Source organism: Sphaerodactylus townsendi, linkage group LG04 (genome assembly GCF_021028975.2).
Source record: "Sphaerodactylus townsendi isolate TG3544 linkage group LG04, MPM_Stown_v2.3, whole genome shotgun sequence".
NCBI lineage: Eukaryota > Metazoa > Chordata > Lepidosauria > Squamata > Sphaerodactylidae > Sphaerodactylus > Sphaerodactylus townsendi.
In genome coordinates this window covers 156543279-156606549 of record NC_059428.1, presented here as the reverse complement: position 1 = coordinate 156606549, position 63271 = coordinate 156543279, and the positions used below count along the sequence as shown (strand labels likewise).

The 63271-nt window shown below is 66.1% G+C and overlaps 1 protein-coding gene across 1 annotated transcript; it reads left to right on the top strand.

Moving 5' to 3' along the window:
* The first annotated feature begins 2641 nt into the window (after window positions 1-2641).
* PDILT (protein disulfide isomerase like, testis expressed) lies at window positions 2642-49949 on the top strand. The gene is made up of 11 exons (XM_048494191.1): window positions 2642-2944; window positions 9055-9261; window positions 11788-11921; window positions 12486-12623; window positions 14279-14389; window positions 14805-14930; window positions 16698-16895; window positions 17608-17728; window positions 18494-18675; window positions 19675-19752; window positions 49869-49949. The coding sequence occupies exons 1-11, from the start codon at window positions 2755-2757 to the stop codon at window positions 49947-49949; spliced, it is 1566 nt and encodes a 521-aa protein (XP_048350148.1). The 5' UTR covers window positions 2642-2754.
* Window positions 49950-63271: the final 13322 nt, after the last annotated feature.

Genomic DNA, 63271 nt, shown 5'->3' with positions numbered 1-63271 from the left:
GCGTAGTGGTTAAGAGCAGGTGCACTCTAATCTGGGTTTGATTCCCCGCTCTGCCGCCTGAGCTGTGGAGGCTTGTCTGGGGAATTCAGATTAGCCTGGGCACTCCCACACACATGCCAGCTGGGTGACCTTGGGCTAGTCACAGCTTCTCGAAGCTTCCTCTCAGCCCCACCTACCCTCACAGGGTGTTTGTGCCAGTGAGGGGGGAAGGGCAAGAGAGGTGTAAGGCCCCTTTGAGTCTCTTGCAGGAGAGAAAGGGGGGATATAAATCCAAACTCCTCCTCCTCCTCCTCCGCCTCTTCTTCTTCTTCTTCTTCTTCTTCTTCTTCTTCTTCTTCTTCTTCTTCTTCTTCTTCTTCTTCTTCTTCTTCTTCTTCTTCTTCTTCTTCTTCTTCTTCTTCTTCTTCTTCTCCAAGTTTGCCCTGAGAAAACCCAAACTACTGAAGTAAGGCTATCTGATCCCGTCATAACTCTGCTTCCAGTGGAGCATTTCCCGTGGAAAACTTCCTTGTGTCTGTTTCCCCGCTATTCCAAAATACTTTCAACTCCTTCCAGCAGCAGAACAGCATTTTATGGATGAAAATAGGAAGACCAGTATACTTTTAGGGTCCTTGTCCTGGTCCTTGTGAGGGATAAACCAACATGGTGGAGCGGGAGACCCCCTCAGCCACTGAAGTTCCTGGGGTGACCGTGGGCTGGTTGATTTCTCTCAGCCTAGCCTACCTCGTAGGGTTGTTGTGGGGACAAAATAGTATTGGAGTTCCATCTCTGTCACCCTTGACCCCTTGGAGGAAGGGTGAGATAAAAAACAAATCGTTCGTGTTCTCCTGGGGCTGGAGTGAAAAGAGAGGACAAATTGGCGCCTATGAAATCAGGGAGCCTGTATTAAAATAAACGTGGGTCCCAGTGGACATTTGATGCCCGCTTCTGGGAGCAGTAAGAACCACGAGTGGGCTTTGTTCATCCGGGGACAGAGGCTGTGGAAACGCTTTCGTTGGAAAAAGAGCGCACCCTTTGATTGATCACCTTTTTTAAAAAAGGCATCACTCAGGACAGTATTCCCAGTTGATAAACATCTAGCATGCCAGGTAATTAGGTGAGTTATTATGTAAGTTAACCTGAGTTAACTTTTCATTACGCGTGGCTCCCGTGTTCCTTGTGCCATTTGTACTAGAAGGCCCCTGCCTTGAATGATGGCAGCGTTGCACACCCCCGTCCTCCAAAGAAGATAATCTTGGCCAAGATGTTCTGATTATCTCAGGGTTTTCCTGCACCAGAGCTCCCACAATTATCCTGAAGTTGGTGGCCAGTTCTGAGAGTGAAGAAGAGAAGAGGAGTTTGGGTTTATACCCCGTTTTTCTCTTCCGTAAGGAGGCTCAAGCCAGCTTACAAACTTATTTCCCTTCCTCTCCCTTGTGAGGCAGGTGGGCCTGAAAGAGTTCGGAGAGAACTGTCTCCATATTGTTTCAATGGAGTCTTCCCATACAGAGGCAGTAAATACTTCCCATACAGAGGCAATAAATACACACAATTTATTGGGGGAGGTATCTCTAGCTCCTGGCAGATGGATTCTAATTGGATAACCGGGTTTGATTCCCCACTCCTCCACCTGAGTGGCAGAGGCTTATCTGGTGAACCAGATGTGTTTTCCACCATCCTACATTCCTGTTGGGTGACCTTGGGCTAGTCACAGTTCTCTCAGAACTCTCTCAGCCCCACCTACCTCACAAGGTGTCTGTTGTGGGGAGAGGAAGGGAAAGGAGCTTGTAGGCCACCTTGAGTCTCCTTACAGGAGAGAAAGGTGGGGTATAAATCCAAACTCTTCTTCTTCTTCTCTGCTTGTAGGTATTTCAAGGGCCAGCTGGTTGACCAGTGTGAGAAAGCAGAAGGTGGAGTAGATTAAGGTGACCAGATGGTCACCTTTGTGAACTCAGGACTATGGCCGGGTAGGTGGGAGGCTGACTGTGGCAAGAGGTTGTCGCATGCGCCACCTGCCTTCATGAGGCGCTGCCCGTTCCTGCCCCTGTCACAGGGCAGTGAAGCGACAGCATCCAGAAGGCCGATCAACTCTATTAACTTGCGCGCGCGGGAGGCTGCCGCACTGCCTTGCGCCCCAGAAGGCAGTGCGGCAGCCTTCCAAAAATCGGGACAATTGAAATAACCCGCGGGACGTGGGACAAATTGTTTGAAGGCGGAACTGTCCCGCCAAAAGCGGGACGTCTGGTCAGCCTAGAATAGATGGGCCACTGGTCTAATCTAGTAGAGCCAGTCTGACGTTGGAACACAATCCAGTCTGTAGTTAATTGTACACACACACACACACCCCCCACACACACACCCACACCCCCCACACCCAAAAGCTACTTCTGGTTGGAATTAGTTGTAGATTGAAAGGTAACACGAACCTGCTCAGGAACAGAAGGAAGAGAGCGATCTTCTTATCCCCAAAAAAGTTAGCGGCTCCACTCACACGTCCTTGTTTTGATGCCTGTTCGCGCTGTTTATCAAGCTAAGCTGGAGCTGAACACTTGTCAATCTTCCCTTATCTGTTCCTTTTCTCCAAAGGGCCCGCCAGCTTTCCAGAGGAGGCGGGAGGTCACCTCTGTTTTGCAGCAAGCCGTGTTCTGTGCCTTGTGGTGTGGGAACGTCGCCACGTATCTTAACGATAAGGCCCTGGCCACATTAGCCAAAACCGGTCAGCTCAGCTCCCTCTCTCCTTCCCTTCTGGTTCGTAAGAAGCACTAAAAGATCAGGATGGGGACCCCCTGTCTTCTCTTTCTGCTCGGTTTCGGGGTCCTCTCTTCCTGTGCAGCAGCTGATGGCATTGAGCCGGCTGGGGAGAAGTTGCTCCCGGGAATTGAAGAGGAGGACAATGTTTTAATCCTAGAGGAAAGCAATTTTGATAGGGCCCTAGAGGAAAACAGGTACCTGTTGGTGGCCTTCTGTAAGTATTGATCATTGTCCAGTATTTATGGCTGTGTGTGAGTGTGTGTGTAGATCTGACATCTGGTTTTATTCAGCTAAATAAGTGCCGCTTCAGAGGGGATGGGTATCTTATCTGGACAGAACTCCTGTGCTGGAGGCAGTGCAGTTGTCACGCACCGGTTTTGGGGAGGCCACATAATGTCACGTGCGTGCACCATCATTCAGAGAAAACCTATCACGTTTGATGCGGTGTTTAGGGTATTTCAAAAGGAAGCACAGTTCCTTATTAGGGGACCCGCGGCTCAACAAACAAAAGGTTCTTCTCGTCGTAGAAGCCAGACATTTTCTTACTGGGTTATTCTATCAGTGTCGTCATGCCATCTGACTTTATATTTTTTTATATCCTAGTCCTATCTTCCCCCAAGAAACTCTGAGCAGCATACATTGTTCTTCCCTCCTCAATGTTATTCTCACAACAACCCTGAGAGGTAGATTAGGCTGAGAGAGAATGGCCCGTGGTCATTCGGCATTCTTTAAAGGAGAGTGGCAATTTGGAGTCTGGCCTCCTCGTTCATCAACAAACTCTTTGACCACTCTGAATCCTTGATGTCTGTACTATGGAGATGATACTGGCCTACCTTACCCGTCTGTTGTGAGGATTGCAATATAATTTATCTGAAACCCATGGAAGCTCAAGATGCACACGAAACATTGTTTGTAATGCCAAGTGAAGCTTGGTGCTGAAACTGACAATCTTGCTACCTCCGTATAAATGTTACCTCCGTATAAAAATGGTAACATTTGGGAACTAGCAGAGACTCACTGAACAAACAGAGATATGGTAGCTACATGTAGTAATGTGAGTGTTTTAGGCAGCAGGTTAAAAAAAAAGAGACATTTTTCCGTGCTGTGCTCGGCCCTGGCTTATTCGTGCCATTAGCCCCTTCCCTACTTATGTCAAGTAGCCTTCTTAAACATTATGGGATTTTTAAAAATGCACTCTAACCAAGATTACTGCAAAGAATTATGTTCAGGTGGCCTACTGGGGAAGCCGGAGACGTTGTGTGTTACCAATGGTGGGATTCAAATAATTTAACAACCGGTTCCAGTGGTGGGATTTAAATAATTTAGCAACTGGTTGTTTACAAGCACCATTTTGACAACCGGTTGTGCCGAAGTGGTGCGAAACCGCTGAATCCCACCACTGGGGGTTGCTGTCGGAAGTAATTTGCAGTTGCTGTTTTCCCCAGATCTCAAGCACGCCTGGCAGCAGCTCCTCAGATGTGAGCTATATCACGATTAGTCTGCTAAGAAGCAGCCTCCCCGTGGTCTAGTCTTGCACCAAAGTAGGATCTTCCTAAGTATCCGAGTAGGCCGATCTCTGGCAGCGAGTGCTCATCGTGTTCTATTGGCCCGCCCCTCGTATTTTATTGTACTCACCGGTCTTCCAGGACTCTGGAAGCGGGGTAGCGGTTGAATGTTTCTCCCCCTGTGATTTCCCAAGAATCTGGTTCTGTTTCTCCGATCCTTGTGAATTTTCCACACCTGCTTTTCGACCCAAAGGCCTCTCACTGGTATTCTCTTGAGTCTGCAGGCCTGCAGTGTCAACGAGGACAGGGGAAAGGTTGACTTTGGACTGGGATCAGTGACCTGAAACCAGAGATCTTTTCCACCCTCCTTCCACCCCTCCGTTGCCAGCAATAATGTGCTAGGGAAAGGGGAAATGAGGCAATGGGGAGCCATAGACTCTGGACACTGGTGGGGGGGGTCTGCGCTTGACATCCCAACATTTCAGCTTTAGCAGAGGGTTGTTAACAGTACCCCTTTGTATTGTTGGCAATGCCATCGAAACAGTGACTCCCCAGAGCACAAGAAGAGCTCTTCTGGATCAGACCAGTAGTCCATCTAATCCACCATCTTGCTTCATGCAGTGGCCAACCAGTTTGCTGATACTTTTTCAGTGCCAGGATAGATCTGCTATTTTATAACTCCGCACATGAAGAATGTTTGTTGACATAAAAGAAGCAAACGCAACGAGGCCAGTCAAATGCAGGCGATGGCTTTTTCACTCTTCTTTATTTCCTGGATTGGTAGTCTGACTTTCCGGCTGAGACGCCAGGTGGATTACAAAACATAACTAAAAAATTGAGTCAAGGAAAACAATGCGAGACGTGCCATGAACAACGGGACAGTTTGCAATAACTGGATCACAGAAGTGGAAAGTAATGCACTATGAACAAGGTAGCGCTTTTCCAAGAAATATTGCAAAGAATGACTGCCCTGTTATTGAAGAAAGAACAACTTTGCTCAAGTGGAGAAAGGATGTGAAAACCAGGGCTAAAATTCAGGAATAGCGGCGGCCCCAAACCCTCTCCAGAAACGGGTTGTGTAAGCATGAATGGTTTGGTTCCCCACATAGTGCAAATTCCCTGCAGGGATCCAGATTCTTGTATTTCAAGTTCTTTTCTCTTCATTTTGGTGAAATAATTAATATGAAAAGGAGGACCCTTATGAAGCGGGGCCGATATGAAGATTAATGGCCGGTTTGAGATAATTGTGAAAACGAATGTCCCTAATCCGCCAGGGAAGACGAGAAGATCAAAACGATTCATCAAAAGTGTACTGGAAGTGACCCTCCAGGGCCATGCTCTGAACAATTATTCCACGGGCCGACTTCTCCAGGAAGAGCGATCGAAAGTCACATTAGCTTTAAAAAGGGTTTGGACAGATTTATGGAGGAGAAGTCGATCTATGGCTACCAATCTTGATCCTCCTTGATCTCAGATTACAAATGCCTTAGCAGACCAGGTGCTCGGGAACAGCAGCAGCAGAAGGCCATTGCTTTCCCATCCTGCCTGTGAGCTCCCAAAGGCACCTGGTGGGCCACTGTGAGTAGCAGAGTGCTGGACTAGATGGACTCTGCTCTGATCCAGCAGGCTCTTCCTTATGTTCTTAAGACCATTGCTTTCACCTCCTGCCTGTGAGCTCCCAAAGGCACCTGGTGGGCCACTGCGAGTAGCAGAGTGCTGGACTAGATGGACTCTGCTCTGATCCAGCAGGCTCTTCCTTATGTTCTTATGTCACACATGCTATGAAGCTGCCCCAATTGATCTCTGTAGCTCAGTATCGTTTGCTCTGACTGGTAGCAGCTATCTGAGATCCTGGGTGAGGGGAAGGTCTTCCTCAGCCCGGCTTTGGCCAGGGAGGGAGGGGCGTTCAATCTAATAAAATTAAAATAAATAAAGCCAGCCGGAAATCGGTGACCTGGCAACGTTAGGAGTTGTGAACACGTTGCGATCCACTGCCGGTTTAAGATCTGAGCCCAAAACCGCCCTGTGGCAGAATGTGAGTCTTCGAGCTCGGCTTTCCTGACTGGCAGCCGTTCTTCAGGGTGCCAGGTAAAGAAAGTTTCCCCCAGCACTCCAAACTCAGATTGTTTAAACATGGGCTTTTGTGCACTTAGCGCTTGCAAAGTGCTTCACAGCAGGGGGTTTCTCGCAGTTTTCTGTTCAAAAGAGAAGTCTCACGCTGTGAAGTGCCTCCAACTGCGCCAGTTCAATCTTTCCTTCTGCCCGCCCGCTGCTTCCTTTCCTTTCCTTCTCTGGGGAGTGTGCCCGCCGCCTTTTCCTGTGGGTGCCATCTTTGGTCTGTTGACAATTCAGCTGACAGCCCCTCCCCGAGTACTTACTTCGCATCCCTATTTGTACACCACTGGGCCAAGACACTTCGTAATTTTTAACCGGTCTGTCTTCCTGAACAGTTGCTGGTGGGGCAGGACAAGAGTGTGAAGCTACAGGGTGGACTCTGTCCCGCCAATCAGATTTGCAAGTGTGGAGCATTTTTTTCTAGCCTAAGGTACCTGTGGCCTTGCCACTGGACGGGAAGCCACGTCAGTTGGAAGAGGTTCAATAGGCAGAAGGAAAGCAGCCTGCTTTGGCTGTGCGGAAGTGGTAAGGTACGAACCAGTGCGTGGCCTGCCAGGCCCAATTTTTCCCCTGGGAAGGCTGCCAATATTATCAGGATGGTGCTGGCAGGGAGCCTGTGGACATTCAGGGCAAAGCAAGCCAAGATCCAGTTCATTTCCAAAGTCCTCGTGTAGGCGCAGAACAAGTATTGAAAAATCTTTTAAGTTTCCATACTGATATTTTCTCTAGTTGCATTGCCTTTATGATTTTATGCTTTAATTATGATTAATTAAAGATGAACCAAAGTAGGCCTTTTGCTTTCTGGCTTTTGTTACTAGCCAGATCAGCAAAAAGCCGGGATGAAATACCCTTTGTTCTCAATTCTACATGGGAATGTATGAGATTATGAACTAAGTTGTTTTCGAGGTCTTCTTGCCCCGGCCCGGCACCTTGAGTCTGCTCTTTTCTGATACAAAGCAAGAACATGGCTAAATGTTTAGGCTCTTTGTCTAGAAAAGTAGGACAGTACAAAACAATAACTGATAAGGGGAAGTTGGGCCTAAGTTCATAAGACGTCAAAGGCAGAGTACTGACATCTTCCAATAAGGGCACTAGTTTGCCCCATCCCCACCCTTTCAAATGATTGATTGATGATGATGAACTTTGGGGTGTATTCTTTTTACTGCTATTCTGATGTAACCTATAAAAGTAAGAGACAGCAGCCATTTCAACGTGGTTCCCCTGATGCTGTTTTGCCCATCTGTTGGCGTGAATAAAATATTTATCTGATTTTATTCCTTTGTCGGCTTAAGCTTTTTGGCTTAAATATTTTGATCCCGTTACCCTGCTGTAACACTCGTCCCTCTGCCTGAGCCAGCTCCAGGAAAGAACCTGACTGAAGTCTACGGCGTGGTTAAGAATCTGGGATATTGTCGTCTTTTTGGACGTATTGTTGAAACTGATCTGTTGTGGCCACGAGAGAGCAGCCGGTCCTAGTTTCTCTTATTCTTATCTTTAGATTAAACAGTAATGAAAGCTAATCAACCCGAGCACTTTCCAGTGATAACGTTGACAAAAGCCAACTAGCGTGACCCTGTTGAACATTCTTTACAGATTCTTGCAGTGTTAAAAAAAAAAAAACTGTTAATCTATTAAAACTCTGGATTGAGGGCAGTTCACCACCGGAGCTGCCAGTCGCGGTGCCTCATCTGGTCCAAATCTGGTCCAAATAGTGACATGGGGTTGCCTACTTCTGAATGGCCCCAATGATTTCCATTGCCTACTTCTGAATGGCCCCAATGATTTAAGACATAGCCAAATGGTAATTCAATAGTACTCCTATTGCATTGGCGTAGGAGGTTAAGAGCTCGTGTATCTAATCTGGAGGAACCAGGTTTGATTCCCAGCTCTGCTGCCTGAGCTGTGGAGGCTTATCTGGGGAATTCAGATTGGCCTGGACACTCCCACACACGCCAGCTGGGTGACCTTGGGCTAGTCACAGCTTCTCGGAGTTCTCTCAGCCCCACCTACCTCACAGGGTGTTTGTTGTGAGGGGGGAAGGGATAGGAGATTGTAAACCCCTTTGAGTCTCCTGCAGGAGAGAAAGGGGAGATATAAATCCAAACTCTTCTTCTTCTTCTTCCTCTTCCCCAGTAGTTGCCAGTTTGTTACCAGGCCCAGTTTTAAAGTTCTGGACTTTTAAGGTCCTGGACTTAAAATAAGGTAGAGGATGACTGACTGACTGTATGAACCTGCCTGTGGTTTGAGAGCAGCTACAGGTGCTTGTGTGTGAACAGATGGGAAGAACTCCTGACATTTTTTGGTTTGTCACCCTCAGATTTTGGAATCTCTTGCCCACCGTGGGCCTTTTGGAGATTTTCCAAAATTATTCTGTTCCAGAGGGCATGAGGTACATTGGATCTCTGACAGCTGTGGTGTGGTACAGTGGTTAGCATGCTAGATGGTCTCAATCCCAAAGCCCACCAGATGACCTTTGGCTGGCTATCCTAACCCACCTCATAGGGTTGTTGTGAGGATACAGTGGAGGAAGGGAAAGCTCTTGTATGGGGAAATATAAGCCAGATGCTGGCATTATTTTTCCGCTCTCAGTTTTATTGCAGACTTTATTTCTGGTTTCTCTGATTTTGTAAAATGTTAGAGCGACAACAGAATGTCAAGAGGGAAATCCACTTACTTCCTTTTGTTTTTTCTTGTGTCTCTGCAGACACTGCTTTGTCTGGGCCCTCTCAGACCTTGGCTGCCGAGTTTGCCAGAGCCGCCGAAGAACTGAAAAGCGCTGCTACGGACGTGCGGCTTGGCAAAGCAGACGTGACCGACCAGAAGGCTTTCCAAAAGGAATTCAATATCCAGGACTTTCCGACTCTGAAGTTCTTTGTCCACGGTGATCGAAGCAACCCCGTTGAATGCAAAGGTCAGCCGCCGGTTTCTCGATCTTGCAGGTTTGCCATTTGCTCACAAGAGGGCACCCGTGGCTAGTTCAGAATGACATCTCAGGATCCTTTCAAACCTTCGAAGCAGCTGTGAGAATAAGCGCCAGAATGCTGGGGAGGTGTGAAGGTTCCAAAAGGTTGAGAAATGAACTGCTGAATAAGGATTTCCCACTCTTGGGCAGGCAGAGTTGTTTGTTGTGCTTTTGAAATCCCCCTTGTCCTGATTTTTTCTGTTGTTTTGTGGAACCACCAATCACCTTGCTCTGTTTCCCCAGCAGGACTGATGCATTAGAGGGGGAGAAAGAGAGAAAGAGGGTGAGAAGTAGAGAAAGAGAAAGAGAGGAAGAGAAAGAGTGAGAGTGAGAGGGTGACTCCACATGCCTTGTTGTATAGCTTTCATTTCCTTTATGTCTTCCCCTCCACACACGTCTACTCTGTATCGATGCCGACGTGTGCCTTCGTTAAACGGTTTGCAGCCACACTGGCATTGTTGGTTGAAAGAGGGATTGTTTTGTGATGTGCCCATGCGCAGTGGTAGAAGATGATGAAAGCGATCTTGTTCCGTTCCCATGTAGGGTCCCATCCAGATTAATTGGCGTGTGCCCGCGCACGAATGCAGGACAGCAGCATGTGCACGTATGAAAGGAGAGGAAGACAGGAATGACTCGGAACTTGTGGCTAAGTGCGCATGTTCCAATTCCAGTTGTATTGTAGACATCTTTACAGAGCTCAGGGGAACTCAGGACAGGGGAAAGGTTTGCTCATTTTACCGGTAAGGGAATAAACACATCCAAAAGATGGGGAGAAATTGGAAAATACAGTCAAAGATGGAATGGCTTCCTGCAGTAAGTTGTTATGTCCAAACAGGCGAAACGTTAGGAGCAAGATCAACCAGACCACGGCCACAGAGCCCAGAAAACCCCCAACAACCAGATGATATGAAGCTTACAGATCAACTCATCTTGCAGAAGTAAACTTCACACAAAAATACGCAGCAGGAGGTGTCTCAGTCTCCTCATATTTTAAAAAAAGAATTGCCTGCATCAACTACTTATTTTTAGTAGTTTAGGAGTTGATTCTTTTTCCATGTCCAAACTGGGAAAAATCAGTGGTGGTGCTGAGCGGGACGCCCGTTTAACTTATCTCCGCACCTGTTTATTACACTTCTGTTCAACAGTCCCCGTCCCCCCCCATTTACATCTGATAGTCGAATGTAGACAGTGCAATAAGCTGTGGAGTGGCCCTGTAATACATTTGGATTAAAACTGCTCGTCGATATTTCCCTTGGAAGGACAGAGGGTGTTCCCAGATTTGCCATGTCAATCTCGGCAGTACGTGCTCTTCTGCAGGTTTGAGGGAAGAAGCACTCAGGCCTGGAACGAGCACACGGGGGAAAAAAGCTGTCGATTAGGAGCTAATTGGGCACACAGCAAATTCCCTGGAGGATTTCCCCGAAGCAGAGATTAGAATGAGTTGCTCAGTTGCCAGGTTTGCCTCTGATGGTCTGAGCAGCGTAGGATGAATCTTTTGGGTTCTTTCATGTAGGTGTTGCACATCTGAAATCTGAAGTCGTTACGGCGACGCAATGAATGAGACGAGACGCAGCGATATCAGGAAGCTGGTGGAGAGAGGCCAGCGGCAAGTCTGGTTGATCTGGCCAATCTGGCTAGTCTGACCAATCTGACCAATCTGCCGAGCTGGGGTCCCTGGCACCTTTATTAGAGTTTGGGGAAGCTGGGAGAGCGGGAGAAAGTTGCGCAATTCATGACTCAGTGAAGGGCTGCGTACGTGCAGGGGGGAGCGTTCCTGTCTGGGTCGAATCCACATTCAGGTATCTTGTGACCTGGGTGTCTGGGAGATCTCGTGATGTGCGTACGTGTGAGCCCAGGAGGGGACAGATGGCGCAGGCATTCCTGTGCACGTTCTGAAGCTCTACTGGGTCTGCTAACGCACCCCTACAGAAATCGTGTAGTGTGACTGAATTACTGTTGTGGTCTCAGCCATGGGGTTGGTGACACATCGGCGCAAGAGACAACTGGTCAGAGAAGACTGTAAAATGGCCCTCAGGATAGGGACGGTGTGGAATTTCTTGTCCCTGGTGGTTTGACCTCCAAATATCTCTTGACGTGCTTTCTCCCTTGTGCCCCGTTGAATCTGTAATTCTTCATTTTTGAGCCATTTTCTGGTGCCAGTTTTCCCAGGTTGGAGCATTGGCTATATGTACAAATGGTGACGGCCGGGTGCAGACATGTGGTATGAAAACCATTCAGTTTGCAGACACAGTGCCAGTAAACTGGCATAAACCAACCTTGGAAAGCAGAGATCCAAAGCCATTCACAAAGAAAAGAAATTAACTCTGCTGTATTGCTATAATAGGGCTTTCTAGAGACCTGGATAGTGCAGCCTTCCCTGATCTTGTCAGACCTCAAGTGGGGATAACCCTGGATGGGAGATACGTTCTATGTATCTTAGTGGTGACAGAACAATAAATCCTTCTCTTTTTGCAGGAGTTAGAACGGCGTCTGCCTTTGTCACCTGGATCAGAAGAAGAATCGGATCCTGTACAGCGTACCTGAATAGCACAGAGCAGGCCGAAGCCTTCGTTGAGCCTGACGGTGTGGCCGTGATCGGCTTTTTTAAGGTGAACTTCTGTGAAATTGAACGACTTGCTTGCTGCATTAAGATGGGGACCGCGTGCGTGTCATGGACTTGATGCTGGGTGTTGACGATTGTGAGGAATGTAGGGTGGGTTGGGGGTTTATGACAAGAAATGTGTCATTAGAGACTGTTCCGGAATTGTCCTCATCCAAATGAAGCCCCGGATTTTGCAATTTCCGAATTACCCAGGCCTTTTTCTGAAATAATAGGTGCCTTCCATCGTTTTAAGCCTTCGAGTATTAGGTTTTGTCCCAGGCCGTACCTAAGGTTGCATAGCTGTGAATTTCTGCTTAGTCACATCTGTCTATTTATACTGATGCAGTAACAAAGGTCTGTTTTTAGGCCGCTCCCAATTAAAAGCTGTTCTAGTTTCCAATTCCTGCCAACTGCTGAGAGAGACCCGGCATGGCGGGGTCTTGTTGGTTTGAATTAACCGAGTTTGTCAGCCATGGTTGCTGTGGGGAGCTTCTGGCGGTGTCTTTTCCTCTCAGGACTAAAGTAGCCATTTTTGTGTAGCGCTGACCCCAAACCTCCCTTTTATCAACAGAGCCCTCAAGGGTGGGCAGAGGAGGTCTTTTGCCATTCTGCCAGGAGCACGCCAGAGCTGCCTTTTGGGACGACAACCAGCGAAGAGGTTTTTGCGCGCTTTGGCATCAGAGAGGACGCGGTTGTCATCTTCCAAAGGGTACTGATCAGTGGTGGGATCCAAAAATTTTAGTAACTGGTTCCCATGGGGGTGGGATTCAAACTGTGGCGTAGTGCCAATGGGGCTGGGCGGGGCATGACAGGGGCGTGGCCGGGCATTCTGGGGGCAGGGCATTCCTGGGCGGGGCTGTGGCAAGGATGCAGCCGCTGCGCCGGTCCTTGGGTGGGAAACGAATGCACGCAGGTGCAGGCTGCCTCGCACACCAGTGCACCTCCTGCTAGACTGCTTCAAGTTCTGCGCGCTACTGCTGAGAGGAGGGGCGTAACCAAGGCAAAAATCACGTGGCAAAATTACCAATTAGTAACCCCCTCTCGGCACACACAAATAGTTAGTAACCGACTCTCGGGAACCTGTGAGACCCTGCTGGATCCCACCTCTGGTACTGATCCCCTTTTCGGCCTATCAGTCCGCCAGAGTGCTGGCGGTTCCCCTTGACGTGGTTTTCCCCTTCCCATTTGATCCCCACAATGTAGGCTAAGAGTTTCTGACCAGCCCAGGGGGTCTTCACGGGCCAGTGGGGATTGGACGTTGGTGTCTCAGCCAGAACCCTAGCCGTGACACCACACTGGTGGTGTTGTCCTTTGGCCCTAGCCCTGTGAAGAAGGAAGAGGAAGAGTATGGATTTACACCCCGCCTTTCTCTCCTGTAAGGAGACTCATAAGAACATGAGAACATAAGTGAGAACCTGCTGGATCAGATCAGAGTCCATCTAGTCCAGCACTCTGCTACTCACAGGGGCCCACCAGATGCCGTTGGGAGCTCACATGCAGGGTGTGAAAGCAACGGCCTTCTGCTGCTGCTGCTCCTGAGCACCTGGTCTGCTAAGGCATTTGCAATCCCAGATCAAGGAGGTGACTCAAGGTGGCTTATACTTTCCCTTCCTTTCCCCATAACAGACACCTTGTGAGGCAGGTGGAATTGAGAGAGTTCTGAAAGAACTGGGACTAGCCCAAGGTCACCCAGCAGGCTTCATGTGGAGGAGCAGAGACACCAGCCCTCTTCACCAGATAGGAGTCTGCTGCTCATGCAAAGGAGCGGGGAATCAAACCTGGTTCTCCAGATTAGAGTCCACTGCTCTTAACCCCAGCTGACGGTCCCAATTTGGCTAGTGGGATGTTCAGCAAACATATTCTCCTGTATGAAGGCTCAGAAAGGCTAGATTTGGCTTTAGAGGGTTTATGGAACAGTGAACTGGACCTGTGATCCGGCATCTTATGTCACTTTCTTTTAAAAAGCCACTGAATCCACTGATTTCCCCACCCCATATTTATTTATTATTTTATATTTCGATTTATAACCTGCCCTTCCCTGCAGGGCTCAGGGCGGTGAACAACAATAGGGATAAAACATACAAAACAAATAATCACAAAAACATAAAACAGTTTAAAACAGTAACAGTGGATGGCGCCATCCCATGCCCTTAGCGCATAGGTGTCACTCGTGGCTCTCCAGATGTTATGGACTACAGTTCCCATCATCCCATGCCAGCATGATGCTCGCAGGGGATGATGGGAACTGTAGTCCATAACATCTGGAGGGCCGTGAGTTTGACACCTATGCCTTAGCATATCTCTGGGAGGCCACAGACAACAATGGCAAATACACAGGTGAACCTCGCTTTTCTTGTGTTCCAGGGAAAACCTGTTTATAACCAGGCGGCAGAAGAAGGCAGGTTGACTCACGAGGAGCTGACCCGATTGGTTAAAACTTTTACCGTGGATGTCGTCTCAGAATATAATCTGGAGGTACGTGCCATCGTGAATTTTTGTCTCAGATGCTCAAACACTACGGAAAGTTGCATTTGTAACGCAAATCCATTCAGAACCTTCCAATCTGTGCGTTAATTTCGAATTTTTGTGACTTTACCTAATGTAACGGGGCTATAAAGTTCATTTTTTCATTGATTTGGGTTGAAGCCATTCCAAATTCAGTGACATGTAGAACAGCCCAATTAAATGTACCTTGGTTAATCAAAGTCATTGCAGAGGTTGTCAGAAAAAGACCCAGATGAAAAGGGGACAGAATGGGAGAGGTCTTCTAACCTCGGTAAGAAATCTTCTCCAGGAAAGTGTAGTTCTTTCAGGAAAAGAAGTCATCTTTCTGGTGGGATCTGTCCTTTCCCCAAGATCCACGAGTGGCCTTTGACTTTTTCCCCTCCAGACATCTCTGAAGATTTTTGATGTTCCTGTGGAAAACCACATCCTTCTATTCATTCCCAAGAGTTCCAGTGTGTTCAGCAAGGCTTATGAAAATTTTAAGTCCGTTGCCGAAGAATTCCGAGGGAAGGTCAGTATTTTGCCTGTTGACAGTGCGTTTGTATTTCCTGGTTTGTAAAACTGAGATGTCAGAGCTTGGCTGCTGCTGGCCTAGAACGTCATCGTTGGTGAAAAGAAATGGGGCAAAATTCTCCAGCTTTCTTTCGAGCCAACCGTATGTCTTGGTTGTATTTTGTGTGTGCTGTGAAGTCACAGCTGATTGATGGTGATCTCTCCTGAGAGCCAGCCTGGTGTAGTGGTTAAGAGCAGGCGCGCTCTAATCTGGAGAACCGGGTTTGACTCCATTCTCTGCCACTTGAGCTGTGGAGGCTTATCTGGTGAACCAGATTAGCTTGTGCACTCCAACACATGTGCCAGCTGGGTGACCGTGGGCTAGTCACAGTTCTTCGGAGCTCTCTCAGACCCACCCACCTCACAGGGTGTTTGTTGTGGTGGGGAAAGGAGATTGTAAGCCCCTTTGAGTCTCCTTACCGGAGAGAAAGGGGGGATATAAATCTAAACTCTTCTTCTTCATAGAGTTTTAGAGGCTAGAGATGGTCCAGGGTGGTTTACCAGGGCCTTGTCTGTGGGCTGAGAGAATTCGGAGAGAACTATGACTGGGCTAGGTTACCTAGGAGGGTTTTTATGGAGAAGCGGGGAATCAAACCCAGTTCTCCAGAGCAGAGTCTTCTTAAATACTTCTTAGATTCTACTCTTAGACGCTACACCTTACTGGCTGTGATTATTGTCTTAGGTCCTGCTTAAAACTGTTTCCCTTTCTCAGGGACTTGGTTAATTCTCTCCAGTTGTTGATATTGGACTTTGCTTTCTGATGAATGTTTGCGCTGAGGTTTCATCTGGGCCGGCTGTGCTCATAATTGCTGTCTTGGGCTAAACTAATTTTGAAAGGCTCTGCGGAGGATTTGTGAGTCATTCTGATATTTTGCTGATGTTTTAGGATTGCTCAGTTTTGTAAATGGCTCCAGAAATGTGACAATCAGTGAGGCAGAGTATGAATATACAGGTGCAGGGAGCAGCAGTGGCGTAGTGGCTAAGAGCAGGTGCACTCTGATCTGGAGGAACCGGGTTTGATTCCCCGCTCTGCCACTTGAGCTGTGGAGGCTTATCTGGTGAATTCAGATTAGCCTGTGCACTCCCACACACGCCAGCTGGGTGACCTTGGGCTAGTCACAGTTCTTCGGAGCTCTCTCAGCCCCACCTACCTCACAGGGTGTTTGTTGTGAGGGGGGAAGGGCAAAGAGATTGTAAGCCCCTTTGAGTCTCCTACAGGAGAGAAAGGGGGGATATAAATCCAAACTACTGCTCCTCCTCCCCCTCCTCCAGTTGGGTAGAAATGAGTAACCCTCAGGTGGTTATTTCTCAGTGTACTCTCCGGTCTGTGTTCTCCTAAATTGTACTTCAGCCAGGGGGATTTATGGAATGTTATTCTGGATTTGGGGCATGCTCAGTATGCCACAAGTGATTCCCTTGATATGTGGCCAGTGTACGGTGATCAATCTCCGCCGAAAAACACAAGAGCATCCCTGGTGGATTAGAACAATGGTCTACCTAGTCCTGTATCCTTTTTCACACAGTGACCCACCAGATGTTCCCGAAAGAGCTGCTAGCAGGAGACAAAGCAACAGCTTCCCATGTCGTTGAGCCTGTTCACTGACATTCATTATTGTTCATACGTGCATCTAATGCTTTTTTCAAAGTGTCGTTGAGGTGTGTGTCTGCCCCGTCATTATGCGTGATGCAGCAATACAGATGCCCTCCCATGTCTCACATTCTGCAGATCGTGTTCATTGTAGTGGACACCGATGAGAGCAGAAACGGACGGGTGATCGAATACTTCCAGGTCATCGAGATTGAGGTCCCTGCTGTTCAGATCCTGAACCTGACCAGCGACGCCAGGTACAAGATGCCCGCGGAGAGGGTGACGGTGCGGGACCTTCGGCGTTTCTGCCAGAGCTACTTGGAAGGGACAGCCAAGGTGTGCTTCTCAAACGGGCGTGAAGGGGAAGGTGATCTAGTTGGTTGGAGGTTGAAACCAGTGTAGATGTCGGTGAATGTACCCCAGGAACAGAGCTGTTTGTGGACGGGAGTCCCTTCCGCACATGCAGAATAATGCCCTTTCAATCCACTTTCAATGCACTTTGCAGCTGGATTTTACTTTGCAGAATAGCAAAATCCACTTTCAAACAATGTTGAAAGTGGATTGAACGTGCATTATTCTGCATGTGCGGAAGGGGCCATGGCCTGCCCCAGTGACACAGGAAGTGAATTTAGGAGCGGGAGATGATTTGGACAGTACAGGGGAGGGGAACTAAAGGTTGCTGACCCCAAACCCCCTGTATTCTCTTCTCCCAAATGCTTGTATCCAAAGCAAGTTCAGTTATCATATCAGAACTCAGCTAAAGGGGGCGGGGGGGGGGGGTTTACAGGAAAGGTAAACCGTGGGAAGATGGTCACCATATTGCTTGCTTTTGTGTTTGTTGACCGAGATCATTCACCCTCGCATTGTAGTTGGATATGATTCTATCGCACAAGGCTGAATAATGGGAATGGTAAAGCTGATCATCGGGGTGGTGGTGGTGGTGGTGGTCCCAAATGTATGTTAGGGAAGATTGCCTTGTGCCCTATTAAGCTCATCACAAGACAGCAGTCCGTCATTATTGTCTCCTGGTCTGTCTTGCTCTCATTAGAGACATCTTGCCAGCGAGGAAATCCCGGACGGCTGGGACCAGAAGCCCGTGAAAGAGCTGGTCGGGAAGAATTTCGATCGGGTTGTCTTTAATAAGAAGAACCACGTGTTTGTGATGTTCTGTAAGTTGCTTGTGCCCCCCACCCCCACCCCCAGGGCCAACTTTGTGATCCAAGTAGAGTGAGGTAGAAAGTTGGATGATGTGTGACATTGTGCAATCAGAAATATGTATATTGAGCAGATGAGGATCTTATTTTCCTTGTTTGACAACATTACCCTAACTGCATGGTTGTGTCTTGGTGGAAATGTGTTCCGTTAGATTGAAATGTGGTGACATCTTGCAGCGCATATAATGATGGACTGAAAAGGTTTCATTCTGCTCGCAATCCCCCTGAAGGGCTTGAGTGAAAAGCAGAAATAAATTTAAGGAATTAAATTTAGGGAAATAAATTAAAGGAATACATTTAAGAAATTCAGAAACCTTGTGAAGTCGGTGGGTCCGAGAGACTTCTGAGAGAACTATGACTGACCCAAGGTCACCCCAGCAGGCTTCATGTGTAGGAGTGGGGAAACAAATCCAGTTCACCAAACAAGAGTCTGCCGCTCATGTGGAGGAGTGGGGAATCAAACCTGGTTCTCCAGATTAGAGTCCACCTGCTTTTAACCACCACACCGCGCTGTGTACACACAGCCTGGGAATTCAGCTGGACAGCTCTTGCTGACTGTGTGCGGAGCAGGAAGAGAACCCAAAGGGAACTGGTTTGCTCCTTCTCAGCTGGAGTTTATCCATTAAAGAAGCCCACAGGGAGAGTCCAGGGCCAGATCCTGGAGCCAGTGGGGTTGTGCAACCTCTGCGTGAGTCCTTTCTCCTTGGTTTTCCTTCGCAGATGCTCCTTGGTCAGAGGCCTGCCAGAAGCTGCTTCCGATTTGGGACGAGCTGGGCAAAATGTTTGAGAACCGGAGCAACGTCGTCATTGCCAAGATAGACTACACAGCCAACAACGCCCAGTTACTCAATTTGGAGCGCTACCCGTTCTTCAGATACTTCCCTGTTGGATCTGCAACCCGGGTAAGGCATGTCTAATCAGCCGAGCGTGTGTGTGGGTACTGGTACTGTGCCGTGGTCTCCTCAATGTACCGCATTGTGAGAACATGAGGGCATACTTGCTGGGACAGTGGTGCTTTTGAGAAAGAGAGGAAAATTGTTCCAGGCTGGGAGATCACACGTGAAAAGGGACAGTAAACAAATGGTAAACTCCACCATGCAGATGGACAGTGTCCTAGAAGAATCCCTTCTAATGTGATATGATGGTTCTTATTGAGAACATACAGCACAGACTTTATTAAGGTCAAAGGCCAGAAGAAGTTATAACAGTAGAACCAAACTTTGTACATCAGCAATACAACACAATATGGTAGGCTGTAAGGGCTACTAAGTTGCATTTTAGGTTACATGAACGGTTTTTAAATCCTTATTTAATGTTCACTAAAATAGCACACGTAAATCAATTATTTAAAATTTCTATTTGATACTACAATTTTTCAAGCAGAATTATTTTATAAAAAATAATCAAAAAGTGTTCATCCTAAGTCATATTTTTAACTGCATTAACGTTTCAGCAATCTTTACTTAATGAGAATGAAGACCTTACTCTCGTTGTAACTGCCACCTTGAAGTTCCTGCATTTACGTGACATTTAGTAACATGTCCCCCCATATACTCTTGGAGTTGTCATTAGCCAAATGCCAGGGCCTGTGTACTGAGAAGGCATGAAATGTGCCCCTGAATAGAATTCTGGGGAATTGTATTGTTTTGGGAATCAATGCTTTTTGCCATTGTGTTGGATACCCTTCTCATGGGAAATCCACAGTCAGAGGAGGCGACAGGGAAAAGCAGAACATCCCTTTGAGCGTAACAAAGGCAGGTCTGCAATATTGCCTCAGTGGGGCAGATCCTTGGGAAACTGTCCCTGTACAAATGTGTGGACTTTTCCACAAGTGTGATGAATGCAGGCTTCTGCTGTGTATTGACCTCTGTGTGGCCTTTCTGTGCTTTGTTTTGCGGCAGGTGGACCCTTACAAAGGAGAGCACAGCCTTGATGCGTTTGCTGAATTCTTAGAAGAACAAATCAAGGCCGGAAAGAAGGTAAGGGGCTGCAGCCACCTCCTCTCCTGATTCAGAGAGTGTGTCATCAGCATAGCGATAGCACCTTCCTCCCCATCAGAGCTTCATCTAGATCAGGGGTCTTCAAACTATGGTCCTCCAGATGTTCATGGACTACAATTCCCATCAGCCCCTGCCAGCATGGCTAAGTAGCAGGGCTGATGGGAATTGTAGTTCATGAGCATCTGGGGGGCCATAGTTGGAACGCTATCTCTCGATCTATCATAGGTGTCAAGAATTGAGGCCCTCCAGATGTTGGCGGATCGTTACAGTTCCCATCATCCCCTGCCAGCATCATGCTGGCAGGGGATGATGGGAGCTGTAGTCTATAACATCTGGAGGACCGCGAGTTTGACACCTGTGATCTAGAAAATGTTTAGAGATCAAATTAACCCCTGAGGGACCCCGCAAATGAGTGCCCATGTTATCAAGCAAGAGTTTCCCATAACTACTGTCTGGTACCAGTCCTGGAGGTTGGAGTGGAACCCACTGCAAACTCCCAAGCTCCGTCACCTCTCCAGGAGGATAGCGGGGTCAGTAGTAACAAAGGAGGGGTAGCCATATTGTCCAGTAGGATTCCTGCAGTGTGGAGTAGTAGTGCAGTAGAAGCTCTGATATTGATGTGAGTTCGATTCCAGAAGAAGTCAGTGTGAGATTTGAGATCGTTGGCTGAAAGTTGGCAAAGCGTTGCGTCCTTTAGATAGATAGATAGATAGTTTAATACGGCCAAAGGCCAGCAAAGACAAAACAAAACAACAGCACACATTCACAACAGCAAATTACAACAATTATTACAGCTAACCATTTACATGAATGTTTGGCTTTCAGCTCATCCCTGATTAAGTAGGCCCTTGCGTTTTTTATACGCCAATGCACAGAACTTTGCTACCTGCTGGGAGATGGTTGCATCCTTGTCTTCCAACAGCATTTTCCTGATCTCTTGGTCAGGATCCTTTGCAATTATCAAGCTGAAGCTGTACCAAGCAGAGGTAAAATAAAGAGCTCTCTTTCTGCCTTATGCAGCATGCAGTGTAACAAGATATGTATCATAGAATCAACGTCCCCAGAGTTACAAACACATTTCCTCAAATGACAAGGGGATTTCCAAAATCTGCCTATAAGCATAGATGATGGAAATGCGTCAAACCGCGTTTCAGAAAAGGCCCATCTGTATTTGGCTATGGTAATATGTTGAATGTAGGGGGCCATTACTGTACCACTACCAGGATTTCACGGTCTATATAGAGCAGGAAATGAGGCATTATCATTTTGGTGGTAGTCAATGTCATTCAATCGCGATATACCATCTTATGAGCTAAGGGCAAGTCCCATTCAAGCATCAGCATAGGGTCTAGCCCAATCTGTCAGCTTCAGGATAATCTTCTCCGACCAGATTGGGTATGGTGATGTTGGACAGAAATGCTGGTAATAGGCCCTGGGGGTGTAGGTGATCCTTAATCCAATATTTGATGGTTCTCTTCCAGACTATAGTTTCCACTTTTAGCTATTCCTGCTTCATGTCTCAATACAGTGTTGTACGTGCATTTTGGGGTATTGAATGGAGGTCTGTGGAATGTTGTTTTAACTTTTTCCAGAGGTGTAAAGTTGGATATGTTGCCTAGTTGGGCTCCATATATGCACTGTGGAATGGATTTTGCTGTAAACAATTTTAACAGCAGTTGGAATGTATCCTCCCCCCTGGCACGGTAGAATCTCAGTATTGCTTAGGCGCTCTTTTGAGCAGAGATTGGACAAGGGATTGGATATGAGCTGTAGGTTTGCCATTATACTCGGGAAAATTACCCCCAAGTATCTGAAGCATTTGACCTGATCGACATTGGATGCCCTTCGATTGTCCATCTTTCCTTCTTGAACCTGGCATTAAAATGTACTATTTTTGTTTTAGAATAATTCATTATTAGATGTTCCTCAGCACATTTTTAAGTTATTGCATTTAGTGGGGGGGGGGTGGGGGGGGGGGGGGGTGGGGGGGGGGGGGGGTGGGGGGGGGGGGGGGTGGGGGGGGGGGGGGGTGGGGGGGGGGGGGGGTGGGGGGGGGGGGGGGTGGGGGGGGGGGGGGGTGGGGGGGGGGGGGGGTGGGGGGGGGGGGGGGTGGGGGGGGGGGGGGGTGGGGGGGGGGGGGGGTGGGGGGGGGGGGGGGTGGGGGGGGGGGGGGGTGGGGGGGGGGGGGGGTGGGGGGGGGGGGGGGTGGGGGGGGGGGGGGGTGGGGGGGGGGGGGGGTGGGGGGGGGGGGGGGTGGGGGGGGGGGGGGGTGGGGGGGGGGGGGGGTGGGGGGGGGGGGGGGTGGGGGGGGGGGGGGGTGGGGGGGGGGGGGGGTGGGGGGGGGGGGGGGTGGGGGGGGGGGGGGGTGGGGGGGGGGGGGGGTGGGGGGGGGGGGGGGTGGGGGGGGGGGGGGGTGGGGGGGGGGGGGGGTGGGGGGGGGGGGGGGTGGGGGGGGGGGGGGGTGGGGGGGGGGGGGGGTGGGGGGGGGGGGGGGTGGGGGGGGGGGGGGGTGGGGGGGGGGGGGGGTGGGGGGGGGGGGGGGTGGGGGGGGGGGGGGGTGGGGGGGGGGGGGGGTGGGGGGGGGGGGGGGTGGGGGGGGGGGGGGGTGGGGGGGGGGGGGGGTGGGGGGGGGGGGGGGTGGGGGGGGGGGGGGGTGGGGGGGGGGGGGGGTGGGGGGGGGGGGGGGTGGGGGGGGGGGGGGGTGGGGGGGGGGGGGGGTGGGGGGGGGGGGGGGTGGGGGGGGGGGGGGGTGGGGGGGGGGGGGGGTGGGGGGGGGGGGGGGTGGGGGGGGGGGGGGGTGGGGGGGGGGGGGGGTGGGGGGGGGGGGGGGTGGGGGGGGGGGGGGGTGGGGGGGGGGGGGGGTGGGGGGGGGGGGGGGTGGGGGGGGGGGGGGGTGGGGGGGGGGGGGGGTGGGGGGGGGGGGGGGTGGGGGGGGGGGGGGGTGGGGGGGGGGGGGGGTGGGGGGGGGGGGGGGTGGGGGGGGGGGGGGGTGGGGGGGGGGGGGGGTGGGGGGGGGGGGGGGTGGGGGGGGGGGGGGGTGGGGGGGGGGGGGGGTGGGGGGGGGGGGGGGTGGGGGGGGGGGGGGGTGGGGGGGGGGGGGGGTGGGGGGGGGGGGGGGTGGGGGGGGGGGGGGGTGGGGGGGGGGGGGGGTGGGGGGGGGGGGGGGTGGGGGGGGGGGGGGGTGGGGGGGGGGGGGGGTGGGGGGGGGGGGGGGTGGGGGGGGGGGGGGGTGGGGGGGGGGGGGGGTGGGGGGGGGGGGGGGTGGGGGGGGGGGGGGGTGGGGGGGGGGGGGGGTGGGGGGGGGGGGGGGTGGGGGGGGGGGGGGGTGGGGGGGGGGGGGGGTGGGGGGGGGGGGGGGTGGGGGGGGGGGGGGGTGGGGGGGGGGGGGGGTGGGGGGGGGGGGGGGTGGGGGGGGGGGGGGGTGGGGGGGGGGGGGGGTGGGGGGGGGGGGGGGTGGGGGGGGGGGGGGGTGGGGGGGGGGGGGGGTGGGGGGGGGGGGGGGTGGGGGGGGGGGGGGGTGGGGGGGGGGGGGGGTGGGGGGGGGGGGGGGTGGGGGGGGGGGGGGGTGGGGGGGGGGGGGGGTGGGGGGGGGGGGGGGTGGGGGGGGGGGGGGGTGGGGGGGGGGGGGGGTGGGGGGGGGGGGGGGTGGGGGGGGGGGGGGGTGGGGGGGGGGGGGGGTGGGGGGGGGGGGGGGTGGGGGGGGGGGGGGGTGGGGGGGGGGGGGGGTGGGGGGGGGGGGGGGTGGGGGGGGGGGGGGGTGGGGGGGGGGGGGGGTGGGGGGGGGGGGGGGTGGGGGGGGGGGGGGGTGGGGGGGGGGGGGGGTGGGGGGGGGGGGGGGTGGGGGGGGGGGGGGGTGGGGGGGGGGGGGGGTGGGGGGGGGGGGGGGTGGGGGGGGGGGGGGGTGGGGGGGGGGGGGGGTGGGGGGGGGGGGGGGTGGGGGGGGGGGGGGGTGGGGGGGGGGGGGGGTGGGGGGGGGGGGGGGTGGGGGGGGGGGGGGGTGGGGGGGGGGGGGGGTGGGGGGGGGGGGGGGTGGGGGGGGGGGGGGGTGGGGGGGGGGGGGGGTGGGGGGGGGGGGGGGTGGGGGGGGGGGGGGGTGGGGGGGGGGGGGGGTGGGGGGGGGGGGGGGTGGGGGGGGGGGGGGGTGGGGGGGGGGGGGGGTGGGGGGGGGGGGGGGTGGGGGGGGGGGGGGGTGGGGGGGGGGGGGGGTGGGGGGGGGGGGGGGTGGGGGGGGGGGGGGGTGGGGGGGGGGGGGGGTGGGGGGGGGGGGGGGTGGGGGGGGGGGGGGGTGGGGGGGGGGGGGGGTGGGGGGGGGGGGGGGTGGGGGGGGGGGGGGGTGGGGGGGGGGGGGGGTGGGGGGGGGGGGGGGTGGGGGGGGGGGGGGGTGGGGGGGGGGGGGGGTGGGGGGGGGGGGGGGTGGGGGGGGGGGGGGGTGGGGGGGGGGGGGGGTGGGGGGGGGGGGGGGTGGGGGGGGGGGGGGGTGGGGGGGGGGGGGGGTGGGGGGGGGGGGGGGTGGGGGGGGGGGGGGGTGGGGGGGGGGGGGGGTGGGGGGGGGGGGGGGTGGGGGGGGGGGGGGGTGGGGGGGGGGGGGGGTGGGGGGGGGGGGGGGTGGGGGGGGGGGGGGGTGGGGGGGGGGGGGGGTGGGGGGGGGGGGGGGTGGGGGGGGGGGGGGGTGGGGGGGGGGGGGGGTGGGGGGGGGGGGGGGTGGGGGGGGGGGGGGGTGGGGGGGGGGGGGGGTGGGGGGGGGGGGGGGTGGGGGGGGGGGGGGGTGGGGGGGGGGGGGGGTGGGGGGGGGGGGGGGTGGGGGGGGGGGGGGGTGGGGGGGGGGGGGGGTGGGGGGGGGGGGGGGTGGGGGGGGGGGGGGGTGGGGGGGGGGGGGGGTGGGGGGGGGGGGGGGTGGGGGGGGGGGGGGGTGGGGGGGGGGGGGGGTGGGGGGGGGGGGGGGTGGGGGGGGGGGGGGGTGGGGGGGGGGGGGGGTGGGGGGGGGGGGGGGTGGGGGGGGGGGGGGGTGGGGGGGGGGGGGGGTGGGGGGGGGGGGGGGTGGGGGGGGGGGGGGGTGGGGGGGGGGGGGGGTGGGGGGGGGGGGGGGTGGGGGGGGGGGGGGGTGGGGGGGGGGGGGGGTGGGGGGGGGGGGGGGTGGGGGGGGGGGGGGGTGGGGGGGGGGGGGGGTGGGGGGGGGGGGGGGTGGGGGGGGGGGGGGGTGGGGGGGGGGGGGGGTGGGGGGGGGGGGGGGTGGGGGGGGGGGGGGGTGGGGGGGGGGGGGGGTGGGGGGGGGGGGGGGTGGGGGGGGGGGGGGGTGGGGGGGGGGGGGGGTGGGGGGGGGGGGGGGTGGGGGGGGGGGGGGGTGGGGGGGGGGGGGGGTGGGGGGGGGGGGGGGTGGGGGGGGGGGGGGGTGGGGGGGGGGGGGGGTGGGGGGGGGGGGGGGTGGGGGGGGGGGGGGGTGGGGGGGGGGGGGGGTGGGGGGGGGGGGGGGTGGGGGGGGGGGGGGGTGGGGGGGGGGGGGGGTGGGGGGGGGGGGGGGTGGGGGGGGGGGGGGGTGGGGGGGGGGGGGGGTGGGGGGGGGGGGGGGTGGGGGGGGGGGGGGGTGGGGGGGGGGGGGGGTGGGGGGGGGGGGGGGTGGGGGGGGGGGGGGGTGGGGGGGGGGGGGGGTGGGGGGGGGGGGGGGTGGGGGGGGGGGGGGGTGGGGGGGGGGGGGGGTGGGGGGGGGGGGGGGTGGGGGGGGGGGGGGGTGGGGGGGGGGGGGGGTGGGGGGGGGGGGGGGTGGGGGGGGGGGGGGGTGGGGGGGGGGGGGGGTGGGGGGGGGGGGGGGTGGGGGGGGGGGGGGGTGGGGGGGGGGGGGGGTGGGGGGGGGGGGGGGTGGGGGGGGGGGGGGGTGGGGGGGGGGGGGGGTGGGGGGGGGGGGGGGTGGGGGGGGGGGGGGGTGGGGGGGGGGGGGGGTGGGGGGGGGGGGGGGTGGGGGGGGGGGGGGGTGGGGGGGGGGGGGGGTGGGGGGGGGGGGGGGTGGGGGGGGGGGGGGGTGGGGGGGGGGGGGGGTGGGGGGGGGGGGGGGTGGGGGGGGGGGGGGGTGGGGGGGGGGGGGGGTGGGGGGGGGGGGGGGTGGGGGGGGGGGGGGGTGGGGGGGGGGGGGGGTGGGGGGGGGGGGGGGTGGGGGGGGGGGGGGGTGGGGGGGGGGGGGGGTGGGGGGGGGGGGGGGTGGGGGGGGGGGGGGGTGGGGGGGGGGGGGGGTGGGGGGGGGGGGGGGTGGGGGGGGGGGGGGGTGGGGGGGGGGGGGGGTGGGGGGGGGGGGGGGTGGGGGGGGGGGGGGGTGGGGGGGGGGGGGGGTGGGGGGGGGGGGGGGTGGGGGGGGGGGGGGGTGGGGGGGGGGGGGGGTGGGGGGGGGGGGGGGTGGGGGGGGGGGGGGGTGGGGGGGGGGGGGGGTGGGGGGGGGGGGGGGTGGGGGGGGGGGGGGGTGGGGGGGGGGGGGGGTGGGGGGGGGGGGGGGTGGGGGGGGGGGGGGGTGGGGGGGGGGGGGGGTGGGGGGGGGGGGGGGTGGGGGGGGGGGGGGGTGGGGGGGGGGGGGGGTGGGGGGGGGGGGGGGTGGGGGGGGGGGGGGGTGGGGGGGGGGGGGGGTGGGGGGGGGGGGGGGTGGGGGGGGGGGGGGGTGGGGGGGGGGGGGGGTGGGGGGGGGGGGGGGTGGGGGGGGGGGGGGGTGGGGGGGGGGGGGGGTGGGGGGGGGGGGGGGTGGGGGGGGGGGGGGGTGGGGGGGGGGGGGGGTGGGGGGGGGGGGGGGTGGGGGGGGGGGGGGGTGGGGGGGGGGGGGGGTGGGGGGGGGGGGGGGTGGGGGGGGGGGGGGGTGGGGGGGGGGGGGGGTGGGGGGGGGGGGGGGTGGGGGGGGGGGGGGGTGGGGGGGGGGGGGGGTGGGGGGGGGGGGGGGTGGGGGGGGGGGGGGGTGGGGGGGGGGGGGGGTGGGGGGGGGGGGGGGTGGGGGGGGGGGGGGGTGGGGGGGGGGGGGGGTGGGGGGGGGGGGGGGTGGGGGGGGGGGGGGGTGGGGGGGGGGGGGGGTGGGGGGGGGGGGGGGTGGGGGGGGGGGGGGGTGGGGGGGGGGGGGGGTGGGGGGGGGGGGGGGTGGGGGGGGGGGGGGGTGGGGGGGGGGGGGGGTGGGGGGGGGGGGGGGTGGGGGGGGGGGGGGGTGGGGGGGGGGGGGGGTGGGGGGGGGGGGGGGTGGGGGGGGGGGGGGGTGGGGGGGGGGGGGGGTGGGGGGGGGGGGGGGTGGGGGGGGGGGGGGGTGGGGGGGGGGGGGGGTGGGGGGGGGGGGGGGTGGGGGGGGGGGGGGGTGGGGGGGGGGGGGGGTGGGGGGGGGGGGGGGTGGGGGGGGGGGGGGGTGGGGGGGGGGGGGGGTGGGGGGGGGGGGGGGTGGGGGGGGGGGGGGGTGGGGGGGGGGGGGGGTGGGGGGGGGGGGGGGTGGGGGGGGGGGGGGGTGGGGGGGGGGGGGGGTGGGGGGGGGGGGGGGTGGGGGGGGGGGGGGGTGGGGGGGGGGGGGGGTGGGGGGGGGGGGGGGTGGGGGGGGGGGGGGGTGGGGGGGGGGGGGGGTGGGGGGGGGGGGGGGTGGGGGGGGGGGGGGGTGGGGGGGGGGGGGGGTGGGGGGGGGGGGGGGTGGGGGGGGGGGGGGGTGGGGGGGGGGGGGGGTGGGGGGGGGGGGGGGTGGGGGGGGGGGGGGGTGGGGGGGGGGGGGGGTGGGGGGGGGGGGGGGTGGGGGGGGGGGGGGGTGGGGGGGGGGGGGGGTGGGGGGGGGGGGGGGTGGGGGGGGGGGGGGGTGGGGGGGGGGGGGGGTGGGGGGGGGGGGGGGTGGGGGGGGGGGGGGGTGGGGGGGGGGGGGGGTGGGGGGGGGGGGGGGTGGGGGGGGGGGGGGGTGGGGGGGGGGGGGGGTGGGGGGGGGGGGGGGTGGGGGGGGGGGGGGGTGGGGGGGGGGGGGGGTGGGGGGGGGGGGGGGTGGGGGGGGGGGGGGGTGGGGGGGGGGGGGGGTGGGGGGGGGGGGGGGTGGGGGGGGGGGGGGGTGGGGGGGGGGGGGGGTGGGGGGGGGGGGGGGTGGGGGGGGGGGGGGGTGGGGGGGGGGGGGGGTGGGGGGGGGGGGGGGTGGGGGGGGGGGGGGGTGGGGGGGGGGGGGGGTGGGGGGGGGGGGGGGTGGGGGGGGGGGGGGGTGGGGGGGGGGGGGGGTGGGGGGGGGGGGGGGTGGGGGGGGGGGGGGGTGGGGGGGGGGGGGGGTGGGGGGGGGGGGGGGTGGGGGGGGGGGGGGGTGGGGGGGGGGGGGGGTGGGGGGGGGGGGGGGTGGGGGGGGGGGGGGGTGGGGGGGGGGGGGGGTGGGGGGGGGGGGGGGTGGGGGGGGGGGGGGGTGGGGGGGGGGGGGGGTGGGGGGGGGGGGGGGTGGGGGGGGGGGGGGGTGGGGGGGGGGGGGGGTGGGGGGGGGGGGGGGTGGGGGGGGGGGGGGGTGGGGGGGGGGGGGGGTGGGGGGGGGGGGGGGTGGGGGGGGGGGGGGGTGGGGGGGGGGGGGGGTGGGGGGGGGGGGGGGTGGGGGGGGGGGGGGGTGGGGGGGGGGGGGGGTGGGGGGGGGGGGGGGTGGGGGGGGGGGGGGGTGGGGGGGGGGGGGGGTGGGGGGGGGGGGGGGTGGGGGGGGGGGGGGGTGGGGGGGGGGGGGGGTGGGGGGGGGGGGGGGTGGGGGGGGGGGGGGGTGGGGGGGGGGGGGGGTGGGGGGGGGGGGGGGTGGGGGGGGGGGGGGGTGGGGGGGGGGGGGGGTGGGGGGGGGGGGGGGTGGGGGGGGGGGGGGGTGGGGGGGGGGGGGGGTGGGGGGGGGGGGGGGTGGGGGGGGGGGGGGGTGGGGGGGGGGGGGGGTGGGGGGGGGGGGGGGTGGGGGGGGGGGGGGGTGGGGGGGGGGGGGGGTGGGGGGGGGGGGGGGTGGGGGGGGGGGGGGGTGGGGGGGGGGGGGGGTGGGGGGGGGGGGGGGTGGGGGGGGGGGGGGGTGGGGGGGGGGGGGGGTGGGGGGGGGGGGGGGTGGGGGGGGGGGGGGGTGGGGGGGGGGGGGGGTGGGGGGGGGGGGGGGTGGGGGGGGGGGGGGGTGGGGGGGGGGGGGGGTGGGGGGGGGGGGGGGTGGGGGGGGGGGGGGGTGGGGGGGGGGGGGGGTGGGGGGGGGGGGGGGTGGGGGGGGGGGGGGGTGGGGGGGGGGGGGGGTGGGGGGGGGGGGGGGTGGGGGGGGGGGGGGGTGGGGGGGGGGGGGGGTGGGGGGGGGGGGGGGTGGGGGGGGGGGGGGGTGGGGGGGGGGGGGGGTGGGGGGGGGGGGGGGTGGGGGGGGGGGGGGGTGGGGGGGGGGGGGGGTGGGGGGGGGGGGGGGTGGGGGGGGGGGGGGGTGGGGGGGGGGGGGGGTGGGGGGGGGGGGGGGTGGGGGGGGGGGGGGGTGGGGGGGGGGGGGGGTGGGGGGGGGGGGGGGTGGGGGGGGGGGGGGGTGGGGGGGGGGGGGGGTGGGGGGGGGGGGGGGTGGGGGGGGGGGGGGGTGGGGGGGGGGGGGGGTGGGGGGGGGGGGGGGTGGGGGGGGGGGGGGGTGGGGGGGGGGGGGGGTGGGGGGGGGGGGGGGTGGGGGGGGGGGGGGGTGGGGGGGGGGGGGGGTGGGGGGGGGGGGGGGTGGGGGGGGGGGGGGGTGGGGGGGGGGGGGGGTGGGGGGGGGGGGGGGTGGGGGGGGGGGGGGGTGGGGGGGGGGGGGGGTGGGGGGGGGGGGGGGTGGGGGGGGGGGGGGGTGGGGGGGGGGGGGGGTGGGGGGGGGGGGGGGTGGGGGGGGGGGGGGGTGGGGGGGGGGGGGGGTGGGGGGGGGGGGGGGTGGGGGGGGGGGGGGGTGGGGGGGGGGGGGGGTGGGGGGGGGGGGGGGTGGGGGGGGGGGGGGGTGGGGGGGGGGGGGGGTGGGGGGGGGGGGGGGTGGGGGGGGGGGGGGGTGGGGGGGGGGGGGGGTGGGGGGGGGGGGGGGTGGGGGGGGGGGGGGGTGGGGGGGGGGGGGGGTGGGGGGGGGGGGGGGTGGGGGGGGGGGGGGGTGGGGGGGGGGGGGGGTGGGGGGGGGGGGGGGTGGGGGGGGGGGGGGGTGGGGGGGGGGGGGGGTGGGGGGGGGGGGGGGTGGGGGGGGGGGGGGGTGGGGGGGGGGGGGGGTGGGGGGGGGGGGGGGTGGGGGGGGGGGGGGGTGGGGGGGGGGGGGGGTGGGGGGGGGGGGGGGTGGGGGGGGGGGGGGGTGGGGGGGGGGGGGGGTGGGGGGGGGGGGGGGTGGGGGGGGGGGGGGGTGGGGGGGGGGGGGGGTGGGGGGGGGGGGGGGTGGGGGGGGGGGGGGGTGGGGGGGGGGGGGGGTGGGGGGGGGGGGGGGTGGGGGGGGGGGGGGGTGGGGGGGGGGGGGGGTGGGGGGGGGGGGGGGTGGGGGGGGGGGGGGGTGGGGGGGGGGGGGGGTGGGGGGGGGGGGGGGTGGGGGGGGGGGGGGGTGGGGGGGGGGGGGGGTGGGGGGGGGGGGGGGTGGGGGGGGGGGGGGGTGGGGGGGGGGGGGGGTGGGGGGGGGGGGGGGTGGGGGGGGGGGGGGGTGGGGGGGGGGGGGGGTGGGGGGGGGGGGGGGTGGGGGGGGGGGGGGGTGGGGGGGGGGGGGGGTGGGGGGGGGGGGGGGTGGGGGGGGGGGGGGGTGGGGGGGGGGGGGGGTGGGGGGGGGGGGGGGTGGGGGGGGGGGGGGGTGGGGGGGGGGGGGGGTGGGGGGGGGGGGGGGTGGGGGGGGGGGGGGGTGGGGGGGGGGGGGGGTGGGGGGGGGGGGGGGTGGGGGGGGGGGGGGGTGGGGGGGGGGGGGGGTGGGGGGGGGGGGGGGTGGGGGGGGGGGGGGGTGGGGGGGGGGGGGGGTGGGGGGGGGGGGGGGTGGGGGGGGGGGGGGGTGGGGGGGGGGGGGGGTGGGGGGGGGGGGGGGTGGGGGGGGGGGGGGGTGGGGGGGGGGGGGGGTGGGGGGGGGGGGGGGTGGGGGGGGGGGGGGGTGGGGGGGGGGGGGGGTGGGGGGGGGGGGGGGTGGGGGGGGGGGGGGGTGGGGGGGGGGGGGGGTGGGGGGGGGGGGGGGTGGGGGGGGGGGGGGGTGGGGGGGGGGGGGGGTGGGGGGGGGGGGGGGTGGGGGGGGGGGGGGGTGGGGGGGGGGGGGGGTGGGGGGGGGGGGGGGTGGGGGGGGGGGGGGGTGGGGGGGGGGGGGGGTGGGGGGGGGGGGGGGTGGGGGGGGGGGGGGGTGGGGGGGGGGGGGGGTGGGGGGGGGGGGGGGTGGGGGGGGGGGGGGGTGGGGGGGGGGGGGGGTGGGGGGGGGGGGGGGTGGGGGGGGGGGGGGGTGGGGGGGGGGGGGGGTGGGGGGGGGGGGGGGTGGGGGGGGGGGGGGGTGGGGGGGGGGGGGGGTGGGGGGGGGGGGGGGTGGGGGGGGGGGGGGGTGGGGGGGGGGGGGGGTGGGGGGGGGGGGGGGTGGGGGGGGGGGGGGGTGGGGGGGGGGGGGGGTGGGGGGGGGGGGGGGTGGGGGGGGGGGGGGGTGGGGGGGGGGGGGGGTGGGGGGGGGGGGGGGTGGGGGGGGGGGGGGGTGGGGGGGGGGGGGGGTGGGGGGGGGGGGGGGTGGGGGGGGGGGGGGGTGGGGGGGGGGGGGGGTGGGGGGGGGGGGGGGTGGGGGGGGGGGGGGGTGGGGGGGGGGGGGGGTGGGGGGGGGGGGGGGTGGGGGGGGGGGGGGGTGGGGGGGGGGGGGGGTGGGGGGGGGGGGGGGTGGGGGGGGGGGGGGGTGGGGGGGGGGGGGGGTGGGGGGGGGGGGGGGTGGGGGGGGGGGGGGGTGGGGGGGGGGGGGGGTGGGGGGGGGGGGGGGTGGGGGGGGGGGGGGGTGGGGGGGGGGGGGGGTGGGGGGGGGGGGGGGTGGGGGGGGGGGGGGGTGGGGGGGGGGGGGGGTGGGGGGGGGGGGGGGTGGGGGGGGGGGGGGGTGGGGGGGGGGGGGGGTGGGGGGGGGGGGGGGTGGGGGGGGGGGGGGGTGGGGGGGGGGGGGGGTGGGGGGGGGGGGGGGTGGGGGGGGGGGGGGGTGGGGGGGGGGGGGGGTGGGGGGGGGGGGGGGTGGGGGGGGGGGGGGGTGGGGGGGGGGGGGGGTGGGGGGGGGGGGGGGTGGGGGGGGGGGGGGGTGGGGGGGGGGGGGGGTGGGGGGGGGGGGGGGTGGGGGGGGGGGGGGGTGGGGGGGGGGGGGGGTGGGGGGGGGGGGGGGTGGGGGGGGGGGGGGGTGGGGGGGGGGGGGGGTGGGGGGGGGGGGGGGTGGGGGGGGGGGGGGGTGGGGGGGGGGGGGGGTGGGGGGGGGGGGGGGTGGGGGGGGGGGGGGGTGGGGGGGGGGGGGGGTGGGGGGGGGGGGGGGTGGGGGGGGGGGGGGGTGGGGGGGGGGGGGGGTGGGGGGGGGGGGGGGTGGGGGGGGGGGGGGGTGGGGGGGGGGGGGGGTGGGGGGGGGGGGGGGTGGGGGGGGGGGGGGGTGGGGGGGGGGGGGGGTGGGGGGGGGGGGGGGTGGGGGGGGGGGGGGGTGGGGGGGGGGGGGGGTGGGGGGGGGGGGGGGTGGGGGGGGGGGGGGGTGGGGGGGGGGGGGGGTGGGGGGGGGGGGGGGTGGGGGGGGGGGGGGGTGGGGGGGGGGGGGGGTGGGGGGGGGGGGGGGTGGGGGGGGGGGGGGGTGGGGGGGGGGGGGGGTGGGGGGGGGGGGGGGTGGGGGGGGGGGGGGGTGGGGGGGGGGGGGGGTGGGGGGGGGGGGGGGTGGGGGGGGGGGGGGGTGGGGGGGGGGGGGGGTGGGGGGGGGGGGGGGTGGGGGGGGGGGGGGGTGGGGGGGGGGGGGGGTGGGGGGGGGGGGGGGTGGGGGGGGGGGGGGGTGGGGGGGGGGGGGGGTGGGGGGGGGGGGGGGTGGGGGGGGGGGGGGGTGGGGGGGGGGGGGGGTGGGGGGGGGGGGGGGTGGGGGGGGGGGGGGGTGGGGGGGGGGGGGGGTGGGGGGGGGGGGGGGTGGGGGGGGGGGGGGGTGGGGGGGGGGGGGGGTGGGGGGGGGGGGGGGTGGGGGGGGGGGGGGGTGGGGGGGGGGGGGGGTGGGGGGGGGGGGGGGTGGGGGGGGGGGGGGGTGGGGGGGGGGGGGGGTGGGGGGGGGGGGGGGTGGGGGGGGGGGGGGGTGGGGGGGGGGGGGGGTGGGGGGGGGGGGGGGTGGGGGGGGGGGGGGGTGGGGGGGGGGGGGGGTGGGGGGGGGGGGGGGTGGGGGGGGGGGGGGGTGGGGGGGGGGGGGGGTGGGGGGGGGGGGGGGTGGGGGGGGGGGGGGGTGGGGGGGGGGGGGGGTGGGGGGGGGGGGGGGTGGGGGGGGGGGGGGGTGGGGGGGGGGGGGGGTGGGGGGGGGGGGGGGTGGGGGGGGGGGGGGGTGGGGGGGGGGGGGGGTGGGGGGGGGGGGGGGTGGGGGGGGGGGGGGGTGGGGGGGGGGGGGGGTGGGGGGGGGGGGGGGTGGGGGGGGGGGGGGGTGGGGGGGGGGGGGGGTGGGGGGGGGGGGGGGTGGGGGGGGGGGGGGGTGGGGGGGGGGGGGGGTGGGGGGGGGGGGGGGTGGGGGGGGGGGGGGGTGGGGGGGGGGGGGGGTGGGGGGGGGGGGGGGTGGGGGGGGGGGGGGGTGGGGGGGGGGGGGGGTGGGGGGGGGGGGGGGTGGGGGGGGGGGGGGGTGGGGGGGGGGGGGGGTGGGGGGGGGGGGGGGTGGGGGGGGGGGGGGGTGGGGGGGGGGGGGGGTGGGGGGGGGGGGGGGTGGGGGGGGGGGGGGGTGGGGGGGGGGGGGGGTGGGGGGGGGGGGGGGTGGGGGGGGGGGGGGGTGGGGGGGGGGGGGGGTGGGGGGGGGGGGGGGTGGGGGGGGGGGGGGGTGGGGGGGGGGGGGGGTGGGGGGGGGGGGGGGTGGGGGGGGGGGGGGGTGGGGGGGGGGGGGGGTGGGGGGGGGGGGGGGTGGGGGGGGGGGGGGGTGGGGGGGGGGGGGGGTGGGGGGGGGGGGGGGTGGGGGGGGGGGGGGGTGGGGGGGGGGGGGGGTGGGGGGGGGGGGGGGTGGGGGGGGGGGGGGGTGGGGGGGGGGGGGGGTGGGGGGGGGGGGGGGTGGGGGGGGGGGGGGGTGGGGGGGGGGGGGGGTGGGGGGGGGGGGGGGTGGGGGGGGGGGGGGGTGGGGGGGGGGGGGGGTGGGGGGGGGGGGGGGTGGGGGGGGGGGGGGGTGGGGGGGGGGGGGGGTGGGGGGGGGGGGGGGTGGGGGGGGGGGGGGGTGGGGGGGGGGGGGGGTGGGGGGGGGGGGGGGTGGGGGGGGGGGGGGGTGGGGGGGGGGGGGGGTGGGGGGGGGGGGGGGTGGGGGGGGGGGGGGGTGGGGGGGGGGGGGGGTGGGGGGGGGGGGGGGTGGGGGGGGGGGGGGGTGGGGGGGGGGGGGGGTGGGGGGGGGGGGGGGTGGGGGGGGGGGGGGGTGGGGGGGGGGGGGGGTGGGGGGGGGGGGGGGTGGGGGGGGGGGGGGGTGGGGGGGGGGGGGGGTGGGGGGGGGGGGGGGTGGGGGGGGGGGGGGGTGGGGGGGGGGGGGGGTGGGGGGGGGGGGGGGTGGGGGGGGGGGGGGGTGGGGGGGGGGGGGGGTGGGGGGGGGGGGGGGTGGGGGGGGGGGGGGGTGGGGGGGGGGGGGGGTGGGGGGGGGGGGGGGTGGGGGGGGGGGGGGGTGGGGGGGGGGGGGGGTGGGGGGGGGGGGGGGTGGGGGGGGGGGGGGGTGGGGGGGGGGGGGGGTGGGGGGGGGGGGGGGTGGGGGGGGGGGGGGGTGGGGGGGGGGGGGGGTGGGGGGGGGGGGGGGTGGGGGGGGGGGGGGGTGGGGGGGGGGGGGGGTGGGGGGGGGGGGGGGTGGGGGGGGGGGGGGGTGGGGGGGGGGGGGGGTGGGGGGGGGGGGGGGTGGGGGGGGGGGGGGGTGGGGGGGGGGGGGGGTGGGGGGGGGGGGGGGTGGGGGGGGGGGGGGGTGGGGGGGGGGGGGGGTGGGGGGGGGGGGGGGTGGGGGGGGGGGGGGGTGGGGGGGGGGGGGGGTGGGGGGGGGGGGGGGTGGGGGGGGGGGGGGGTGGGGGGGGGGGGGGGTGGGGGGGGGGGGGGGTGGGGGGGGGGGGGGGTGGGGGGGGGGGGGGGTGGGGGGGGGGGGGGGTGGGGGGGGGGGGGGGTGGGGGGGGGGGGGGGTGGGGGGGGGGGGGGGTGGGGGGGGGGGGGGGTGGGGGGGGGGGGGGGTGGGGGGGGGGGGGGGTGGGGGGGGGGGGGGGTGGGGGGGGGGGGGGGTGGGGGGGGGGGGGGGTGGGGGGGGGGGGGGGTGGGGGGGGGGGGGGGTGGGGGGGGGGGGGGGTGGGGGGGGGGGGGGGTGGGGGGGGGGGGGGGTGGGGGGGGGGGGGGGTGGGGGGGGGGGGGGGTGGGGGGGGGGGGGGGTGGGGGGGGGGGGGGGTGGGGGGGGGGGGGGGTGGGGGGGGGGGGGGGTGGGGGGGGGGGGGGGTGGGGGGGGGGGGGGGTGGGGGGGGGGGGGGGTGGGGGGGGGGGGGGGTGGGGGGGGGGGGGGGTGGGGGGGGGGGGGGGTGGGGGGGGGGGGGGGTGGGGGGGGGGGGGGGTGGGGGGGGGGGGGGGTGGGGGGGGGGGGGGGTGGGGGGGGGGGGGGGTGGGGGGGGGGGGGGGTGGGGGGGGGGGGGGGTGGGGGGGGGGGGGGGTGGGGGGGGGGGGGGGTGGGGGGGGGGGGGGGTGGGGGGGGGGGGGGGTGGGGGGGGGGGGGGGTGGGGGGGGGGGGGGGTGGGGGGGGGGGGGGGTGGGGGGGGGGGGGGGTGGGGGGGGGGGGGGGTGGGGGGGGGGGGGGGTGGGGGGGGGGGGGGGTGGGGGGGGGGGGGGGTGGGGGGGGGGGGGGGTGGGGGGGGGGGGGGGTGGGGGGGGGGGGGGGTGGGGGGGGGGGGGGGTGGGGGGGGGGGGGGGTGGGGGGGGGGGGGGGTGGGGGGGGGGGGGGGTGGGGGGGGGGGGGGGTGGGGGGGGGGGGGGGTGGGGGGGGGGGGGGGTGGGGGGGGGGGGGGGTGGGGGGGGGGGGGGGTGGGGGGGGGGGGGGGTGGGGGGGGGGGGGGGTGGGGGGGGGGGGGGGTGGGGGGGGGGGGGGGTGGGGGGGGGGGGGGGTGGGGGGGGGGGGGGGTGGGGGGGGGGGGGGGTGGGGGGGGGGGGGGGTGGGGGGGGGGGGGGGTGGGGGGGGGGGGGGGTGGGGGGGGGGGGGGGTGGGGGGGGGGGGGGGTGGGGGGGGGGGGGGGTGGGGGGGGGGGGGGGTGGGGGGGGGGGGGGGTGGGGGGGGGGGGGGGTGGGGGGGGGGGGGGGTGGGGGGGGGGGGGGGTGGGGGGGGGGGGGGGTGGGGGGGGGGGGGGGTGGGGGGGGGGGGGGGTGGGGGGGGGGGGGGGTGGGGGGGGGGGGGGGTGGGGGGGGGGGGGGGTGGGGGGGGGGGGGGGTGGGGGGGGGGGGGGGTGGGGGGGGGGGGGGGTGGGGGGGGGGGGGGGTGGGGGGGGGGGGGGGTGGGGGGGGGGGGGGGTGGGGGGGGGGGGGGGTGGGGGGGGGGGGGGGTGGGGGGGGGGGGGGGTGGGGGGGGGGGGGGGTGGGGGGGGGGGGGGGTGGGGGGGGGGGGGGGTGGGGGGGGGGGGGGGTGGGGGGGGGGGGGGGTGGGGGGGGGGGGGGGTGGGGGGGGGGGGGGGTGGGGGGGGGGGGGGGTGGGGGGGGGGGGGGGTGGGGGGGGGGGGGGGTGGGGGGGGGGGGGGGTGGGGGGGGGGGGGGGTGGGGGGGGGGGGGGGTGGGGGGGGGGGGGGGTGGGGGGGGGGGGGGGTGGGGGGGGGGGGGGGTGGGGGGGGGGGGGGGTGGGGGGGGGGGGGGGTGGGGGGGGGGGGGGGTGGGGGGGGGGGGGGGTGGGGGGGGGGGGGGGTGGGGGGGGGGGGGGGTGGGGGGGGGGGGGGGTGGGGGGGGGGGGGGGTGGGGGGGGGGGGGGGTGGGGGGGGGGGGGGGTGGGGGGGGGGGGGGGTGGGGGGGGGGGGGGGTGGGGGGGGGGGGGGGTGGGGGGGGGGGGGGGTGGGGGGGGGGGGGGGTGGGGGGGGGGGGGGGTGGGGGGGGGGGGGGGTGGGGGGGGGGGGGGGTGGGGGGGGGGGGGGGTGGGGGGGGGGGGGGGTGGGGGGGGGGGGGGGTGGGGGGGGGGGGGGGTGGGGGGGGGGGGGGGTGGGGGGGGGGGGGGGTGGGGGGGGGGGGGGGTGGGGGGGGGGGGGGGTGGGGGGGGGGGGGGGTGGGGGGGGGGGGGGGTGGGGGGGGGGGGGGGTGGGGGGGGGGGGGGGTGGGGGGGGGGGGGGGTGGGGGGGGGGGGGGGTGGGGGGGGGGGGGGGTGGGGGGGGGGGGGGGTGGGGGGGGGGGGGGGTGGGGGGGGGGGGGGGTGGGGGGGGGGGGGGGTGGGGGGGGGGGGGGGTGGGGGGGGGGGGGGGTGGGGGGGGGGGGGGGTGGGGGGGGGGGGGGGTGGGGGGGGGGGGGGGTGGGGGGGGGGGGGGGTGGGGGGGGGGGGGGGTGGGGGGGGGGGGGGGTGGGGGGGGGGGGGGGTGGGGGGGGGGGGGGGTGGGGGGGGGGGGGGGTGGGGGGGGGGGGGGGTGGGGGGGGGGGGGGGTGGGGGGGGGGGGGGGTGGGGGGGGGGGGGGGTGGGGGGGGGGGGGGGTGGGGGGGGGGGGGGGTGGGGGGGGGGGGGGGTGGGGGGGGGGGGGGGTGGGGGGGGGGGGGGGTGGGGGGGGGGGGGGGTGGGGGGGGGGGGGGGTGGGGGGGGGGGGGGGTGGGGGGGGGGGGGGGTGGGGGGGGGGGGGGGTGGGGGGGGGGGGGGGTGGGGGGGGGGGGGGGTGGGGGGGGGGGGGGGTGGGGGGGGGGGGGGGTGGGGGGGGGGGGGGGTGGGGGGGGGGGGGGGTGGGGGGGGGGGGGGGTGGGGGGGGGGGGGGGTGGGGGGGGGGGGGGGTGGGGGGGGGGGGGGGTGGGGGGGGGGGGGGGTGGGGGGGGGGGGGGGTGGGGGGGGGGGGGGGTGGGGGGGGGGGGGGGTGGGGGGGGGGGGGGGTGGGGGGGGGGGGGGGTGGGGGGGGGGGGGGGTGGGGGGGGGGGGGGGTGGGGGGGGGGGGGGGTGGGGGGGGGGGGGGGTGGGGGGGGGGGGGGGTGGGGGGGGGGGGGGGTGGGGGGGGGGGGGGGTGGGGGGGGGGGGGGGTGGGGGGGGGGGGGGGTGGGGGGGGGGGGGGGTGGGGGGGGGGGGGGGTGGGGGGGGGGGGGGGTGGGGGGGGGGGGGGGTGGGGGGGGGGGGGGGTGGGGGGGGGGGGGGGTGGGGGGGGGGGGGGGTGGGGGGGGGGGGGGGTGGGGGGGGGGGGGGGTGGGGGGGGGGGGGGGTGGGGGGGGGGGGGGGTGGGGGGGGGGGGGGGTGGGGGGGGGGGGGGGTGGGGGGGGGGGGGGGTGGGGGGGGGGGGGGGTGGGGGGGGGGGGGGGTGGGGGGGGGGGGGGGTGGGGGGGGGGGGGGGTGGGGGGGGGGGGGGGTGGGGGGGGGGGGGGGTGGGGGGGGGGGGGGGTGGGGGGGGGGGGGGGTGGGGGGGGGGGGGGGTGGGGGGGGGGGGGGGTGGGGGGGGGGGGGGGTGGGGGGGGGGGGGGGTGGGGGGGGGGGGGGGTGGGGGGGGGGGGGGGTGGGGGGGGGGGGGGGTGGGGGGGGGGGGGGGTGGGGGGGGGGGGGGGTGGGGGGGGGGGGGGGTGGGGGGGGGGGGGGGTGGGGGGGGGGGGGGGTGGGGGGGGGGGGGGGTGGGGGGGGGGGGGGGTGGGGGGGGGGGGGGGTGGGGGGGGGGGGGGGTGGGGGGGGGGGGGGGTGGGGGGGGGGGGGGGTGGGGGGGGGGGGGGGTGGGGGGGGGGGGGGGTGGGGGGGGGGGGGGGTGGGGGGGGGGGGGGGTGGGGGGGGGGGGGGGTGGGGGGGGGGGGGGGTGGGGGGGGGGGGGGGTGGGGGGGGGGGGGGGTGGGGGGGGGGGGGGGTGGGGGGGGGGGGGGGTGGGGGGGGGGGGGGGTGGGGGGGGGGGGGGGTGGGGGGGGGGGGGGGTGGGGGGGGGGGGGGGTGGGGGGGGGGGGGGGTGGGGGGGGGGGGGGGTGGGGGGGGGGGGGGGTGGGGGGGGGGGGGGGTGGGGGGGGGGGGGGGTGGGGGGGGGGGGGGGTGGGGGGGGGGGGGGGTGGGGGGGGGGGGGGGTGGGGGGGGGGGGGGGTGGGGGGGGGGGGGGGTGGGGGGGGGGGGGGGTGGGGGGGGGGGGGGGTGGGGGGGGGGGGGGGTGGGGGGGGGGGGGGGTGGGGGGGGGGGGGGGTGGGGGGGGGGGGGGGTGGGGGGGGGGGGGGGTGGGGGGGGGGGGGGGTGGGGGGGGGGGGGGGTGGGGGGGGGGGGGGGTGGGGGGGGGGGGGGGTGGGGGGGGGGGGGGGTGGGGGGGGGGGGGGGTGGGGGGGGGGGGGGGTGGGGGGGGGGGGGGGTGGGGGGGGGGGGGGGTGGGGGGGGGGGGGGGTGGGGGGGGGGGGGGGTGGGGGGGGGGGGGGGTGGGGGGGGGGGGGGGTGGGGGGGGGGGGGGGTGGGGGGGGGGGGGGGTGGGGGGGGGGGGGGGTGGGGGGGGGGGGGGGTGGGGGGGGGGGGGGGTGGGGGGGGGGGGGGGTGGGGGGGGGGGGGGGTGGGGGGGGGGGGGGGTGGGGGGGGGGGGGGGTGGGGGGGGGGGGGGGTGGGGGGGGGGGGGGGTGGGGGGGGGGGGGGGTGGGGGGGGGGGGGGGTGGGGGGGGGGGGGGGTGGGGGGGGGGGGGGGTGGGGGGGGGGGGGGGTGGGGGGGGGGGGGGGTGGGGGGGGGGGGGGGTGGGGGGGGGGGGGGGTGGGGGGGGGGGGGGGTGGGGGGGGGGGGGGGTGGGGGGGGGGGGGGGTGGGGGGGGGGGGGGGTGGGGGGGGGGGGGGGTGGGGGGGGGGGGGGGTGGGGGGGGGGGGGGGTGGGGGGGGGGGGGGGTGGGGGGGGGGGGGGGTGGGGGGGGGGGGGGGTGGGGGGGGGGGGGGGTGGGGGGGGGGGGGGGTGGGGGGGGGGGGGGGTGGGGGGGGGGGGGGGTGGGGGGGGGGGGGGGTGGGGGGGGGGGGGGGTGGGGGGGGGGGGGGGTGGGGGGGGGGGGGGGTGGGGGGGGGGGGGGGTGGGGGGGGGGGGGGGTGGGGGGGGGGGGGGGTGGGGGGGGGGGGGGGTGGGGGGGGGGGGGGGTGGGGGGGGGGGGGGGTGGGGGGGGGGGGGGGTGGGGGGGGGGGGGGGTGGGGGGGGGGGGGGGTGGGGGGGGGGGGGGGTGGGGGGGGGGGGGGGTGGGGGGGGGGGGGGGTGGGGGGGGGGGGGGGTGGGGGGGGGGGGGGGTGGGGGGGGGGGGGGGTGGGGGGGGGGGGGGGTGGGGGGGGGGGGGGGTGGGGGGGGGGGGGGGTGGGGGGGGGGGGGGGTGGGGGGGGGGGGGGGTGGGGGGGGGGGGGGGTGGGGGGGGGGGGGGGTGGGGGGGGGGGGGGGTGGGGGGGGGGGGGGGTGGGGGGGGGGGGGGGTGGGGGGGGGGGGGGGTGGGGGGGGGGGGGGGTGGGGGGGGGGGGGGGTGGGGGGGGGGGGGGGTGGGGGGGGGGGGGGGTGGGGGGGGGGGGGGGTGGGGGGGGGGGGGGGTGGGGGGGGGGGGGGGTGGGGGGGGGGGGGGGTGGGGGGGGGGGGGGGTGGGGGGGGGGGGGGGTGGGGGGGGGGGGGGGTGGGGGGGGGGGGGGGTGGGGGGGGGGGGGGGTGGGGGGGGGGGGGGGTGGGGGGGGGGGGGGGTGGGGGGGGGGGGGGGTGGGGGGGGGGGGGGGTGGGGGGGGGGGGGGGTGGGGGGGGGGGGGGGTGGGGGGGGGGGGGGGTGGGGGGGGGGGGGGGTGGGGGGGGGGGGGGGTGGGGGGGGGGGGGGGTGGGGGGGGGGGGGGGTGGGGGGGGGGGGGGGTGGGGGGGGGGGGGGGTGGGGGGGGGGGGGGGTGGGGGGGGGGGGGGGTGGGGGGGGGGGGGGGTGGGGGGGGGGGGGGGTGGGGGGGGGGGGGGGTGGGGGGGGGGGGGGGTGGGGGGGGGGGGGGGTGGGGGGGGGGGGGGGTGGGGGGGGGGGGGGGTGGGGGGGGGGGGGGGTGGGGGGGGGGGGGGGTGGGGGGGGGGGGGGGTGGGGGGGGGGGGGGGTGGGGGGGGGGGGGGGTGGGGGGGGGGGGGGGTGGGGGGGGGGGGGGGTGGGGGGGGGGGGGGGTGGGGGGGGGGGGGGGTGGGGGGGGGGGGGGGTGGGGGGGGGGGGGGGTGGGGGGGGGGGGGGGTGGGGGGGGGGGGGGGTGGGGGGGGGGGGGGGTGGGGGGGGGGGGGGGTGGGGGGGGGGGGGGGTGGGGGGGGGGGGGGGTGGGGGGGGGGGGGGGTGGGGGGGGGGGGGGGTGGGGGGGGGGGGGGGTGGGGGGGGGGGGGGGTGGGGGGGGGGGGGGGTGGGGGGGGGGGGGGGTGGGGGGGGGGGGGGGTGGGGGGGGGGGGGGGTGGGGGGGGGGGGGGGTGGGGGGGGGGGGGGGTGGGGGGGGGGGGGGGTGGGGGGGGGGGGGGGTGGGGGGGGGGGGGGGTGGGGGGGGGGGGGGGTGGGGGGGGGGGGGGGTGGGGGGGGGGGGGGGTGGGGGGGGGGGGGGGTGGGGGGGGGGGGGGGTGGGGGGGGGGGGGGGTGGGGGGGGGGGGGGGTGGGGGGGGGGGGGGGTGGGGGGGGGGGGGGGTGGGGGGGGGGGGGGGTGGGGGGGGGGGGGGGTGGGGGGGGGGGGGGGTGGGGGGGGGGGGGGGTGGGGGGGGGGGGGGGTGGGGGGGGGGGGGGGTGGGGGGGGGGGGGGGTGGGGGGGGGGGGGGGTGGGGGGGGGGGGGGGTGGGGGGGGGGGGGGGTGGGGGGGGGGGGGGGTGGGGGGGGGGGGGGGTGGGGGGGGGGGGGGGTGGGGGGGGGGGGGGGTGGGGGGGGGGGGGGGTGGGGGGGGGGGGGGGTGGGGGGGGGGGGGGGTGGGGGGGGGGGGGGGTGGGGGGGGGGGGGGGTGGGGGGGGGGGGGGGTGGGGGGGGGGGGGGGTGGGGGGGGGGGGGGGTGGGGGGGGGGGGGGGTGGGGGGGGGGGGGGGTGGGGGGGGGGGGGGGTGGGGGGGGGGGGGGGTGGGGGGGGGGGGGGGTGGGGGGGGGGGGGGGTGGGGGGGGGGGGGGGTGGGGGGGGGGGGGGGTGGGGGGGGGGGGGGGTGGGGGGGGGGGGGGGTGGGGGGGGGGGGGGGTGGGGGGGGGGGGGGGTGGGGGGGGGGGGGGGTGGGGGGGGGGGGGGGTGGGGGGGGGGGGGGGTGGGGGGGGGGGGGGGTGGGGGGGGGGGGGGGTGGGGGGGGGGGGGGGTGGGGGGGGGGGGGGGTGGGGGGGGGGGGGGGTGGGGGGGGGGGGGGGTGGGGGGGGGGGGGGGTGGGGGGGGGGGGGGGTGGGGGGGGGGGGGGGTGGGGGGGGGGGGGGGTGGGGGGGGGGGGGGGTGGGGGGGGGGGGGGGTGGGGGGGGGGGGGGGTGGGGGGGGGGGGGGGTGGGGGGGGGGGGGGGTGGGGGGGGGGGGGGGTGGGGGGGGGGGGGGGTGGGGGGGGGGGGGGGTGGGGGGGGGGGGGGGTGGGGGGGGGGGGGGGTGGGGGGGGGGGGGGGTGGGGGGGGGGGGGGGTGGGGGGGGGGGGGGGTGGGGGGGGGGGGGGGTGGGGGGGGGGGGGGGTGGGGGGGGGGGGGGGTGGGGGGGGGGGGGGGTGGGGGGGGGGGGGGGTGGGGGGGGGGGGGGGTGGGGGGGGGGGGGGGTGGGGGGGGGGGGGGGTGGGGGGGGGGGGGGGTGGGGGGGGGGGGGGGTGGGGGGGGGGGGGGGTGGGGGGGGGGGGGGGTGGGGGGGGGGGGGGGTGGGGGGGGGGGGGGGTGGGGGGGGGGGGGGGTGGGGGGGGGGGGGGGTGGGGGGGGGGGGGGGTGGGGGGGGGGGGGGGTGGGGGGGGGGGGGGGTGGGGGGGGGGGGGGGTGGGGGGGGGGGGGGGTGGGGGGGGGGGGGGGTGGGGGGGGGGGGGGGTGGGGGGGGGGGGGGGTGGGGGGGGGGGGGGGTGGGGGGGGGGGGGGGTGGGGGGGGGGGGGGGTGGGGGGGGGGGGGGGTGGGGGGGGGGGGGGGTGGGGGGGGGGGGGGGTGGGGGGGGGGGGGGGTGGGGGGGGGGGGGGGTGGGGGGGGGGGGGGGTGGGGGGGGGGGGGGGTGGGGGGGGGGGGGGGTGGGGGGGGGGGGGGGTGGGGGGGGGGGGGGGTGGGGGGGGGGGGGGGTGGGGGGGGGGGGGGGTGGGGGGGGGGGGGGGTGGGGGGGGGGGGGGGTGGGGGGGGGGGGGGGTGGGGGGGGGGGGGGGTGGGGGGGGGGGGGGGTGGGGGGGGGGGGGGGTGGGGGGGGGGGGGGGTGGGGGGGGGGGGGGGTGGGGGGGGGGGGGGGTGGGGGGGGGGGGGGGTGGGGGGGGGGGGGGGTGGGGGGGGGGGGGGGTGGGGGGGGGGGGGGGTGGGGGGGGGGGGGGGTGGGGGGGGGGGGGGGTGGGGGGGGGGGGGGGTGGGGGGGGGGGGGGGTGGGGGGGGGGGGGGGTGGGGGGGGGGGGGGGTGGGGGGGGGGGGGGGTGGGGGGGGGGGGGGGTGGGGGGGGGGGGGGGTGGGGGGGGGGGGGGGTGGGGGGGGGGGGGGGTGGGGGGGGGGGGGGGTGGGGGGGGGGGGGGGTGGGGGGGGGGGGGGGTGGGGGGGGGGGGGGGTGGGGGGGGGGGGGGGTGGGGGGGGGGGGGGGTGGGGGGGGGGGGGGGTGGGGGGGGGGGGGGGTGGGGGGGGGGGGGGGTGGGGGGGGGGGGGGGTGGGGGGGGGGGGGGGTGGGGGGGGGGGGGGGTGGGGGGGGGGGGGGGTGGGGGGGGGGGGGGGTGGGGGGGGGGGGGGGTGGGGGGGGGGGGGGGTGGGGGGGGGGGGGGGTGGGGGGGGGGGGGGGTGGGGGGGGGGGGGGGTGGGGGGGGGGGGGGGTGGGGGGGGGGGGGGGTGGGGGGGGGGGGGGGTGGGGGGGGGGGGGGGTGGGGGGGGGGGGGGGTGGGGGGGGGGGGGGGTGGGGGGGGGGGGGGGTGGGGGGGGGGGGGGGTGGGGGGGGGGGGGGGTGGGGGGGGGGGGGGGTGGGGGGGGGGGGGGGTGGGGGGGGGGGGGGGTGGGGGGGGGGGGGGGTGGGGGGGGGGGGGGGTGGGGGGGGGGGGGGGTGGGGGGGGGGGGGGGTGGGGGGGGGGGGGGGTGGGGGGGGGGGGGGGTGGGGGGGGGGGGGGGTGGGGGGGGGGGGGGGTGGGGGGGGGGGGGGGTGGGGGGGGGGGGGGGTGGGGGGGGGGGGGGGTGGGGGGGGGGGGGGGTGGGGGGGGGGGGGGGTGGGGGGGGGGGGGGGTGGGGGGGGGGGGGGGTGGGGGGGGGGGGGGGTGGGGGGGGGGGGGGGTGGGGGGGGGGGGGGGTGGGGGGGGGGGGGGGTGGGGGGGGGGGGGGGTGGGGGGGGGGGGGGGTGGGGGGGGGGGGGGGTGGGGGGGGGGGGGGGTGGGGGGGGGGGGGGGTGGGGGGGGGGGGGGGTGGGGGGGGGGGGGGGTGGGGGGGGGGGGGGGTGGGGGGGGGGGGGGGTGGGGGGGGGGGGGGGTGGGGGGGGGGGGGGGTGGGGGGGGGGGGGGGTGGGGGGGGGGGGGGGTGGGGGGGGGGGGGGGTGGGGGGGGGGGGGGGTGGGGGGGGGGGGGGGTGGGGGGGGGGGGGGGTGGGGGGGGGGGGGGGTGGGGGGGGGGGGGGGTGGGGGGGGGGGGGGGTGGGGGGGGGGGGGGGTGGGGGGGGGGGGGGGTGGGGGGGGGGGGGGGTGGGGGGGGGGGGGGGTGGGGGGGGGGGGGGGTGGGGGGGGGGGGGGGTGGGGGGGGGGGGGGGTGGGGGGGGGGGGGGGTGGGGGGGGGGGGGGGTGGGGGGGGGGGGGGGTGGGGGGGGGGGGGGGTGGGGGGGGGGGGGGGTGGGGGGGGGGGGGGGTGGGGGGGGGGGGGGGTGGGGGGGGGGGGGGGTGGGGGGGGGGGGGGGTGGGGGGGGGGGGGGGTGGGGGGGGGGGGGGGTGGGGGGGGGGGGGGGTGGGGGGGGGGGGGGGTGGGGGGGGGGGGGGGTGGGGGGGGGGGGGGGTGGGGGGGGGGGGGGGTGGGGGGGGGGGGGGGTGGGGGGGGGGGGGGGTGGGGGGGGGGGGGGGTGGGGGGGGGGGGGGGTGGGGGGGGGGGGGGGTGGGGGGGGGGGGGGGTGGGGGGGGGGGGGGGTGGGGGGGGGGGGGGGTGGGGGGGGGGGGGGGTGGGGGGGGGGGGGGGTGGGGGGGGGGGGGGGTGGGGGGGGGGGGGGGTGGGGGGGGGGGGGGGTGGGGGGGGGGGGGGGTGGGGGGGGGGGGGGGTGGGGGGGGGGGGGGGTGGGGGGGGGGGGGGGTGGGGGGGGGGGGGGGTGGGGGGGGGGGGGGGTGGGGGGGGGGGGGGGTGGGGGGGGGGGGGGGTGGGGGGGGGGGGGGGTGGGGGGGGGGGGGGGTGGGGGGGGGGGGGGGTGGGGGGGGGGGGGGGTGGGGGGGGGGGGGGGTGGGGGGGGGGGGGGGTGGGGGGGGGGGGGGGTGGGGGGGGGGGGGGGTGGGGGGGGGGGGGGGTGGGGGGGGGGGGGGGTGGGGGGGGGGGGGGGTGGGGGGGGGGGGGGGTGGGGGGGGGGGGGGGTGGGGGGGGGGGGGGGTGGGGGGGGGGGGGGGTGGGGGGGGGGGGGGGTGGGGGGGGGGGGGGGTGGGGGGGGGGGGGGGTGGGGGGGGGGGGGGGTGGGGGGGGGGGGGGGTGGGGGGGGGGGGGGGTGGGGGGGGGGGGGGGTGGGGGGGGGGGGGGGTGGGGGGGGGGGGGGGTGGGGGGGGGGGGGGGTGGGGGGGGGGGGGGGTGGGGGGGGGGGGGGGTGGGGGGGGGGGGGGGTGGGGGGGGGGGGGGGTGGGGGGGGGGGGGGGTGGGGGGGGGGGGGGGTGGGGGGGGGGGGGGGTGGGGGGGGGGGGGGGTGGGGGGGGGGGGGGGTGGGGGGGGGGGGGGGTGGGGGGGGGGGGGGGTGGGGGGGGGGGGGGGTGGGGGGGGGGGGGGGTGGGGGGGGGGGGGGGTGGGGGGGGGGGGGGGTGGGGGGGGGGGGGGGTGGGGGGGGGGGGGGGTGGGGGGGGGGGGGGGTGGGGGGGGGGGGGGGTGGGGGGGGGGGGGGGTGGGGGGGGGGGGGGGTGGGGGGGGGGGGGGGTGGGGGGGGGGGGGGGTGGGGGGGGGGGGGGGTGGGGGGGGGGGGGGGTGGGGGGGGGGGGGGGTGGGGGGGGGGGGGGGTGGGGGGGGGGGGGGGTGGGGGGGGGGGGGGGTGGGGGGGGGGGGGGGTGGGGGGGGGGGGGGGTGGGGGGGGGGGGGGGTGGGGGGGGGGGGGGGTGGGGGGGGGGGGGGGTGGGGGGGGGGGGGGGTGGGGGGGGGGGGGGGTGGGGGGGGGGGGGGGTGGGGGGGGGGGGGGGTGGGGGGGGGGGGGGGTGGGGGGGGGGGGGGGTGGGGGGGGGGGGGGGTGGGGGGGGGGGGGGGTGGGGGGGGGGGGGGGTGGGGGGGGGGGGGGGTGGGGGGGGGGGGGGGTGGGGGGGGGGGGGGGTGGGGGGGGGGGGGGGTGGGGGGGGGGGGGGGTGGGGGGGGGGGGGGGTGGGGGGGGGGGGGGGTGGGGGGGGGGGGGGGTGGGGGGGGGGGGGGGTGGGGGGGGGGGGGGGTGGGGGGGGGGGGGGGTGGGGGGGGGGGGGGGTGGGGGGGGGGGGGGGTGGGGGGGGGGGGGGGTGGGGGGGGGGGGGGGTGGGGGGGGGGGGGGGTGGGGGGGGGGGGGGGTGGGGGGGGGGCGATTCCCATCGGCCCCTGCAAGCATGGCACGAACATCTGGAGGGCCACTTAGATACCCCTGTCTTATACCTTAGTACAAACATGCAAATTCAGGAATTGTGGGATTTCATCAACCCAGATCTAGCTTGGAGACTGATGTTTGTCTCACAATTCCAGAACACCCTTGGTGGGTTTCCATCCATTGTTGATGGACATGAATGCTGCACCATCCGTTCCTATCATGCAAGTTATTTGGTGAAGAAGAAGAAGAAGAAGAAGAAGAAGAAGAAGAAGAAGAAGAAGAAGAAGAAGAAGAAGAAGAAGAAGAAGGGGGGTACTTCAACCTATGCTGAAGGAACCGATTCCCTGATCAAACTGTTCAGCAAACAACCATTCCATGCAACAACAACAAAAAGCCAGCATGGCTTAACGTTAGTGTGTCTTGGAGTTCTTGGAGACTTGGGTTCAAATTCCCACAGTGCCACGGAACTCTCCATTTCAGCTCTAGCCATTCATACACTCTTGGCTTAGACTAGCCTACCTCACAGGGTCGCTGTGAAGAGAGAGGGGAAAGCCATGAGGCTAGGAAGGGCGAGAGAAGCACGGGATTAGTTAGTTGTTTTTTTAAAATCAGCAGAGCCGGGTGCTGGTGGCTGCTATTCATATTCAGCGTGCGGCGCCCCAGCCTCTCTGAACAAGGAGCATCAATTTAAACAAATCACAGGGAAATTGGCTGGCGCACATGTGCCGCGGTTTGACCTTCCTCTCAGCAAACAAGGACGGGTTCAGGACAGTGCAGGAAGAAAGGCCGGCAAATGCAAGACAAGAGAAGGGAACTGGGGTAGCTCTGAGAGAGGGAAGTTGAAGGCTAGTGTTTCTATAGCAACAGAGGGGGCGGGGTAGTGGCGTAGCTGAACAAGCCCAAGTGGCATAGGAAGTAGAGAGACAGGGATCCAACCTCACTGACATGACGGGGTGGGGGGGTGGGGTTAATAGGAGTTGCCTGGGACCCCAGTTCTGATCAGGGTTGGATGTGTAAGAAATAAATGGATTCTGCCCTTCTCTCTACACTTTTTTGCTGACTGAAATTGAGCATGCACAGCTATTACTTGCTCCAGAAGTGGGGACAAGACCCCCCACCCCTTGTTCTGTTGAAGGGCTAACAGCTGCCCTTGCAGGGGGTGGCTTCAATTGGTGAGAACAGGCGGGAGGGTGAACATCTGGCCGCAATCCAAAATGAGCAGGACTTCATCTTAATGTGCAACTTAGACCCAGATGTGCCGATCCAGTGGCGGACGGGCGGGAGAGGGCAGTTCGGAATGAACATTGGTGCAGTTTGAAAAATTCAGGCCTTGCGTGTTTGAGCGGTCAAGATTCCCGGTTCTGAGGACCCTCTCGTGCTCTGCGTTGGCTTGTGCCACGCAGCCACCCTCTAAGAAACAAAGCACACCTGCACACACAGGGGAAAGGCACCAGTAGGTTGTATTGGCACATGCCACACGCACAAGTTTTATTTGTTTGTTTGTTTGTTTGTTAGATTTTGCAGATCGCCTCATCCCCAAAGGGCTCTAGGCGGTTCACAATACAATAAAAACCAATAAATTACTTTAAAACATCTAAAAACGTTTAAAGTTCAATATGCGGCATCAATTCCAATAATGACAGACTAACCATATTGGTGGCACCCGGTCTTAAGGCCGGGAAGGGCTGGCAGCGCCCAAAGATGAAACCAACGGGGGCACCACCAGAGATGACAAAACCATGGCAGGGCCTCACACGTTATGATTGCATGCCCCTGTGTGGAGCCCCCAATACAACCCACCAGAATCGGGGCCTGTCACGGTCCCAGGAAACAGCAAACACTGCACCCCTGGCCATCAGCATGATGTCTATCCGGTTTTATCCCATCCACACACACAACGCTTGAGCAAGGTTGCCGAGTTACAGGGACGGCTGGACAAAGCAGCCTTCAAGCATACAGATTTTTGCAAGGAAGGTGGGAAAGGGGTCATCGTTGGAACACGGCAATGAGAGGGGGGCAGAGCCCCAGGTCTATCCTGCTGTCCCATGGGATGGACCCTGAACCCCAGGAATAGGACACATAAGAACATGCCAGCTGGATCAGACCAGAGTCCATCTGGTCTAGCACTCTGCTACTCACAGTGGCCCACCAGGTGCCTTTGGGAGCTCACATGCAGGAGGTGAAAGCAATGGCCTTCTGCTGCTGCTGCTGCTCCTGAGCACCTGGTCTGCTAAGGCATTTGCAATCTCAGATCAAGGAGGATCAAGATTGGGAGCCATGGAGTCGACTTCTCCTCCATAAATCATGACCAAGCCCCAGAAAGCCTATCCAGGTTGGAACCTCCACCACCTCCTGTGGCAGCATATTCCAAACACCAGTCACACGTTGCGTGAAGAAGTGTTTCCTTTTATTAGCTCTAATTCTTCCCCCCAGCATTTTCAATGAATGCCCCCTGGTTCTAGTATTGTGAGAAAGAGAGAAACATTTCTCTCTGTCAACATTTTCTACCCCATGCATAATTTTATAGACTTCAATCATATCCCCCCTCAGCCGTCTCCTCTCCAAACTAAAGAGTCCCAAAGCTGCAGCCTCTCCTCATAGGGAAGGTGCTCCAATCCTTCAATCATCCTTGTTGCCCTTCTCTGCACTTTCTCTATCTCTTCGCTATCCTTTTTGAGATGTGGCGACCAGAACTGAACACAGGACTCCAAGTGCAGTTGCACCACTGCTTTATATAAGGGCATGACAATCCTTGCAGTTTTATTCTCAATTCCTTTCCTAATGATCCCCAGCGTAGAGTTTGCCTTTTTCACAGCTGCCATGCATTGAGTTGACATTCCCATGGAACTGCTCACATCCGGTACTCACACGGACACAACTCACAGCCGGTGCAAGGTCCAATGCTCCTGGAACCAGAACACAGTGCTGTTCACTGCACTAGAGGTGCACATTCCCCCTCTTGGTGGCTGTCACAGGGTGCAACTGACACGCCAGTGGAAGCTCGGTTCCTTTGCATGCACCAGAGCAGCGCGAACTGATCCATCTGAGAACATAACGGCCTGGCACTTCCAGGGAAGGCACTCCCCTCTCCCTCCCGCCCGCAGGCAAATCAAAATGAGATTTGACAGTCCTGTTTGCAGTTATCAGATAAGGAAGCCCGCTTCGAGAACCTGAGGGGACAGAAGCCGAATTACCCCGGGAAAATAGATAACCATCGCTAATAGCTTTGTCTTTCTCGCATCTATAGCTCGGGTAACTCTCTTTTCGCCTCGACGTTTAGGCTTCTTGCCACACAGATTAAACTGTAACCAGCAGTGAATCAACCTCTTTCTCCCTCAAACAATATATTTCTTCGACAGTATAACCAAAGTCACCCCCAAGACTAAATAAGTCTGCCCCTTGGTGCATAACGTCCAGGCAAGATCACAGTACAGGCAAAGGACCTGTGGGCATCAGGGAGGCAGGTAATTAACCACTGGCTTTTACATTTGCAATTGGAGGCAGCCATTCTCTCCCCCCCCCCCCCTAATTTTTCCCTAGAAGGCCCAAAGTGCAACCTAGTGACGCTTGAATTCAACTGGTTCAGGTATGAGCGGGAGGCAAATTTTCCAGCAATCGATCTGGCTGTCTGGTCCCCTTTCGAAGCTAATTAAGAGCAGTGCCCTATAGCTGTATTCCTTCTCATTGAGGCAAGTTAACCACACACCGTGTGAAAAATATTTCCTCGTATCAGTGCTGAATCTATTGCCTTTCCTCGGATGCCCCCGAGTTCTAGTCTTACGGGAGACGGGGCACAAAAAATCGATCCCTCCACAGCATGTATAAATCTCGACAGTGCCCCTTGATTTCCAATACAGGTGTTTGTAAACAAGCATATCAAGATTTCTTTACCCCGGGGCTGCTGGTTTCTTTAATAGAAGGAACCATGCAGGAAAAAGGGACTCGGTTGCAGACAGCAATTTTCACCCCCATGTATGGAATTCAGGACAAGACTCGAACGGCAGAAGATTGCTAATTCCTCTGTTTGGAAACAAGATGGGGCTGTTTTGAATTCCAAAGCCTGTGAGAATTACAGATGCACCTCTTCTGCTGAGCCCCAAGTCCCTTCCCTCCCCTTTTCTTGTGATGGAACTACCCTGCTTGCCCAAAAAACTCTGCTAGTGGCTCTAGCCAGATGGTCTAGCACAGGGGTAGGGAACCTTTAACACTCAAACAGCCATTTGGACCCATTTTCCATGGGAAAAGAAAACACTTGGAGCCACAAATAATTTTTGACATTTAAAATAAAGATAAGACTGTATATATTGGGTTTTTTTACCTTTTACTCCGCTCATTCTGAGAAGCGCATGAATGCGTCCGCCCTGCTGCCTGCAGGGCGGGCAAGGATGAAGCTGGTGGCTTATGCCGACCGCCCGGGGAAAGCACCCACCCAGCGCTCGAACAGGCAAGAGTGCAACAGAGAAAACCCGTGGGTGCTGACCAGCCGGCCCTGCCGAGCAATTGAGATGCTGTCGCCCTGCACCTGCAGAGTGAACAAGGATAATAACCGGTGGCTCAGCGCTTCACCCGACGCCGTGAAAGCGCCCGCCCCGCTCCAACAGAGGCCCGAGGCAAGAGGGGAAGCCAGCGTGGCCGTGAGCAGTTGGTGCACTTGCCCTGCACTGCAGAGGCGGGAGCAGAATGGGGACTGGCGGTTAAACTCGTGGAGCCGCAGTGCAAGGGCAGGAGAGCCGCATGCGGCTCTCGAGCCGCAGGTTCCCTACCCCTGGTCTAGCAAGAGAATTGCTCTGAACCCACTTTGTTGGCCTGTAGGAAAAGAACTTCAGTTACACTTCGCAGCTGAGAATGCCTGGCAGGGGAAGGTTAGCAGCGGCGAGAGTGCACGCTAACTGGCGTGATGCCGGCTCACGCCCAGCCAAGGTCTTGCAACAAGTGACGGGGCCCTGCGGGCCTTCCAAATTGCTTCTGGCGCAAATGCGACACTGCTCTTTCTGCTTCTGCATAAGTCAGGCTGTGCAACGCAGCAGGGCTTCCAAAACACTTTTGCCTCCGACGTGGCAGAGAGCCATTAACGGCTAGCACTTCCGCCCTGCCTCTGGAAACATTTATGAATCAAGTCGTCCCGCATGTCATGCTTGGAATAAAATATACAGATCAACACTCTGTGTGTGTGTGTGTGTGTGTGTGTGTGTGTTTAAAGATCATGAACTTATTGGATGGACAGTCTTCAGAAGAATACCAGGGTCATGACACAGAGGCAGGCAATGGCAAAGCACCTTTGAACACCTTTTGCCTTGGAAAAGCTACATAACTTTTGCATAGGCCCTGATCCTGGAAGCAGTATGGAGCAGTTAAGAGTTTTTGGTTAAATAACAGAAGCATGTCTAGCCCCACCACCCATCCAATGATAACCGAAAGAAACCATTTAAAATTTAAAAAGCCATCTGAACTAACAGGCGAGGCGGCTGGGATCTTCTTTGAATTATGGTGGGGGCCTCAAAATTACAGAGGCAATGAAGCCCCCCTCCTGCAGCCAATTCCAAACCTGAGAGTATCAGGACATGGTTTCACTTACATGTAAGGTCACATTTATAACAGGGAAAAGCCAGCCAAATTGGGCTGGCATTTACTGACATTTGAAGAAGAAGAAGAGCTTGGATTTATATCCCCCCTTTCTCTCCTGCAGGAGACTCAAAGGGGCTGACAATCTCCTTGCGCTTCCTCCCTCACAACAAGCACCCTGTGAGGTAGGTGGGGCTGAGAGAGCTCTGAAGAACTGTGACTAGCCCAAAATCACCCAGCTGGCGTGTGTGGGAGTGCCCAGGCTAATCTGAATTCCCCAGAGAAGCCTCCACAGCTCAGGCGGCAGAGCTGGGAATCAAACCTGGTTCCTCCAGATTAGATACACGAGCTCTTAACCTCCTACGCCACTGCTGCACTTCTGAAGAAGCTACACCATCCAGAGTCACATTATGATTTTTGTTTTTAATTTTCCCTGCTAATCAATTTCCATTTCTGTGCCATCATTTGCGATGCAAATTCTTCGGCACGTTCCTTTTGGGCTTTGTACAGAGTAGGAATTTGAACCCAGATCTCCCCCCTCTCTTAACGTAAAATCCTGTCCTCAGCACCACAAATGTCAAAATGCCAAATGATCACAATTTCTGGCACACTCTTCAGAGGTCACAATTCATTTAAGGGCCAAATTCTCCAGCTGGCAGGTTTCTTTCCCCTACCTAATTCTCCGCCTCCAGACTTATAATTAACCTTCAGGAACTCAAAATCAGCCACAAAGTCCCTGATGGAGTGACAACACCCATCCTCTTCATTTTTTACTCTGCGGCCATACCTTTAAGTATTTTGATCCTCCTGGCACACCGTATGCCATTATTGATTCTCTCTGTGCTGCAAAGTCTTGGAGTCTCATCTGCAAAAGCATTACCCTTTATTGCTTCAGTAATTCTACTTTGGAGGACAGAGAAGTCCTTTTTTAAAAAAAATCTCCCCTGCTTCCCTTTGGTATTTAGCTTCAATTTTTTGTTTGCGCTCTCAATTGAAATATCAGCTGTTTGCAGAAATGCACCTGGCTTCATCAGAAATTCACGCTTTCTGTAGCTGCTTCCATCCCTAAACGATTTCCAATCCCCCCCCCCCTCACGCACACACACTCATACATCTAGAATGTGCACGGACAAACATTGCTTCAATGCAAGGTTTACAGTCAACAATTGGGAACAGTTTACCCAGTGGGATGTAATCCAGGATGAATGACAGTAGCAGAGAATGGCCAAAAGGATTTTTTTTTCTGGAGAGAAGCACATGTCAAGATACCGACTGGGCTTCGGAGACCGGATTTCAAAAGCCAATTGATTTCATTTGCATATCCCCCATTTGCAAACTGTCCGAGGGTGCCAACCATTCATTTGAGGATCAGTGCCACGCTTAACCCCTTCTCCGTTCTTTATTTGGGAAAATAAATCTCACAATAATGATGCGGATATGGTTTGGCTGACACGCTTTAGAAAATAACCCCCTGTCTGTTTTTAGACTGCACGGCTCATTGCTGTAACTATCGGGCATTTGCCATTTCAGGCATTTCAGATTATCCTGGCTGTAAAGGCGGCAGCTGTTTAAACCGCATTGCCTCGTCTAGCAGCAGGACTGCACTTTCCATAGATCAGTTCTAGGAAAAGCTCAGAGGCCACATGGGCTAACCGCTGGAAAATAAGACATTTCCGTGGCGTATTAAAAAAAGAAGCGGATGGTGCAATCCTTATTTCTTTTTCTGCGGATGTACTCCATCCTGATTTTGACATAGAAATGTCTGATCTGATCAGATCTCAGAAGCTAAGGATGAGGTGGCCAAAAAACCCAATGCGTTTCTGAGCTGTATCAATTAGAGTCTAGTGTCTAGATTGAGTGATGTAATTGTACCTCTCTATTCTGCATTGGTGAGACCTCACCTGGAATATTGTGTACAGTTCTGGGCACCGCAATTCAAGAAGGATACTGACAAGCTGGAACGGGTCCAGAGGAGGGCAACCAAAATAGTAAAAGATCTGGAATCCGTGCTCTACGAGGAGAAACTTAGGGAGCTGGGGATGTTTAGTTTGGTGAAGAGAAGGTTAAGAGGCGACATGATAGCCATGTTTAGATATCTGAAGGGATGTCATGTTGGCGAGGGAGCAAGCTTGTTTTCTCCTGCTCCAGAGACCAGGACCAGGAGTCATGGGTTCAAGGGGAAGGAAAAGAGATTCCACCTAAACACCAGGAAAAACTTCCTGACAGTAAGGGCTGTTCGACAGTGGAATGCACTACCTGGGAGTGTGGTGGAGTCTCCTTCTTTGGAGGTTTTTAAAGAGAGGCTGGGTGGCCATCTGTCAGGAGTGCTTTGATTGTGTGTTTCTGCGTTGCAGGGGGTTGGACTTGATAACCCTTGGGGTCTCTTCCAACTCTATGATTCTATGATTCTAAGGATGGTTGGCTCTGGTTAGAATTTGGATGGACAGTCTTCAGAAGAATACCAGGGTCATGACACAGAGGCAGGCAATGGCAAAGCACCTCTGAACACCTCTTGCCTTGGAAAAGCTACAGAACTGCTAAAAGCAGGCAGTGACTTCACAGCACAAAAAAGAGAGCAAATTTTGAGACAATTCTGGATTGATGCAAACGTTCCTGTCTCTTTTGTGGTGTTCTCCATTCTTGGTTTAAAACCATGGCCACCTGTCAACAATATTTGCTCAGTTATACCATCCTTGAGACAAGTGTCTGGTTTTGCACCGCTGGTGTGAAAATAGAAGCAAAGAAACGTTTTTGCTGGATGAAGACAGGGGCAAGATGGAAATGTGGCCTTCACCACCAAGCCAAACAAAAAAGACAGGAAAACAAATTCACACACATGCATCTGAACTTCTCGAATCTCTTTGAACTCAGTCAGGATGATTAGAAGGAAAGGAGTCCGGGATTTATTCCCCAAGGGCTGTAGACAACCCCAGGCGTTTCCCCACTCACCACGACTCCCCTATGCCGCGCACTGCTCTCAGCGCGGGTCTTTTCTGGCGCGCCCGGGTGTCCCCATGACCCCGCGCTCTGTGCGGGGTCATCAAAAGGTGCCGTTTACAAAAGCACCAGGAATGATGCGTGCTGAGGGGGCGCGACAGCGGCAGCGTCGGGGCGGCTGCGTTGTCGCCACCCCTGTAGTGGGGAGTGCCAGGGGACCCCGCGCTACTTGAGGAGAGTAGCGAGGGGCTTAAGGTAAGTGGGGAAAGCCCCCCCCCCCCCACGAAGGGCTCCCCTTCAGGCAAAGAGCAGGGAACCATCTTGCATCCCTGTGTGTGTGGAAGTTCTTGAGAGAACAGTGCCCCCCTGTGGCTGCACACTCCCAGTGCTCGTCTAAAAGTGGGCACAAAACTCAGCCGCTCAGAATGGCTTCCCCTGTGGGTGATGGACCCCAAAACTCCCTACTGCATTGCAGGTTAAAAAACACAGAACCTCTCCACTCCCCAAAGATATTATAACTTTTCGTTTGACCTATTAGTATTTAAAATATAAATGAGCAGAGAAATGCCGGTTTCACTTGTGCAGATGCCCCTTGTGAAAGTGGATTGAAAGTGCACTGTTCTGCATGTGCAGAAAGGGCCACAGTTTCTACATTTACCCTACTGCTTTTCTGGAAGTTCTCTGTGGTGGCTCCAGCCGCACAAACTGACCAGCCCAGTGGCCACTCAGAGGGGCTTCACAGCCAAGTGTTGGTTTGACTCTGGGTCTCTAAAAGCGCAGAGTTACACCCAGTACAGTCAACGGTGTATCTTTGTTCAGGACTGCACTGTAAATCAATTGACCCTCCCTTTCTCCTGAGTTTTTGACAAAAAGCCATGAATTAGTTTACACAGGTTTAGAAAATTGCTAAAACCATCAAGGTCTCAAACTTTTCAACCACAGAATCCTCGGATCCTTGACGTACAGATTTAATCATCTAAAAGCCCGCTCACGTCATGTGCGAAAACTTTGCCAAGCCTGACTTAACGATGAAAGCCATTCCACAATCCAGGACCACCTACACAAAACACAGCGGACCAGGAAGAAGCTGTCCATTCCTGCTTGCACGAAGGTACAACAAAGGAAACGCTGGTTGTGAGAACACAAATGCCTTATGGCTGGCGTGGACACTCAGTAAGAATGTGGGGTCTGACGCCATAAAGCACAGGTGTCAAATTCGCGTCCCTCCAGACGTTATGGACTACAGTTCCCATCATCCCCTGCCAGAACCATGCTGGCAGGGGATGATGGGAACTGTAGTCCATAACATCTGAAGGGCTGCGAATTTGACACCAATGCCATAAAGGGTTTTAAAATGAAGACCCAGAACTTTGAATTGATCACAGATGCACCACCAACACAGCATTCTTAAGATGAACATAAAATGACTGTGGTTATCAGCACAGCAGGCTGTAGCATTTTGTGTCAACTGAAGTTTCTGAATTGTCTTCAAGGGCAGTCCTTGCAGAGTACATTACAGTAATCTAGTCCTAAGGTTACTGTCGAATGGCTCCGCATCACTGGATTATCTAGTTCTAAGGAGAAACCAGTTTCTCACACTAGATTTTTTGAGGAAAAATACAATCTTTGTTACTGTACCAGCTTGGTCCTCCAGTAAAACACTGGGGCCCAACACAACCCACAAATGCCTTAATGAAGTCCTAAAGCGGTACACACATTCCACCAAAACCAAAGAGGCAGCTTATCCTGAACAGAACGCAACGGGAATCAATTAAAATTTGGTAATGCTCCACAAGAACGGCAAAGCACTTCTGTACACTGGATTTTTTTTGAAAAAGCTAGAAAGCTTATTCGTCTGTGCAAAGACAGGGGGGGACGGAGTCTGTTTAGAAGATGAGAAAAGTTTTAAACTTCAACAGAAAAATGGTCTTCGGTGCATTTTTTCCTAAGGTTTTAAGCTGTGCAAGCTAGTGTGAAAAAGTAATCATCTAGCCTGAGAGGAAAAAACCAGCCAGCGTACAAGATACATAATTAAATTTCTTGAAAAGTGCCATTTTTGATCCCCTTTTAGCATGTTCTGAGAAATAGAGGAAGCTAAGCTAGAGCACAAACGCAGCTCTTCTCAACTGCACTGCACCAACTTGCCTCAGCTAAGAGAAGGGTAGCTTGGGTCACCACACCTGCCCCGATCCCATCTTCTGATCATTGGGCGTTTTCCCACTTACCTTCTGTCCCCCGGCACTCCCCACTACAGGGGCGGTGACAACGCAGCCGCCCCAACACTGAGCTGTCGCGCCCCCTCAGCGCGTGTCATTCCTGGCGCTCTTCCAAACGGCGCCTTTTGAAGCCCGGGGAAGCCCAGGCGCACGCCAGAAATGACGCCCGCTGAGAGCAGCGCACGGCATATAGGGGGTTGTGGCAAGTGGGGAAACGCCCATTGTTAAACATCCCTCCATGAACTACAACTCCCATGATACTCTGGAAAGGTGACATGTTTATAGTGTAGAAGCAGAAGAAGAGTTTGGATTTCTACTCCACCTTCCTCTCCTGTAAGGATACTCAAGTTGGCTGACAAGCTCCTTTCCTTTCCTCTCCCCACAACAGACACCTTGTGAGGGAGGCGGGACTGAGAGAGTCCTGAGAGAACTCGTGACTAGCCCAAGGTCACCCAGCAGGAATGGAGGAGTGCGGAAACGCATCTGGTTCCCCAGATAAGCCTCTGCCACTCAGGTAGGGGAGTGGGGAATCAAACCCCGTTCTCCAGATTAGAATCCACCTGCTCTTAGCCACTACACCACGCTGGCTCTCAGTTTTATTTGTGCCTGTGAGCACCTTTGGAATTTTGACACAGGGTGATGAGGCGAATCACAAAATGGCTGCTACAGGAGGCGGAGCCACACACAGAGAGCAATCAGGGGCAATGGAGAAGAGGGGGATTTTTTAAAAATACACTGGGAAAGAGGACCGAGAGCAAATAAAACAAATGTGATGGCGGCAGCTTCCCCTGAAACAATGGCCCCTTCCGCACACAAAAAAAATGTGTTTTCAAACCACTTTCACAACTGTTTGCAAGTGGATTTTGCCATTCCGCACAGCTTCAAAGAGCACTGAAAGCAGTTTGAAAGTGCATTATTCTGCATGTGCGGAATGAGCCAATGTCACAAAAATAACAATGTTATTTTTAATCTGCATAGCTGATCAGATCTTCAGTGGACAGGCAGAAGCCCCACTCCCTTTCTAAAAACACTTGGCGGGCCTTTTGCTCCCAATTTTAATTCCCCATCTGAGATCATTATCGTGCCCTACTTTTACAAAGCCGTTGTAGGACGACCGGGTGTAAATGCGTCAGAGGACAGCCATGTTGGTCTTCAGTAGAACGGCTGGATTCAAATCTAGTAGCACCGAAAATCTTGTGGGTCTCTAAGGTGCTACTGGGCTGGAATCTGGCTGTCTGTAGAAAGCACTGATGATATGGCCCATTGTGGGAATGGGGTTATTAGAAAAGAAAGAACACTTCAGGTTGGGCACAAGACAGGGCGTTGTAATACTTGACATTGGTTCAAAATGGGCTGTCTGGGATGATTCACATTGAGCTCCACATGTGGACGCAATAGTCCCGGAAGTAAATGAGATTGTGTGTAGAGGGTTGGAAGCACGAGCCGTTCACGATTGATATTTCATTCTTTCATTATTGCCAGAGGTTGGGCAGATTTTTGCAAAGCCCAGTGGCTGGGGGAAGGGACTGGGATACATTCAGGGTTGCCTTTTCTCAGGATTTAAGATCCACGTTTCTCATGTTTTAGGATCCCCCTCAGATGCCCCGCTACGGGTCCGCTCCTTACCTTGTTCTCTGTTGCGGTCTCTTCCCCACAGCTCCCTGCAAGATGGACATCCCGGTTCTTCCTTGCGCCGTTTTGTCTTAGAACAGGGGTCTGCAACCTGCAGCTTTCCAGATGTTCATGAACTTGCAGACTGTGTTGGCCCCATCAGCCCCTGCTAGCTGATGGGCCTGATAAGTAGTTCCTCGATGAACATCTGGAAAGCCGCAGGTTGTGACCCTGCCTTCAGAACAACCTCTAACTGGGGTGAAGAGAGAAGCGATCTGATCCAAGAGTAACAACAAATACTCTAGAAGATAACAGGACTTGATCAAGTCCTGTTATCTTTATCTTTATATTCAGATCCTTATCTGAAGCAGTGTCATGCCAAGTCTGGGAAATCGAATACAATCTCTCAATCTCTGCTCTGAGGACAGGGCATTATGACTGACCACATGGTGCAAGCAGGGCAGAGATACGCATCCTCCACCAGAAGAGCTACAGCCTCGCAGCCATAGCTTCAGAACTATCATAGTGAAGAAGAAGAAGAGAAGAAGAGAGAGGAGAGAAGAAGAAGAGAGAAGAAGAAGAGGAGGGAGGAGAGAGGAGAGAGAGAGGAGGAGGAACAACAACAACAACAACAACTTAACAGGAGGAGGAGAAGAAGGAGGGAGGAGGAGGAGGAGTTTGAGTTTATACACCCACTTCTCTCCTGTAGGAGGACTCAAGAGTCTTACACCCCCCCCCCCCCCCCCCCCCCCCCACCCACCCACCCACACAACAAACACCCTGGGTGTGGGGCTGAGAGAGCTCCGAAGAACTGTGACTAGCCCAAGGTCACCCAGCTGGCGTGTGTGGGAGTGCACAAGCTAATCTTGGATCACCAGAGAAGCCTCCACAGCTCAAGTGGCAGAGCGGGGAATCAAACCCGATTCTCCAGATCAGAGTGCACCTGCTCTTAACCACTACGCCACACTGGCTCTCAAGGCCATGTCCCCAGTGGATAGAGCATTTCACGAAGACTGGGGAGATTTCGGCTCAAACTTTCAGTCACCCTTGGGTGACCTTGGGCCGGAGATGGGAGAAGATCAATTGTCATCTGGACAGGGTCAGGTTTAAAAATGCAATAGGCCGATCTGTCCCCATCCCATTATGCAGTGCTGGTATCTTTATATTTACACCGTTCAGGAACCTGACAACAAATGGCCAGAATGCATCTGGGGTTTAATAAAGCAGTGAATTTGGAAGGAGAGTTTATTCCTCTTCCCTGCCAGCCCATAAGTCAGCCCCGTCCCCACTGTTTATTATTCTGTTTCCGTTGGCTACGAGAAGCCGCATATTGACGTGCTCCATCAAATGAGAGCGAGAGGACGGCGGCGTCTGCATTCCAGGCTCCGTCCGGGATGTCTGGATGCATCCAAGTGAACTTTCGGGGTGATTTCGGTTTCTCATTCCTGCTGTTTCGACCCTCAGCCTCCTCCCTGTTGAACTGGCGCCTTCCTCCTGTGAACCAAAACCTGCCATTTTTCATCTCACACCATTTTCTGCTCCTCTCTGACTGCAGGAGTTTACACTTGCAAAGAGGTGCTTTTGCAGATTTAACTACTAGTCAGCAAGATGCGGCGCTAAACACATTCGTACATTAAATGGGACGGACGTTCAAATTGCCGCTTAAAAAAAAAAAAAACTCTGTACATCAGGCATCACTAATACAGACGAAACATCAACAAGTGGAGAACCAGAACCGTAAGAATCACAGAACCATAGAGTTGGAAGAAACCACGAGGCCCATCCAGTCCAATCCTCTACCACACAGGAAGACACAACAAAAGGGTGCCCGGCTATTGCCTGGATGATGGCAGCGGATAGCTAGAAGCAGGGAAACGGGATCAGGCCTCCTCATCCACTCTCCAACAGCTTTGTCTGTGAGTTCATTTCATAGAATCTTAAAATCATAGAGTTGGAAGAGACCCCAAAGGCCATCCAATCCAACCCCCTGCAATGCAGGAACACACAATCAAAGCACTCCTGACAGACGGTCTTTCAGCCTCTCTTTAAAAACCTCCAAAGAAGGAAACTTCACCACACTCCAAGGCAGCTTATTCCACTGTCGAACAGCCCTGACTGTCAGGAAGTTCTTCCTAATGTTTAGTAGGAATCTCATCTCCCGTAGTGTGAATCCATTTCTCCGTGCCCTAGTCTCTGGAGCAACTGAAAACAACCTTGTCCCATCTCCGACATGACATCCCTTCAAAGGAACCTGGTCAGTCTTACAAGTCCTTTGTCAAAAGTTGCTCTCGAGAGCAACAATTGGTGACTGCAGGTCCTCCATCCGTACAGCTGCTAGGCCATGCTAACCTTACCACAGAGTTTCTGGTAATTCCCGGAGCGACCCTTGTAGCTCTAGGCGGAAGAGACCGATGGGTGGAAGAGATTGATTTTCTGGACCCGTTTCAATCTGGCTTCAAGCTGGGATTTTGAAGCAGAGACTGCTTTCAAGCATTTTGGCTATTGAGTACTAGACAAGGGAATGTGGACGCTATCAGTTCTGGCTGGACCTCCCTCAGGAACCTCTGATACTATTGACCGTATTATCCTATGAGCTGCCTCTTAGCACTGGGACTAAGGTGCGCCGTATTACAGTGACTTGAGTCCTGTGGGGTGGTCTCAGTGGGTTTCTGCTCTGCCTGGGGGATTTCTGCTCTGCCCCATGAAGAAGAAGAAGAAGAGTTTGGATTTATACCCGTAAGGAGACTTCTTTACAAGCTCCTTTCCCTTCCTCTCCCCCCAACAGACACCTTGTGAGGTAGGTAAGGCTGAGAGAGTTCGGAGAGAACTGTGTCTGGCCCAAGGTCACCCAGCAGGAATGCAGAGGTGCGGAAACACATCTGGTTCACCAGGTAAGCCTCTGCCACTCAGGTGGAGGAGTGGGGAATCAAACCCGGTTCTCCAGATTAGAATCCACCTGCTCTTAACCACTACACCATGCTGCCTCCCTGGTGGGGGTGATACGGGCTTCTTGGTGGGAGTGAGGCAGTGCTCTCTCTTATCCTCCATGCAGTATAATATCTATATCAGGTATGTCCAACTCTGGCCCTCCAGAGGACTCATGGACTATGATTCATGGACTATGATTCCCATCGGCCCCTGCCAGCATGGACGTAGGGAGGGCTGGAGCTGGACATCCCTGATCTATGCAGAACCACTGCTTTTGACCCTGTCATCCTAAACCTCTTCGTGATAGAAGGAAGAGCCGCGGGTGCTACTCCCTCTCTTCACTTGTTGTGCTGGTTTTCTAGTTGCAGGGAGTTCTCAACACAGGAGAGCATTCAGTCTGAAATGGTGCTGTCTGTCCTCCTGCTTCGTTCCCTACTTGTTCGTCTTCATGCGTGAGCCAGGCCTGAGCTGATGTCTCCCGTCTCCCCTCTTTCCATCAGGCAGCTGCCAGAACACAAGGGCATCCGCTCAGCAGCCACTGGCGCCAAGCAGGACAATCTAAAATTAGCAAGAGTCTCTCAAGGACCGATAAGGTTGTTTCTTCAATAAATGAGATCCTTAGGGTAACTTATCAAGGACTCGAAGGAGAGCTCATTAACAATCCACTGGGTATGCAGGGCATCAGGAAATCGCCTGTGCAACACAACTTGATTAGATCTGCCGTACTCTCGCTTAACCTTTGCTGACATTGGAATGAAAGCTCCTCTTCCAAACTGTGCTGTTAGATGAGGTCAAAACGCACTGGAGCAAGAAGAAGAAGAAGAAGAAGAAGAAGAAGAAGAAGAAGAAGAAGAAGAAGAAGAAGAAGAAGAAGAAGAAGAAGAAGAAGAAGAAGAAGAAGAAGAAGAAGAAGAGGAGGAGGAGGAGGAGGAGGAGAAGGAGGAGGAGGAGGAGAAGGAGGAGAAGGAGGAGGAGGAGGAGGAGGAGGAGGAGGAGGGGTTTGGATTTATATCCCCCCTTTCTCTCCTGCACGAGACTCAAAGGGGCTCACAATCTCCTTGCCCTTCCCCCCTCACAACAAACACCCTGTGAGGTAGGTGGGGCTGATAGAGCTCCGAGAAGCTGTGACTAGCCCAAGGTCACCCAGCTGGCGTGTGTGGGAGTGCACAGGCTAATCTGAATTCCCCAGATAAGCCTCCACAGCTCAGGCGGCAGAGCTGGGAATCAAACCCGGTTCCTCCAGATTAGATACATGAGCTCTTAACCTCCTACGCCACTGCTGCTCCTAG

What these genes read in the sequence shown, in the direction of transcription:
- PDILT (XM_048494191.1), top strand. Translation starts at nt 2,755, where the DNA reads ATGGGGACCCCCTGTCTTCTCTTTCTGCTCGGTTTCGGGGTCCTCTCT. An exon ending in CCGAAGAATTCCGAGGGAAG is followed by an intron (nt 14,931 to 16,697) that starts GTCAGTATTTTG and finishes CACATTCTGCAG; the next exon opens with ATCGTGTTCATTGTAGTGGA. An exon ending in CTGTTGGATCTGCAACCCGG is followed by an intron (nt 18,676 to 19,674) that starts GTAAGGCATGTC and finishes GTTTTGCGGCAG; the next exon opens with GTGGACCCTTACAAAGGAGA.